Source organism: Natrix helvetica, assembly GCF_964273705.1.
Source record: "Natrix helvetica genome assembly, chromosome: 4".
NCBI classification, from domain to species: Eukaryota; Metazoa; Chordata; class Lepidosauria; order Squamata; family Natricidae; genus Natrix; species Natrix helvetica.
Genome location: NC_138550.1, coordinates 113,144,937 through 113,217,025, shown reverse-complemented (window position 1 = coordinate 113,217,025; position 72,089 = coordinate 113,144,937).

The window sequence follows — 72,089 nt, the reverse complement described above, 5'->3', positions numbered from 1 at the left end:
ATTACTGGGACAAATTGAGCAATTCAAATCATTAGCAGGGATGAAGGGTGAAGGAAAAGAATTTCTCCCCTTCTCTAAACACAACCAGTTACAAATGCCTTTATGTATGCATGTATGCATGTATGCATGTATGCATGTATGCATGTATGCATGTATGCATGTATGCATGTATGCATGTATGCATGTATGCATGTATGCATGTATGCACGTATGCACACATGCAAACATGCACACATGCACACATGCACACATGCACACATGCACACATGCACACATGCATACATGCATACAGGGAAGATTGCCACTTCATCATTCACCCCTTCCATAAAAAAGAAAAAAAGCCATAACAAACTTGATGCCCTGAATTTTCAGCCTGTTACAGCACAAGCTCAACCTAAGAAACATATACATATTGTCTTTGTCAATCAGCAGTCCAACTGTTTGATGTATATTGCTCATGAAAATGCATTTTGCACTGTGATCCAAGACATCACATAGGTTCACTGTCGTTACAAGGAAAAAAAAATGTAGTCTCACCCTGGAAAAATATACCAACGTGCAGCCATTCAACAGCTTTGTAGAGTTTCATCTTGTGTTGATGTTCGGCATTCTTTTTCTTCGCTGGCATCAATTCACTAAGCTGAGAAGCCTTTCATTTGAAGGATCACATGTGCACAGTTAACAAACCTACCTAGGCCAGCCTGCTACAGGCAACAATGAGTATATAATCTATACGTCAAAGTCAGATTTTCTTTAGAGAAATGGGGATATTATGTTCAGAAAGATTGCCTTCTAGAAGGGAAGCAATAATTTTTATATTTAGAATTTTTCCACTGAAAAATGTACGCCATAACTTGGATGGAGTTTCACTTTTCAACCCAGGCAGCTTATTCATGTGAATAACCTCTACTAGCAACTCTTTGCTTGCCTGCAAGTCCCTTAGACTGCAAGGCGATCAAACCAGTCAGACCTAGTGGAGATCAATCCTGACTGCTCTTTAGAAGGCCAGATCCTGAAGATGAAACTCAGGTACTTTGGCCATCTATTGAGGAAAAAAGGACTCACTGGAGAAGAGCCTAATGCTGGGAAAGATTGAGGGCAAAAGAAGAAGGGGATGACGGAGAATGAGGTGGCTGGATGGAGTCACCAAAGCAGTAGGCGTGAGCTTAAATGGACTCTGGGGGATGGTAGAGGACAGGAAGGCCTGGAGGAACGTTATCTGTGGGGTGGTGATAAGTCGGACATGACTTCGCAACTAACAAAAAAGTAACTCTTTATTCTAGTAAGAAAGTTTAGTTTGAAAAAGGGAATGGAAGGAAGAGGAGTAGAAAGAGAACCAGACACCTTTTTAAAGAATCCTTTGTTATAAATTGAATCAGGTTTGTTTTATCCAAGGGAATGAAGCAAGCTGAGCCAATCTATTGCCACTGACTATTACATGACTGATATGCTGCCTACATAGACATCAAACTATCATCATTTTTTTAAAAAAAAATTAGAACACAATTAGCTCCCTTGCATTTTTGGCTGGCAGATATGTTTTTGTTCTGGGGCCTTCAGCACTACTTGCTGATATTTATAGTTTATAATACTTTGAACATTCTGTTATAAACACCAATTATTTGAACATGCAAGGAATATGTTTGCATATATTCCCCTTACCTTCAGAAGTTCTAGCATTCCAGCTCCCCCTTCACGCACCTTTTCATTTCAAAGCAACTGCAGCCAGTTGCTAATTTAATTGAAAATACAGTGGTAGTAGAGGAAGTTTTTAACTCTTCAGCACAGCTCTTTGATCTAATCTTCCTTCTTTGAAAGTTGCTATTAATTTAATGAAGACAAAAATATCCCTGTATGAAAGCACTTTGATTTTTTTTAAAAAAATATTTCTGATTATGGATTGCCTGTGTGACATCTGATTTATCCTAAAGTGTTAGTTTAATAAAGAAGTCAAAATTGCTGTGTTGTTTGGGGGAACCTTTATCTTGAAACAAGGGAGAAAATTATTTTTGCTTTTAATGAAGCCAGATATATGGGAATCAATTTATATCTTCATTTATATACAGTATTTTTCGCACTATAAGATGCACCTAACCATAAGACGCACCTAGGTTTAGAGGAGGAAAACAAGAAAAAAAAATCAGGTGGAGCCTGAGAGGACTGCAAATAGGTGTCCTCTCATGTGCCAGCTCTGCCTATTGACTCCTGCACTGCAGAAATGAGACAGAAGAGGTGGACAATGACAAAGACAGAAGAGGCAGGGTTCAGCACTGTAAAAGGACCCCACTGCCACAGCCCAGCTGTTATTCAATACAATACAATAGCAGAGTTGGAAGGGACTTTGGAGGTCTTCTAGTCGAACCCCCTGCCTAGGCAGGAAACCCTACACCATTTCAGACAAATGGCTATCCAACATCTTCTTAAAGACTTCCAGTGTTGGGGCATTTACAACTTCTATAGGCAAGCTGTTCCAATGATTAATTGTTCTGTCAGGAAATGTCTCCTCAGTTCTAAGTTGCTTCTCTCCTTGATTAGTTTCCACCCATTGCTTCTTGTTGTGTCTTCAGGTGCTTTGGAGAATAGATTGACTCCCTCTTCTTTGTGGCAACTCCTGAGATATTGGTACATTGCTATCATCTCTCCCCTAGTCCTTCTTTTCAGAAGGACTAGACATACACAGTTCCTGCAACCGTTCTTCATATGTTTTAGTCTCCAGTCCCCTAATCATCTTTGTTGCTCTTCTCTGCACTCTTTCTAGAGTCTCCACATCTTTTCTACATCGTGGCAACCAAAACTAAATGCAGTATTCCAAGTGTGGCAAGGCATTATAAAGTGGTATTAACATTTCACGTGATCTTGATTCTATCCCTCTGTTTATGCAGCCTAGAACTGTGTTGCCTTTTTTGGCAGCTGCTGCACACTGCTGGCTCATATTTGAATGGTTGTCCACTAGGACTCCAAGATCCCTTTCATAGTTACTAATGTTGAGCAAGGTACCACCTATACTGTACCTGTGCACTTTGTTTTCTTGCCTAAATGTAGAACCTTACTTTTTTCACCATTGAATTTCATTTTGTTAGATAGTTCAAGTTTATCAAGATCCTTCTGTATCTTAAGCCTGTCTTCTGTAGTGTTGGTGTCATCTGCAAAATTGATGTCATCTGCAAATTTGATGAGTTCCCCATTTGTCTCTTCATCCAAATCATTGATGAAGATGTTGAACAGTATTGGGTCTAAAACAGAGCCTTGGTGTATTCTACTGCATACTTCCCTCCATGTAGATGCAGTTCTATTGAGGACTACACGTTGAGTGTGGTTGGTCAGCTAGTTACGAATCCATCTGGTGGTGATGCTGTCTAACCCACATTTTTCTACCTTATCTAGTAGTAGGTTATGGTCTACTTTATCAAATGTCTTGCTGAAGTCCAAGTAAATAATATTGATGGCATTCCTCTGGTCCACTAATTTTGTCACTTTGTCAAAGAATGCAATAAATTAGTCTGGCATGAACTGTTTTTGACAAACCCATGTTGGCTTTTGGTTATTACTTTGTTTACTTCTAGGTGTTTACTAATTCGTTGCTTGATTATTTTTTCCAGAATCTTTCCTGGTATTGAGGTCAGGCTGATAGGTCTATAGTTTCCTGGATCTATTTTTTCCCTTTTTTGAAGATGGGAACCACATCAACTCTTTTCTAGTCCTCTGACAGTTCCAGGATCTCTGAAAGATATACTTCAGTGGTTCTGAGATCTCGCCTGTCAGTTCCTTCACAACCCTGGGGTGTAATCCATCTGGTCCTAGTGATTTGAATTTGTCTAGGGTAGACAGGTGCTCACTTACCATTTTCTTCCATATTTCAACTTGTGTTCCTAATCTGATTTTTGTGGTGCTGTTTTTGGTAGGTTGGACTGTGTTTTTTTTTCCATTTGTGTAAAGACAGATACAAAAAAATGAGTTAAATAGTTCTGCTTTCTCCCTGTTGCTTGTCACCTTCCTGGCACTTTCTTCCAGCAATGGACCAATTGTTTCCTTAACTTTTTTCTTGTTTTTAACATGTTGGAAGAAGTTTTTTTGTTTCTTTTTTTTTTACTTTTGTGGCAAGCATTTCTTCATTGTGAGCCTTAGCTTTCCTCACTTCATCTTTACATGGCCAGGCTATTTGCTGATATTCTGTCTTAGTTATACCCCCACTCTTTCCACTTTTTAGATTTATCCTTTTTGTCTTTCAATTTGTCAGAGAGTTCTTTAGCAGCCATGCTGGTTGCTTTTTGGAGCTGTTATTTTTCTTCCTCATTGGTATTGTGCTAGACTGGGCTTTTATAATCTCATTTTTCAAAATTTCCTAAGCTTCTTGAGTTGTTTTCCCTTTGAGGATTATCATCCATGGAATCCTTCCCAAGCTCTCTCTAAGTTTTTGTTTGAAATTAGCTCTCTTAAAGTCCAATACTCTAGTTTGACTTTGTTCTATTAGTTGTGTTTGCATAATGTTGAGTTCCAGTATTGCATGATCGCTTGCCCCCAAGATTCCTGTAGCTTAAACACCTTCTATCCTTTCCTCTCTGTTAGTGAGAATTAAGTCCAATATGGATCATCCCCTTGTTCCCTTCTTTATCTTTTGGGAAACAAAGTTGTCTGCTAGGTTTGTTAGGAACTTGTTGGATCTTCCACTTGGTGCAGAATTTGTTTCCCAGTTTATGTTAGGGTAGTTAAAATCCCCTATTACTATTGTGGTGTGCTTCCTACATACCTTAGTTAGCTGACTAGCAAAAAATTTATCTACTTCCTCTGCTTGGTTGGGTGGCCCGTAATATAGAACTATGGCAATGTCATTACCCCCCCCCCTCTTTAATATTGACCCAAATGGATTCAAGATAGTCCTCATCATTGTTATGCTCTATTTCTATAGAAATGTAGTTATTTCTTATATATAGTGCAACTCCACCTCCTCTTTTATTTGGTCGATTTCTTCTAAATAATTTAAATCCTTCTAACTGTATGTTCCAATTGTGGGCTTCATCCCACCAAGTTTTTGTAATGGCAACAATATCATATCTGCCCTCATTTACTTGAACTTCTAATTCACCCTGTTTATTCCTCATACTCTGTGCATTGGTGTATAGACATTTGAGTCCATTTTGATTGACTTTGTGTTTACTGTCTACACAACCTGTGTTATGCCTGACTGCCCCTATTTTCTTTCCACTTGTATGATTCATGCACATGGTATGGCACTCATTATTAAATGCTTGGTTTTGCTTGACAGCAGGACTGATAACCTTACCCGCACAAACATCTGTTACATGCACTGATAACCCTATGAATTTTAGTTTGCTGGGGACAGAAATGTTCTGTATCAATTGATTCTGTCCCCGCTGTTCATTTTAAATGTTTATCCAGAAAATCTGTGAATTTAATGCCAAGTAACTCAGTCCCTTTCTTGGATGGGTGCAACCCATCTCTTTTGTACAGTTTTTCATTGGACCAGCTGCAGCCATCATGACTAATAAAACCAAAGCCTTCCCTTCCCACCACTTCTTTAGCCACACATTAAACTCTGCTACATGCTGGCCCTTTCCTTTTTGTTCCTTATATACTGGTATAACCTCTTAGAAGATACACCTACAACTTATATTACTAAGTTCATACCCCAAGCTCTGGAAATCATTCTGCACAGAAAGTACACCTTTTTGCAACAGATTATTTGTGCCAAGATGTATAATGGCATCAACACCAGAGTCCCTACTTGCATTCTTGACTATTTTAAGAATACGCCTCTTGTCTCTGCTGGCAGTAGCACCTTGCAGACACCTGATCTCTTTCAAAACCTCTATATCCTTTCCTAAATTTACATCCCTTACGATTGAATCACCAACCAGAAAATGATTTCTCTTTTTGGATGCCTTACTCTTCTTGTGCAACTGATGTGCAATACCTTATTCACACTTTCACCTTTCCAAAGTAAGTTCTTCATTTTGGACCACGATCCCCTGCCTATTTGAGTCATCATTATCTCAACTACCTTGACCTGTCACTTTAATATCCCCATTAAGGTCAGCAAGGGCACTATATCTGTTATGCTGGGTGTTTATGGTTCACAGCTCTCACCCTGCCAGATCCCACAGTTGTCCAGACTGCTGTTCTCCTGCAGGATATTTGCGGTAGAGAGGGCTGGTAGTATGGCATCTCCATAGAGTTGAATGGCTGAATTGGGCACCTAATTTCTGCTTGGAGAACACAGATTAGAGATTCTAGATGTGTCTATGTAGTCTAGTAATTTGTTTACAAAGGGGACAGTATCCAAATTTGAAAAGAGTACTGCGAAAGATAGGTGCAAAACAACTATTACATTGAACTAAGCCGGTCATTTTGAAATAAAATAAAATCACAGTCTCAAGCGCACTAACCCAGAATGTATTATTGCTATTTTTGGTTTATAGATATATGATTCGCACACCATTAGGCATGTGGGCAACTACCTTAGTCCTCTGTATTTCTTTGTCTCACAGCCAGTGGCTCCACCCACCAGCCTCAGGAAAGTTCAAATTAAATGGAGGCAGTTTAACTCTACCTTAGTCCTCTGTATTTATTTGTCTGCCCTCACCAAAGGACCAACACCATTTGGTGGGGGGTAGGGCATCTTATAGAGCAAAAAATGTATGTAAATTTAACAAAGATATTTTTTCTTTCTTCCCTTTCTCTTCCCCCAGCTCATTCATTCACTATTTTTCTTATATATCCTCCCTCCCTCACATCCTACCCCTGTGCCTCCTTTAGAGCATTTTCCTATGGACATTGCTGGAAAAGTCAAATGAAAGAGGCAAAGAACTTCCAATATTGGTATAAATGACAGCAATGTTTTGTAACTATAAAAACACACAGGGCAAAGTTCTACCCATCTCATTCCAATTATATTAATCTCCCTATAACATTAAAGCATTTTTCAAAACTCTAGCTGCTACCCAATTTAAGACCTGTTTTGTTTTCATTATCACCCTCTGCAAAATCCCAACATCCTTCTAGAAAGTGATATGCCTTGTAATCTTTGCCTCGGAGCTGTGAGGTTTCATTTCAAAATCACTTATCATATCTTTAGAAAAGCAAATGACATAATCAAGCTGGACTCAAAACGGAGCCCCCTACCTTTATTGACTGCCTTCACTGCTTTAGCTTTTCAGAGATTTCTTTGTTAAAGGAAGTAGAAAACAGCACTCAACCTAATGCACAGTGTCGAAGAAAGTATCTGTGTCATAAGGGTTTATTGGTGATTCCCCATCTTCTGGTTGATCAATGTTTTCCCAGAGAAGCCTTATAATGATACAAATAGTCCTGACCTATGACCAGATTTGGAACTAGAATCTCTTTTGTTAAGCAAGGGGTTTGTTAAGTGAGTCATGCCCACTTTTATGACCTTATTTTCCTATGTTGTTAAGTGAATCATAGCAGCTATTAAGTAAATCATATGATCATTAAGTGAATCCGACTTCCCTTGTTGAGTTTGCTTGTTGGAAGTCAGTTGCGGAGCTGGCGAATGGTGATCATGTGAGTTTGCTTGTTGGAAGTCGGTTGCAGAGCTGGCGAATGGTGATCATGTGATCTCAGAATGCTGCATGCATTGCTGCATACAATGCTACATGCATTGCTGCATACAATGCTGCATGCATCACTGCATGCATCGCTGCATGCAATGCTGCATGCATTGCTGCATACAATGCTGTATGCATCGCTGCATACAATGGTGCATGCATTGTAACTACGTATATGTGGGTTGCCAAGGGCCCAAATTCTGATCATGTGACCATGGGGAAGCTGCAATGATCATAAGTGTGTGTCCAGTTACAAATTGCTTTTCTCAGTGCTGTTGTAACTTCAAATGGTCATGGGATGAATTCTTGAAAATCGAGGACTAAACCTGTATGGCAAACTCTCAATGGAAGAAGTACCTGCAGAGGAGAGAGTCTTGAAAGTTAACCATGATGGAAGACTACTGTACAATAGCACAAAGGCTTCCAACGTTCCTAATTCAAAGAACTACATGAATTCTGACACTCCTTGTCATTTTCTAATAGCAACCAATCATTAACAATGTAGAAAGGGATGGGATATACACAGAGGGGAAAACTTCTCTCATTAAAGTTTTCCTTTATTACTAGGAAAAAAGAATCTGGCTGCTGAAATACATTGCCTAATTAAAAAAAAAGAAACATGTTTTTTTTCTTACATATCTCTTCTTAGTTCCACATCCTTACTTGCAAGTTGATTAGATAGAGAAATTAATATTAATGTGTTTTATTAATATCCTTATTGCATTCCTATAATATAATAATATTTAATATTCCATTTCCCTAAAATAAATCAGAATATAAAATCCCTTGTTTGGTTGGTGCCATCTGCTCAAAAAACCCAAAACAAAAGAGAACCCAACATTGAATGTTAATGAAGTATATTAACTAAGCTAACAGCAATGAATAATTTCCTGAGCTGAACCTCCCCTTGAATTCTTCCAGAACCTTTGACTCATTTACCCCATCATTTCCCATTACCAGTTTTTTTCCTTTCCCCACCTCCTCCTCTGAGTTCACACAGAGCAACCATTCTTTACTGAATTCTATTTTTGTTGAATCCAATTATATTCCACATAATATAGTCCCACACATTTTCCAAGCAACAACTCAAGTGCCAAATGCTAGACTCCATTAACCCTCTAGATTTTTTCCAGCAGCTTCAAAACTACTGTTATGATTAAAAAAATAAAGTGACTAAAAATACTTGTATCCACGCAGTCTTGTACAGATATTAAATCCTACCTATCAGTCTTCTTCTCTGCTTGATGCAATAATCAAAGCATATTTTTTTATCAGAGTAATAGCTAAATGTGACAACTTGCACCAGGGACAGAAGGCCTTAGATAGCCAAGAAAAGAAATAAATAGGGGCAGAATAAATCAATTCAGAGTTGTGACTGGAGATACAGATGACTAGTCTCAAATTATCATATTGTGAAGACTCAGCTGCCTTAATAAATCTGTAATGCTGAGAAAGGTGAAAGAAGATGAGACTGACCGGTAACAATCTAGATTGACTCAATTACAACAATGATGTGGTTCAAAACTGGAAACCACAGACTAGCTTAACATCAATACTTGAGAAAATTCTTGAAAATCAAGCAGAGGATATTTGAGTGTCTACAAATGAACAAGGTGATTACTAGAAGTCAGCATATGTTTGTTAAAAACAGACCAAGCCAAACAAACCTGATCACCTTCTTTGATTAAGTAACTAAATTTGCAAATCAAGGAAATGATGTTGATTTAGTATACTTAAAATTGAGTAAGGCATTTGATGAAATAGACCACAATCTACTTCTTAGTAAGTACCTGACTAAATAGAAGTGCCTGTGAGAGGGATCTAGGTGTCTTGGTGAATCACTACTTAAGTATGAGTTAGCACTACACTGGAGCTGCCAAAAAGCCAACACAGCTTTAGGTAGCATCAATAGAAGGATATTATCAAGGTCACAGGAATGACAGTACTGCTTTATGCTTCACTAGTAAGATCACACTTGGAATACTGCATCCAGTTCTGGTTACCACAAAACTCAAAAGATGCTGAGACCTTAGAAAGAGTGCAGAGAAGAGCAACAGAAATGATAAAGGGTCTGAATGAAGGTTAAATTGCACAATGAATTGCAAAGGGAACTAGGTAAGTTTAGCCTAATAAAGATAAGACTTATGGGAGACATATTAAGCAATCTTCCAATATTTGAAGGCCTGTCAGGGGGAAGGGGCAGTTCCATTTATTCTCCATAGCAACTGAGGGCAGACTAGCTTGTGAGAGGGAGAGCCAACCTGGAAATAAAGAGGCATTTCAGGATACTGAAAAGAATGAATCAGTGGAACAGCATTTTCCACCTCACTATGCATTTATCTAAGAGTGCTATTGTATCACCATCCTGAATCTTGTTAGATGACAATATAAAAACTTATTAAATAAACCGTGTCTTAATTTTTTTCCTATAATCTGTTCAAATGGGGTTTTTTGTGACCAGTAGTGAGAAAACTGCTCATTTAGATTAAAAACGAGAGCTTATGATGGTGATTTAAACTGATTTCCATCAAGACATGTGTTAAATTCTAGTTTGTTGGAGACAGAGATAGAGAGAGATGTCAAAATAGGGAATAAGGAAATGACTTCAGGATATAGAAGGAGAGGAAGAAAATGATATGAGATGACCTGATGTGACATCTAACAAGTATTTCCCAACTTGCAGCCATGGAAACTTGAATCCTACAATTCCCAGAATTCTTTTCTGTATGGCCATAGACATGGTAGCTGGAAATTCTTTAAAAATGTAGATTGAAAACATTTAGAGGCAATCAAGGAAAAATGTGATTTGAGAAACTATTCATATACATTTCCAAGATGATCATTTATTTCTCCATACTCAGAAGAAAGTTTTATATATCTTTATGTCCCACTGCAACTATTTCAAGTTAATTTTTTGAAAATTCAACAGGTTTGCTGCAAAAATCTATCGTAGATAGATTTTGTTCAGTCAGAAATATCAACATATTCTAAAGAATCAATTCATCCACTTCATGGAACATGTATTGGAATCCTAGAGGAATATATTAAGGAAGATACTGGTAATATTTAGATATTAGCTTAAATGGGAACTATTTTAATATTCCTTAGAAATGAAACAGTGTGTCATAGTTATGCAGAGTTACAATCCAGCAAATTGTTGTTTTATGAGATACTGGAATTAAGGAGTGACTTCTCATTTCACGTAGCACCCATCAAAGGTTTGGTGTTGGATCTGTATCAACTGAACCGGAAATTGAAAACGAGAAGAAAACATTCTGCTGAATATGTACTTCTCCAAGTAATCCATAATAATGATTTCAACAAGTAAAAAGTGATCAAGATAGAAAAGCAGCTAGTAGTTATAAATAATATGTCAAAATTCTATCTCAAAACTAGTCTAAGAATTGAAATATTTAATTTTGTGATACTAACCAGCAGATAAAACAGTACAGTAGACAGAATGGATTGTGTTATGTAGAAAGCTTGAAATAGGTTTCTCTGCTATGCCAATTAAAACCCACACAGTAACTAATTGCTCAAGGCAAACAGCATGTGATTTTACAGGAGCACTATGTAGCTAGAGTACTTTTCTATTGCTAAATTGAATGTTATGGTTGCTGTGTTGGGCAGTCAACTTTATGACTGTCAATAGCAACAGTTAGTATTTTGGGAAGAGCACAAATGGTGAGATTAGTATTAGGGTCCTATACCATATATATTAGGTTTTCTGGAGGGGAGAATTCCTTTGGATTTCAAGAAAAAGGGAGGATATATTTATAAAGTGAGAAGGGAGGGAGAGGTGTAAGATAAGGGGAAGGACAAGAATATATAGCATGGGTGTATTTCAGAGGTGGGTTGCTGCTGGTTCGGCCTGGTTCGGCTGAACCGGTAGTGGCCTGGAGCAGCTGAGAGTGAACCGGTACGGTGGCTCTTTTGGCTCACCTATACCTGTTTTTATGGCAAAAGGCAAATTGCGCACACATGCACAACATGCAGCCCCTTCATGAGCCCTGACAATCAGCTGGAGTTAGGCACACGCATGAATGGAACGTGTGCAAGTGCATGCAATCAGCGAACTGGTAGTGAAGGTAAGTGCAACCCACCACTGGTGTATTTCCCACATCAGAGTAGTAGGAAAACATGTTCTTTATACTTGGGTAGTAACTTTTCTAGAGAAGAAACAAATGGAAACCCCTTCCTTCACTAGCTGATTGGAAGGTATAAGCTAAAGGTTAATTACTGGTTTGTCTTTTCAATCTTTATCATACAAAAGAAGTTCAAAAATAGAAGTTGAGAAGATAAGGGAAGGGAAGAATGAACAAGTCCTTTCTTAAGAAATTGAATTCAGATATCATTAACTCTTGCTAGAAATGCTCTCATATATCTCACAAATGGATACCGTAAAACAAATTTGCAGAACTCAGAACTTCATCAATTAAATAAAACAGATTCTGAAACTGACTTTATGGATTCAAGTTTGCTGACCAAATGCACTAGATCCAGCCTGCTGCTTCTGCTTCAAGAGGATGAGTCGGGGGCCTGGCCTTCTCTAAATTTCACATGAATCCCCCCCCCTCGCCCAGAAGCAAAATGAAGGTGAGGAAAAAGTGAAGTGGCTTGGAATCAAATTTAGTGGTACATATCTCAGAATTTGGGGTATTTGACTGCAAGTGGAATATGAATAATATGTAGGCAACAAGTAATACATTTGCGAAAGAGGACATTTGGAAATACCATTTTTTTAAGGTAATTTTTTTTTATTCCTGTATCTCAAATGGTCCCATTTACAATCATTCCCTTCTGAATTTATTCCTGTCTTTCTCCATTGTAGAGATGAAAATGAAACCAAAAGAATGTGTAATGTGGACTTCCGGTTCCGGCGGCTGACGGCGACGGGCAGGGACTACTCGCCCCGCGCATCCCCGGTGGGCTCCCCACTCCTTGGGGGGCACAGGACGCCCCGCAGAGGTGTTCTGCCAGAGGAGCAGCGCAGTGGGGGGACCCCTGGATCAGTGGCAGCTGGTGGGGGGCCCCCGCTTTGCTCCAGGCACCGAGGAGCACGAAGGAGAGACGCTCCGGCGTCTTCGCTGTGAGGCCGATCGGAGATAAGAAAGCTGAAGAATGCAGCGGCGGTGCGGTGAGGCGTAAACTTCCCCCATTCCCATTACAAACTTCAAAACTTGTCAGCTGTGTAAACCTTGCTTTTCGGCTTGACTTGGAGAGGCGCGGCTGGAGGGAGGGGGATTTCCCCCCCCTCGGACAGGCGGCTGGAAACAATTGTGCTCTTAGCCCCAAGGGAAGGAGGAGGGGGAGAGCCAACCAATGATGTCACGCCCTTACTAAGTGGACTTTTGGACTCAAACTTATAACATAATGATGATCTAGAAGCTTTGGGAATTTTGAACTTTGAAAACTTTATTTGTTGCCTCGAAACCCGAAGCTGGCAGGGCAAGATGGCACACTTCCATTGTCTTCATGAAATGTGAAATCTGACTCCACCTTCAAAACTTCAGGCTTCCGGTCTTTGTCTCCATGCTACTCAGACAAATCTCTTGTTGATTGATTGCTTTTGAACTCCCTGGAGTGAAAAACTTTTGCTCTTCTGCCAGGGTGATTAGAAAAAACTCTCCTCTGCCTGGACCCTCTGTCTCCTGGACTCTCCTGGCTGTTCTACCCTTCTGACTGATCCCTCTCTTTATTGACTGGACTCTTTACTTTATAAACAATGGCATCTAAAAGACCACCTCCTGGAAATTCAGGCTTTGCTGCCTCTGCCCCGACATCTGCAACCTCCAGTCCTAGTACACAATCAACGTTAACAGCCTTAAAGCAACTTAAATCTACGGACTTGGAGTTTCATCAAATGTTTCAGCAAATTCTACAGGGACAAGAGGAAATAAAGAGACAACTGAAGGAGATGAAAGAAGAAATTAAAGAGAACCAGGATAAAATTAATAAGAACTCACAGAGACTGGATCTTTTGGAGGATGGGGCGGCTGAGATGAGGGGGGGGGGAATAGAGGGTGTGCAGAGGGGAAACAAAGAACTTGACACCCAACAAATGAAAATAGAGTTTGAGAGAATGTCTTTTTTTATCTTAGATCCCAAAATGTGATGGAGACAGATGATGAAAGTATAAGGGACATCATGACAAACATTTTAGCTGAGTATATTCAGAAGGAAAAACAACAGATGGGGTGGGAAATAGACCTGGCTTATAGAGTGAACTCAGCTTATGCTAGAACACACAATGTTCCCAGGGAGGTACACATTAAATTTCTTAGGAAAAGCACAAAAGATGAAATTCTGAATGCACAAAGGGGGCAAGCCTTGACATACAAAGATAAGGAGATAACCATCCTGAAACAGATCCCCAAGAAAGTGAGGGGAAAAAGAAAACAATATTCGCAATTGGCGAATAAATTATACCAGAAGGGGGTGTGGTTTAGATGGTTGATGCCTGAAGGTATGTTAATATTCTGGGAGGAGACAAGAGTTAGAATTAATACACCCATAGAGGCGCAGGTCTTTATGGAGAAAAACAAACTACTCCTAGAAAAACCAGAAGACTCCTCAACAGACATACAAGACACGGGAGGGGCCGGAGCTCTACCAGCGGGGGGAGATGGGGCGACATCAAGAAAGCTCAGATCACACAAATGAGTAAAAAAAAGTCACTTGATATAAACTGATCAAAATTACCAATTGAATTTACCGCACTGACTATATGTTATTACTTAATATTGAATCTTATGCAAATGTATACTATGAGTTTGGAGTGGGGGTGCATCTACTGTATTTCGCAGCTGCCAAAATTTGTAATTTTTCCCTTACCTTTTTCCTTTTGTAAAATATAAAAAAAAAACCAATAAAACTTTGTTTTTTTTTTAAAAAAAGAATGTGTAATATGAAACTTGCCTGCCATGTTTTTACTGCTTCTAGAGCAAACAATCTGCCATTTTAAAGCTGAGTAAGGTTGATTCAGATTCAATTGAGTGACATTGTCCCTCTCAGGATCATCCTTCTTCCTCTTATCCTATAGCTTTCAACTTTTCTCTGAAATTATGTTTTCAATAGATAAGGGAATGACAACATATTGTCCAGGGTTTTCCATTTCATTTTCCTTGACAGCATTGATTTCTTTAAAAAATAGAAGAACATCTATTCCCTTTAAAAAACAAACAAACCAAGATTAACCCCCAAAGTATCCACAGGGTTGCTTTAAACGTGCAGATTAACATGGCTAGATCAGACAACTAATACAATGGTGTTATTAAGAGATCAGAAATTCAGCTTCAAAAGCTAATGTTTTATAGTATTTTGCAAGAACAGATTGATTGTGGATTTAACACAAATAAGCTTAGATATGATAGGCTGTTTATAGGGAACTTATTTTAAATAGTTCAAATGCATTTCCACTAGTTAGGGTCTATAGATAATTCTATTGTATGTACATTTATCATTATTATGACCTCTAAATATTAAAGGATTAATGCTATTGAAGGGAATTCTATTTTTAGACACACCCACTCACATATCTAATGACTTTTTTATTATTCATTGATCATGTTTTGGACTGGAAAACTGATTAAAAATACAGTGAAGAATTGAAATACCAGATTTTTAAAAAACTTGTGCTCAGCCCTGTGATATAAGAAAGTAAGTAAAAATTAGATAACTTGAGAATCTATAGCTCAAGGATAATTGAATCCCTTGGTACAATAGCAAGGCTCAAGCTTTATGAAAAAAGATAAGTTTATGTATTTTAATAAATGCACAATATTGTATTTGTACTGTAATCTACCTAAACTTTTCCCTGAATTTGTTTTTGTTTGGTATACACAGACTCAGGGACATGCAAAGACACACAAACATACATGAAAAGAGGATTGTATAATGAAAGATAGGACAAACATCCACATATTTGAGTACTTTACAACAGTTACGACAAAGTGATGGTTTAGTGGTTAAAGATGCTGAGCATGTCATCTGAAAGCTGACAGCACAGGTTCAAGACCCAAGTATCATGTGATGGGGTGAGTCCCCATTACTGGCCTCAGCTCCTGCCAACCTAACAGTTTGAAAGCATATAGAATGCGGGTAGATAAATAGGTACCACTTCAGTGGGAAGGTAACATCATTTCGTGCATCTCAGCATATACTGTAGTTGCTGGCCATCCAACTATAGAAGTGTCTATAGAGACTAAGAAATGAAGATGAGCACTAGAAGCAGATATGACTAGAAAGGGCAAATCTTTATCTTTACCTTTTCAACAAAGTTATGTAGGATTATAAAGCTTCCCACCTCTGGAAATTAGATTGGAGTACCATTTTTCTTTGGAAATATAATAATTTCTAAGCAATTTGTTTTCTACCAAATTTGAATGAGAACGTTGAGGAAATAATAATACGGGGAAAAATCAGAACAGGGTTATTCTAGTATTCACACCACAAGGAGAACCCAGCAAACTTAATTATTACTCCTTGAATAAGGCACCTATAGAATTTGCAACAAATAGCATATTAGGAAATCTGTGGGCATAAGTAGGAATAAAATGTCCATTCTGTAATGTAACCAAAATAGGGCTACCATTTTGAGCTGTAAACATTGAATTAGCCATTATATGCCAGCAAACAGAACATTTTGGATCTCTTTGCTGTCATCTAGTTCTAGTTAATGTGTAGCTCTAAACTATGTAGAATGGAAAAAAATGACTACAAAAGGTTTGATTGGAGCTATAAACTAAATAGCAGCAAAGAGGTGCAAACTATTCTGTTTTCTAGCATATAATGGCCAATTTGGCAGTTCGAACCTTTGAAATCTCTTTATCTTTTGTAGTTGGCCTAGTTTATTTATTATTGTATTCCTATCCAATTCCTGTGGATGGGTTTGGGTTCAACCTAATTCTTATTACAACTTGACATGACCACTTGTTTCAGTGCTTTAGAAACTCCTGAAATCTGCCATTACATCAAGAAGGACAAATGTCAGGCCTACCTCAGCTTGAACTTCTAATTAAGAATGACCCTTAGCTCCATTTGTTGATAAAGGTGTAGTAGAAGTTCAAGTGAATTACACTAGTGCATAATCAGAACTGAAAACTATGTACCAAAATTCCCAAGTCTAACTTGTCCCTCCCTTAGTTACCTTCCATCACTGATCCCCTCCCCAGAGGTGGTATTCAGCAGGTTCTGACCAGTTCTGGAGAACCGGTAGTGGAAATTTTGAGTAGTTCGGAGAACCGGTAAATACCACCTCGACTGCCCCTGCCCCCATCTATTATCTCCCTCCCGAGTCCCAGATGATCAGGAAGAAATGAGGATTTTGCAGTAACCTTCCCCTACCACACCCATTAAACCATGCCCACCAAATCACACCACACCCACAAATCATGACCACAGAACCGGTAGTAAAATATTTGAATCCCACCACTGACCCTCCCCCATGTCCAATCAAATTCAAACAAGATGTTTTCAGAATGGTCACTTCAGGTGTTTGGTATCCAGCTGTGTTCCAGTTCCAGCCAGTTGATCTTGAAGCCCATTTCAAAGAGATAAAGTAAACTTCTATTTTCCTCGAAGCATTGCCTCCTCTTCCCACTTAGCCCCTAGAGTTCATGGCAGCTGATACTGAATGATTGCGAAGTGCAAATGTGAGGCGGCAACTGACACATTTAAAAAGTGGCCTGTTTTTGAACCAATATCTTTTAGTAAACATTTCTGTTTTGTAAAAGTTTGTGATTACCTTCCACAAATCTGTTCTTTCTCTGTCCTGTGTAAATTGTACTTTAAAGGGTCACACTTCACATTTTTCTATCTTATCATTTCTTCCGTGTGCTGCAAAGGCTATTATTCAAAGACCAGAGAGATGCCACCTGCCACGATTACTGTATTTGCAACATGAAAAACAGACTGCCTATGGCCCAAATCTTTTTTTGGTGGTGGTGGGGGAATCTGATAATAGCAGTAGAATATTTTTACCCCCTTTCAACCTTGCTTTCAGCAAGCATATAACTGATGTTTTGGAATGATAGCTGCATTCGATTTTGTCTGCTTACCCGTAATCACCAATGCAGCACCAGGTCCTATGTCCAATTTAGTGAAGAGTATTTTTTTGGGTGGGGGCATGCTGTTTTGGTCTGCAGCATTAGGTATATACTGCCAAATCTCTGTCAACTTGAAGGTAACCCCAGAGTCAAAAGTAACGGTTTGGATCCAAATTCATTTAGTTGAACTTTGCTCCTGCTGACATTGATAGTTTCCCAATTGACTTCAAGAGCCATTAAACCTAATATATTTTGGAGTCCAAATGCCCTCCCTTTTTCTGCATCATTGGATGAAGTAATTTTCAATAAGACTTGGTCAAGTTAGGGCGGTTCCACACCCTTATGTTTTGTGTTGAGTTCATCAACATTTTGGTGAGAATGTGAGCATATGGAAAATCAGTGGGATTAGTTCTTCCTTGTTCTTTGGATGCCCGCCTTAATGCCCTACTCGCTGTACATGCCATCTGTTATGGAGCTTCAGTCCTGTGCTGAGTAAAGAGTTGTACCACCAGAGATTAAACAAGTAAAGATGGAAGAAAGCAGCAGTAAGGCAGCTGGGGATGAATGATGTGCTATTTTAAAACTGCTAATTTATTTTAGTATTCAGACTTTATGGAGGAACCTTTTATCACATCATCCATCACAGAATGGCACTAGAGAGATGGGGTTTAGAAAAATTAAAAACCTGTTTGTTACTGTAAACCAAAGAGCATGAACAACATCTGTCAAACATCAACAGAGGTGGAAGATAGACAAGAGTTGGTTAGAACCAATTGATGTGCTCTGATTTTTTTTCTAAATTCCAAATTATTAAAATGTTTCAGATAGAGATTAACTATCTGTACTACAGTATTTATCTCTCCCTCCCGTCCTCATGGCTTTATATAAAAATGCAAATGCTGGGGGGGAAATGGCTGTTTCTTACATAATTTTGCAGTTTGAGTTACCACCCAATTTTACTTCACTAATATGTGATATTATAATATCTAATATAACCAAGGAAGACATGATAGCAGTGTTCCAGTATTTGAGGGGCTGTCACAAGCTATTTTCCAAGACACCCAAAGTCCATGCAAGGAATAATGGATGGAATTTGATCAAGGAGAGATTCAACGTAGCAATAAGAAGAAATTTTCTGACAATGAGAACAATCAACCAATGGAACAACTTACCTTCAGAAGTTGTGGAAGCTTTCAAGAAGAGATTGGACTGCCATTTGTGAGAAATGGTATAGGGCCTCCTGCTTGGGTGGGTGGTTGGACTAGATGACCTACAAGGTCCCTTCCAACTCTGTTAATCTGTAAATTAAATATTGGGCTCTCCTCTTCTTTTTCTTTGTAGTCTTTCTTTTTCTTACAGCACCTGGAACTTTCCATGGTAACATTAGAGAGTATTTGTCTTGCAACATCAAATGGGGAGGGAAAAGGATAGTATTTTTTAAATAAGACAATTGATACCATGTCTCAGTAACGAGTGTGTTTCAAAATTGCATTTCAAAAGGTGGGAAAATATTAGGCACACCTTTATTGTTTACAGCTGACATGTACTTTTTGCCCCAGAAGCTCTGCATCCCAATTCTCTGCACAGCTTGCTTTTTTGACATCTGTTTAGATGAGTTGAGGAACCAACATAAATGACAGACTAGAGGTAGTTTCCCTGGACTGGCAGATCACAGTCATTTCTACCTTGTTAGAGAATGAAAGAGGCCAAAATGAGTTCCTAATCAGGATAGGCCTTGAGATCAATCCCCATGTTGTTCCTTATGGAGATTCTTAGAGCCATGGAGTGTCACTTACTAACTTGACACAGTTATGGATCCAGACAATGTTGCCCTTAAAATTGTGAATTCTACAAAAAGACAAATGAGAAGAAGTTTTTCAAGGTGGCTATCACAGGTGCAATTTTGCTGAAAGGAGGGATTCAAAAGTCCTCTGTTGCATTTGTTAGAAGAGTAAAACAGGGGTGAATCTAGCAAGTCTCGGATCTATATTTTCAAGGTCCTGGACTCCCAGTAAGCTAATTGGTTCACTGGATCTCTCAATTTTGAGACATTGACAAGCATTTCCTCTAGGCTGCATGTCAGCAATAATGAAGAGTGCAACTCATATCAGTCTTTGAATTGGGCAAATGAAGACTTTGCATTGGGAAGATTTGCTTTATTTCATCTGTTCATAGAATATCATGTGTTAGTTGCTACTCCTTGAATAAAGATGATGATGATGATGATGATGATGATGATGATGATGATGACGACGACGACAATGATGATTTTAGTTGCCTGGCTGTCCACTTGCCGAGCAATTATAGCCTAGTACCTGCCTTGTTATAAGGCAGGTTCATTTTCAAAGAAATAATAGCGCTTATTCAAAATCAAAGTTTTTCTCTAATCATGAGGGTGAAATTTTATGTACAGGTTTAAATATAAAAGACATACTCCCTGGGGTGTGCATAGCTGCATGAAATTGAAAACATTCTTCACTAAGGGTCCTATCTCTAGGGGTAGTAAAAGGTACTTGATATGCAACTAGTGATGAACCAATATTTTCAAATCCTTTTTGATGTCTATTAAAGCCCTTCAGTTGATTGGCTATGAAAGACCTTACATTTCTTTCTGAATTGTACATAAGACAAATTGTATATAGCAATGAGAATGATGGTAGAGATGCTATGAGAATATAGGTTCTGTATTTTTAAAGGAACAATCTTAACTTATATTTCATGTTTCAACACCCAGGACAAAATGTGGCTGTCCTTCATATTATCCCCTTTTATGTTTTGGGTTTGGATTTAGCTGTTTGGCTAAAAAAACAATATGTATAAACAGGCCACATTAGAATATGTTTATTTGTTCATCCATCCATCCATCATTCCATCATCTATCCATCTTCTATTGGTGTGCATCAGTGGTGGGTTGCAATGGTATGGTGCAACGGAGCCAGGCATCCACCACATGAATGTGTGCAGCACACGTATGCGTACTTACTGCCCGTGATGCTCCGTGATGCCTCTGCTGTTCGGTGGAGCATCGCACAGGCACCATACGCTCTGTGCATGGAAGCCCCGAAAACCTCAAATACCGGTAAGGAGGGTGGGCAGGCGGGTGGGCCCTCCGGAGCACTGTGCCGGAATGGTTCCTGGTGCTCCCAGCAGGCACCGGTATGCGCACCACTGATGTGCATGTATATGTGTATGTGTACGTATACATGTATACACATACAAACATGGAGATTAAATAATTCTGTACAAATGATATGCAAATTTTCACACAATTATAAACTGTGGGGTGGCATTCTATATTTGGCTAATGCAATAATCTCCCTCTTCTGTTTTCCATTATCTCCACATCATTCAATAAGTATCCCAGAATTATTAAGAAGAGTGTATGTTTAACGTATATTACACTGATAACAAACACCACTGGAAACATGCAAAAAAGAGATCAGGGTTGATTCAAAACTAAAGATACATGCAAAATTAATATCAAATGTTTTTACAACTCTAATAGAGACTCATTCCTTATTGGTCAACTACTTTATTTGAGATGCAGTGAAAATATCTAGACAAATTTAAATCCTGATTCCTCCAAATGTCATTTTCACCCAGACATGCCATGTTCAGGCTCATTCTGAACTCTATACAATGCCAAACAGATACCATTCTCCTTTGATACAATCTTCACTGTAATTTCCCCCCTCTCTGACAGGACTCCTGCCAAATTCATCTCTGGTATCAGTGAATTAGACATTTCCTGCTGCTGGTTTCTTGGAATTACTTTTCCGATTATAAAGCCTAGTTTGATGGGACACAATCATAATTTTGTTCTCAATTACCCAGCCAAAACCGTATTGCTGAGAGGTTCCTTTGAATAAAGAAGATGACCTAATCATTCAATCCTCCAACTTGGAATTCAAATGTCTCTATTGAAATGTCAAAATCAACTCACCCTCTCTCTCTCTCCTCTTTTCTATCGCTAAAAGTGTGAAAACAACAAACAATTTGATTCACAGTTAGGTCAGTTCATACACAGATAAACTAAAAAGTTTACATACATTTTTTAAAAAGGCCATATGCCTATTTATTACTGCAGAGACAATTTCACATGCATTAAATATTCCTGTGAAATCTATCCTTGGAAAAGAAAGAACAGGGCAGGTTGGATTCTGTGAGGCAATTTCATCGCACGCAAATCCATATTGTGTATACAAACCTATTATTAATTGTAAGGCAACTATCTCAGTGTCTGAAAGAATTTACAAATTACATTTGTAATTTGTACATACATTAATACATACATACATGCATGCATACATACATACATACATACACACACACACACACACACACACACACACAACATACTCAATTATTAAGCATACAAAACAATACTGCCAAAAAAAGACTGCAGGTAACTTACACTATTTTGAATCTGAAAGTACTTCAAATATTCATGGTGTAAAGTATTAAACAAAGACCCAATCATTTAATTATCACTGACTACATTCATATTCCTTGGGCATGCTTCTGATGTTTTATCTTGCTATTTATTTCCTCACTGAAATGTGAGTAATTAATTTTAGACTCTCTTGAGCCTATCAAAGCAGCCTTGGGAAACGGATAACAGTCTACAAGAGGAAAACCATGTTGTCAAGATAATTTTACTATAGCCTGATGTTTCTTGTGCTATTCTAGTAAAGATCACACACATAAAAATGTATAGACAATTGATCTAGCACACTGACTATTTTGGTACTTGTTCCCTTCTTATAATACTCCAGGACCGTGATGGCAAACCTATGGCATGTGTGCCAGACGTGGCATGCAAGCCTCTCCTGACATGCGTGCTGTCGCCCCAAATCAGATCTCCATGGCGTTTCTTTCATGAGCTTCTGTTTCCCTGCAAACGATGAAACAGAAGCTCATGAAAGAAAAAGATCTTACCTCTTGCTATGCTGCTGATATTGGGATGCTCCGCCTCCTGCCAGCCAGCTGGTCTTCGGGTCACTGCTGTTCTTGTGCGCATGTTTGTGCATGCATGCATGTAATCACATGGGCTTGTTCACACACACACCCCTTTCAGTTCGACCATGCACACACATGCAGCTTGGGCACTCGGTATCTAAAAGGTTTGTCATTACTGTCCTAGGACACCTCAGCATTAACTTATGGCATGGAATGTCAGCTGTTTGCATACTTAACATTTTAAAAAGTGAAATAAAATTGCAGAACCCAACAACTGCAAGAAGGGCAACAATTTTCCCTTCAAGTTGTATTCATCATTGAAAAACTACTTTGTTGGTTATTAGACTGTTTTTAAATTAACTGCCACTAATCATCTGCTATAATGGTGAAAATGGATGATAAATAGATAGATGATAGATAGATGATAGATAGATAGATAGATAGATAGATAGATAGATAGATAGATAGATAGATAGATAGATAGATGATAGATGATAGATAGATAGATAGATAGATAGATAGATAGATAGATAGATAGATAGATAGATAGATAGATAGATAGATAGATAGATACTGTAGATAGATAGATAGATAGACAGACAGACAGACAGACAGACAGACAGACAGACAGACAAATGGATGGATGGATGGGATGGGATGGGATGGGATATATATATATATATGCAATGAAATGTTCATTGTCTATTTACAGTTCAATTTTAAGCTTTTTGTCCTCACAAATGAAATATAAATGCAAATTGATAAATAACATCTCTAAGCAGCATTATTCATCACATTGGCTGTTTGTCAGCCCTGGAGGTCATCTTTTACTTTGGATCTTCAGGGCTGCCAAACTTGGTGGATGGGCATGCTGTGGGAAACGGGAGGGGGGATGGATGGAAACAGGGTAAGATGTATAGCCATAACAACATTCTTTTCCCTGGGAGTCAAGGATGTTCAGCCTGCACCTGAAGAGGCTTGACTGGGAAGCAACTCCAGTTGGGACAGGGACATGTTTGGACCATGTGATGACATGTGGGTGCAGGAGAAGGAACTTTCATTTTGATTTGGTTGGGGGAAACCCAGAGGGCTTTCAGATTCGAGTTTTCCCAGATATGCCAATATGACGTCGCTAATAAAATGGTACTTTGAGGAAAATGTCTGCCTTGGAGTTTTACTTCTGCTGGGGGTGTTACTTGGAACCCTGACGTGGTTTAGTACCACCAATATTTTTCTTATTGGAAACCCTGGCAGGAACCTACAGATAATCAAGAAAAACCTTATTATTGGGGTGGAAGCCCCAAAGCTGTATATAATAAACTGGTAAGCCATCCACAGTCATATGGTTCAGTTGGGCAGCTGTAGAAAATTAATGAATGAAAAAATACAATACAATAAAACAAATCCATAAAGCTTTATTCCCCCTCTCCTCTATCACCTCAATCTTTCTCTGGCTACAAAAAATGGTATCATTTTTTGACTTTAACTCCTGGTTGTGCTCAAAATACATGCTCCCTGATGAAGACTCTAATTTCTTTCCATTCAGATCCGTTTATTCTGAGGCTTTCTTTAAAATTTTATCTTTTTCAAATAAATAAATAAGTAAGTAAGTAAGTAAGTAAGTAAGTAAGTAAGTAAGTAAGTAAGTAAGTAAATAAATAAATAAATAACAAAGCCTTCAACAATCTGAACTTGGATTTCTTTCTCTCTGTGTTTCTTTCACTTTTTTTCCCTTTATTTTTGGTGAGCGACAGCCCCACCTATAGCCAGTCATACAGGCATATCTCTCTTGATTCCAGGCGGAGCAAACAGCTTAAATCTATGCACTTAATTATATTTCTTCTGTGCCATGAGGAGTATCATACGGGTGCTTTGTATTCACAGATTGACTATTTCTTCACTGCTCTGAAATGCTTTCAAAAGTGAGATAAAAATAACGCAGCCAGCGCAAAGCTTCAGGGGGTGTTTTGATTTAATGATTCTTCAAGTAATGCACTGTTTTGAAATTCCTTCGTGAAGCCGTATGTCCCCATCCACCCCATTTCTAAGGAGTGAAATGAAGTTGGCACACTTCCTTTAGTGCACCTCCAGTATTTTTTAAAAAATGGAGCCAAAGCACTCTGTCTAAAGTGACCCTGCCACATAGACTTATTATACAAATGTGATGGTAATGGTGTGTCTTTCAGGAACAGCATTAGAACCCAGCTTGATGGATAATTATCATGGAATAACTGCATCCCCCCATTGCTCTCCTACATTGAACACTGATCTCTCTAATTAATCAGGAAAAAGGATCTTGAGAGTCATAGTGGATAGCATAACAAAGATGTTGACTCCGTGTATGACAGCTGTGAAAAAAAGGTAAATGTTATGCTAGGGATAATTAGGAAAGGGACTGAAAATATAACTCATTGTGGTGCTCTCATGAAAATCTATGGCATGCAGAAATTCTGTGTACAGCTTTTGTCATAATCATACATGGCACAGAGAAAGTAGATAAGGAAAGTGCATTTTTCATTCTGTCGCAATTGTGTGCTAGCATTCAATGAAGGCAATTAAAGAGAAATTTAAAACAGACCTTCTTCACCCAGAATATAGCTAACCAGTGGAATTCACTGCCACAAGACATGATGTTGGACATTGACTAGAATGGTTTTTAAAAGGGTATTGTTTAAATTCAGGGCAGATAGCTGTGTTATCACAAGTTTTGAAGAAGCACATCTCCCAACAATAGTTGCAGGAGGAAAATGAGGGAAGGATGACTAAGGAGCTTTTCAATCACCCAGGTCATGGTTGTCCCAAAGGTGCTTTTTCCAAAATGGTAACTGGAATTTATTGGGGTTTTTTTCTTGAAAATGTTTTGCTTCTCAATTCTGAAGAGCTGAAGAAGCTTCTTGGATGAAAAGCAAAATGTTTTAACTGAACAAAAACCAAGAAAGTCCAGTTACCTTTTGATAAAGCACCAGTGGGACAACAGGGGAGGGAGTTTGCAAATATCCCAAAGAGATTCTGGTTGGCCACTGTGAGAAACAAACTGCTATATTAAAATAGCTTTGCCTCTTAAGTACTTATTATTCATTTCATGACTTAGCAGTAGAAAAAGAAGCATCTGTAGTACAGCTATCATCTGAATTTCCTTAAAACCGATACTTGGCCAGAGGCATATTGGAAAAAAAAGAAAGCTCTTTGAAGTACCGATTTGGCATCTACCATCACTCTCTGCTGCTCATCATCTTTCTACTCTGTAATAAAGAGAGGGTAAAAGTATCAAGTCAAACTTTGAACTGGTACAATCCTGATCCCTGTGCTCTGGAATACTCAGAAATCATAGACATACATAAATGTTTGAACCATATTTATGGATTATAGTCTTTGTATTCTTTATATTTGAAATGATCGTTTGGTTTCTAAGATGAACTTGGGAAAAATTGAACATGAAAGTCATTCCCCAGAAAATGCAATGGTGTAGAAATCTAATATTAGAAGAATCCTGACACAAACACAGACTGTAGTCTTTATATAGCATAATAATTCCCATCACTGCACTAATTTGAAATGGTACTTTTCTTTTAGTAACTTTTTAAAAGAAAGGCTCTAGTTCAGGGCTACATCATTTCAGTCAGCCAAGGGCTGTTTCAAAATTAGATGAGATCAGGGCCAGTAGGTTTCAGAAAATGTTAAGGAAGAAAATATAAATCTATTTTGCTCATGAAACGTCTCATGTCTCCAAGATGCATACATGCATTAAAAAAAGGGAACAGTTCTTTGTTCATACCCAGTCTGGGGTTCAAGAAGCAACAATATCTCTGCCTGTAGAGTGCACCCATCATACCACACTCCCTTCTTAGAGAACAGAGAAGACCTCATAACCTAGGAAAGGTATCATGCTAGGCAGAAGGACCAATTACCAGAGCCTGATTTTAGCCTACAATTCCCTCCATGACAACTCCCATATCCTCTTTTTGGGAAGACCCAGTTTTATACCTTTCATCCAATATACAGCTGGGGCAATAGCCAACTAAATGAATGATATTTGCATGTATCCATCTACAGTATCCATCCATCTATCCATCCATCCATCCATCCATCCATCCATCCATCTATCCATCCATCCATCCATCATCTATCTAAGAGCCATGGTGCGGCAGTGGTTCAAGTGCAATAGTGCAGATTACTTCTGCAGATCACCAACTGCCAGCAGTTTGGCAGATCAAATCTCACCAGTCTCAAGGTTAACTCAGCCTTCCATCCTTCCGAGGTGGGTAAAATGGGGACCCAGATTGTTGGGGTTAATATGCTGGCTCTGTAAACCGCTTAGAGAGGGCTGTAAATCACTGTGAAGCAGTATATAAGTCTAAGTGCTATTGCTATTATAGCTATTGCTATTGCTACTGCTATCTATCTATCTATTATCTATCTATCTATCTATCTATCTATCTATCTATCTATCTATCTATCTATCTATCTATCTATCATCGTCTGTCTATCTATCTATCTATCTATCTATCTATCTATCTATCTATCTATCTATCTATGTATCATATATTTATCGTCTATCTTTATCTATCACAGTGGTTCCCAATGTGGGGCCCATGCCACACAGGAGGCAATTTGATTTTTAATGGGGGCAATTTGAACCTTGTTTAAACCAAGTTCATGGTGTTTTAGACTTCCTCCGCATGAGTAGAGTTCACTTTTTGAGTAAAGTAAGAATTATATGTCACAGAGGGAGGGGCATCAGGATTTTAGAGATGCTTAGGTGGGGCATGGCCAAAAAAAGGTTAGGAACCACTTATCTATCATCTCTCTCTCTCTCTCTCTCTCTCTCTCTCTCTCTCTCTCTCTCTCCCTCCCTCCCTCCCTCCCTCCCTCCCTCCCTCCCTCCCTCCATCCATCCATCCATCTATCTATCTATCTATCTATCTATCATCTATCTATCTATCTATTTCTATCTCTCTATCTATCTATTTCTCTCTATCTCTCTCTCTATCTAATTTAGACACTGTCCATCTCACTTTCCAAGCGACTCTTAGTAGTTTACAGATAGAAGCCATAAATCCATTTGAATTTTTCATGCTACCTTTGGATATATATTATTCCTTAAATTTATATTCTTTTTAAAGTCTTGTTCATTTTGTTACCATTAGATTTTTTTTTTAAAAAGATGCAGATTGGTCTTAATGAAACCTTTTATTTGGGCATGTACACTCCCATTTTTAAGATGTCTTTATGGGTTTATTTATGCACTGAATAGTAGGTGATCACTTTGTGTACTTCTTGCCTGTTTCCCCAACCACGTTCTCTGCAGCGCCTTCTAATACAGAGTAGGTATCCACTTTTATCCTACTTTTTTTTCCTCTTCTAAACTTGTGTTGAGGTATTGGCCCACAGACCCTCAAATATGGAACTACTGTGAACTTCAGTCAGGTAAATTGTTTAGGATTTTTCTTGAAAAAGCAACTGTAGTTCTGTCTTTTGAACTCCAAGAACCAACTATAGCTAGAAGCTTCAAGTGCAAAAAGTATCTGCGGTCTATTTCTTAATGATATGCTATCAAGAATGAGGAATTTTCAAACTTTTTGTTAATGAAAAAATTCTCAAAATCCCCAATGAAGAGGTAAAGCTCTAGTGTTATAAATTTTGCTGCTTTTAAATGAATTTTCCTCTCTTAATTTGTCATGGAACCCCATCAAGTCCAAATGAAATGCTAGTATTCCATGGAAAAAATGTTGGCATACCTCACACTTATTAAACAAATTGTGCCTAGCTGTATAAGTCCAACGTGTTTTCATTTAAAAAAAATGATTTGCAGAAGATGAAAGAAACAAAAGAAACCGGGATAGCACGCCTGCAGATATATAATAACCATTTCTCAGTTATTATAGCAGCTCAACCAAATTGTAGCTCTAGAATTTAATCAGAGAAATGTTAACTCATAAGAAAATCTTACTGACCTTAAAACTGACTTATAACTGGTATGCATTTTAATGTGTAATCTTAATGAGACAGACATTTCAATTATGAAATTTAGTTTGTTTTGATTTCAGAACGTCAAGACTTACAGTTTTTGTTTTTTTTAGTTTTCACTGCTGTCCATTTTCAGACATTTTTATTCATATGATCTCTCATTTCTTCATTTTTTTTTCTCTCTCTCTTTTTTGTTTTTTTTTTGGTTTGACACTTTCTTTAGCAACTTATGCCTAGGTGGTAAAAAGCAGTTCTGAAGTATTCTATCATCTGGCCACACACATGCACAATCTATTTTATTAGATTCTTGATTTTCAAATTGCTATTTTTGTTAGAAACATTTTCTTTGTACATTGACTAATAGTGCTGTATTCGGTATGAGGCAATGTTTAATATTCAGAATTGGTTTTACTGCAGTGCTTTTTATACAGTAAATCTTTACACCATTACACACTTTTCTCTCTTCCACTCTTTTGACCTGAGAAGTATAGCATTTCAACTGGAAAATTTTAAAAGAGGAAGTGAAAATAATTACCACAGGTTTGTTTTGTTCATATTTTTATTAGTTTAATAAAATATAAATTACAGGAAAAATAAAAACAATGGGAGATTAGGAGAGGTAAAAGGGGAAGAGAAAAAAGTGTAGAGTAAAGGGGAAAAGAAAAAGAAAAGCATTGACCTCTGACTCCTTTTGGCATAGTAGAAATGAGGTAATAACATACAACCTCAGCTTTTTACTTTTACATAATATATACCAGTCATTTCTATAACGACAAACCTATCTAATTGTTGTGGTCGTCTTGCAGCCAGTAGAGATGGCAGCAGAGTTTGATGGTGAGGAGGTTGGGAAGGAACATGCGCCAGTCCTGGGGGCTAAGGAAAGCTCCGATGAAGGCTCTGTATTGGAGATAGACAGCAGTGAGGCAGAGGAACAGCTGGAGCATGTTCCCAGTGTGCACATGCACAGAGCTGCCAGAAGAACTAAGAAAGCAGGGTCGACTTGGGAGTAAAGCCACACCTTGGAGGTGATTGGCCCCTCCCACAGGAAACAAAAGAGGAACCAGGAAGTGGGCTTTTGCAGGAAACAATTCATTATTTCAGTTGTTTCAAGAGTGGAAAGTTCTGTTTTTGACTATAAGAGACTCCGTGCCAAGTGTTGCCTTGCCCTGCATTTGGACATTAGTTATCTGGCAGTTCGCAAAGTGAGATAAGGTTTGTGTCGATAGATATTCCTCTGAAATACTGTTTGCCAAACCTTGCTAACTGTGAATGGAAGGAATTCACAGTCATGTAAATAAAAGAGTTTTTGCCGGGACCAAGACTCTACTTCATGCTTGTTAAGGAAGCTTAGGTCAGAACACTAATCAGCAAAACCCAAAGTCAATGTTTTATACTTATAGCCAATACTCTGTTTAAACAATAGCAGATGGGCACATCCATTTGCCATTCTTTAAATAAAATATCAGTAAGTTTATATAGGCAAGGGGCAAAAAAACCAAGAATTAGATATAAATTATTACAAGATGCTAAGGAAAGAGGAAGTTTGGGTTTACCAGATTTGAAATATGTATTTCAATACCTGTTGCTTGGTTTGCCTAAAAGAGGGGTTGACTCAGGGTGAAATGCTCCCAGTTTGGGCCAGTTCGCCTGAAATGGTAGTAAAAAAAATGCTACCAGTTTGGGCAAACTGGTATTCCTGATGATCAGCTGTGACACACAATTTCTATTAGCTGCAAAGCAGGATTTTCTGATTTTTACCTAATATAAATCATGTGGCAGAGCAGATTTCCCCCTCACTGTTCTACGTACCTTTCAGACGCTCTTGGTAGCAGGCTCCGCCCACCTACCCGGATGTGATCATGTCCATTTCTTACACTCTGCGCATGTGCGGAAGGTCTTGCATGTGTGCTAACATTTGCGAAACCAGTAGTGAAGGTAAGTAGGTTTCACCTCTGGGTTGACTCTCCAAAATAAGTGGTTACTTGAGCGGGAAGGCCTTGACTTAAGATTTGGATAGCATGCCTATTTATGGTATGATAAGGTTAATGTAAATATTGATTTCAACACATACCATCCTAAGAGTTTAGTATAAATATAAACTATGGTTCTCTGAAAAGATATCCCTCTGTGTGTCACCCCCATAAGCTCTTTTTAGAAAAGGAATGGTGGCAACACTAGACTGATGGACTTAATGCCAATTTTTTTTTTTACATTATGGTGACCCATCCTCAAAATTTAAAGAGCAATTGGATTCAGAAGGATGTGTTTGCCATTAGTTTACATATTTACAATTAAAATAAAGGCTTAAATTGGACCCAAAAGATATTTGATTTTGTAAAAAAATGAGTTGGAAATTCTTTTGTATGATACTGATAAACATTACTTCTAAAGTTTAAAAATTGCTATTGAAACTGAACTTGAAAAAGAGGCATGTGAAGCATTATATGATTCGGTGGGCAAAGAATTTTGGATGTAATATAATGCTTGAACAATAAGAAAACATATGAATGAAAAGTTTAAATTTAACATTAAATTATAATTGAAAATAAAAATATATATATGGCTGATGTACCATTGGTAACCAATACTGGAGAAATTGTCAAGAATGTATAAAGGTACTTCAAAGAAATGTTGTAAATTTAAATAGAAAGAATGAACTTTTTACTATTTATGGTGGACATATGATAAAGGAAATAAATATTGGAGTAGGATTTACATTTTAATGCTGAAGATTCTTAAAGTGAATATGAAGATAAAAATAGACATTTGGGGGGGGGGATCAACAAATAAAGAACTTGAAAAAAATAGAAAATTGATGTTATATATACTGACAGCAGCAAGAATATTTTACGAACTAAAGTGACTTGATTCCCATAATGGACAAATGTCTATAAAAGTTAATGGAGTTAACAGAGATTCCTAAATTGACTGTTTTGATTTTAAAAAAACTCAATTAATTTTGTTTCTACTTGGAAATCACTTTTGGAGTCTGTGCTTGAGATGGAATCACCACAAGTTTAAAGGCATTCCATTTAAACCAGAATTTAGCAGGGACCAAACATTAAAATCTACAGAAGTCCTCTAATATTTGCTTAATTTGATCAGACTCATTTGAAAAGAAACTTGTTATTGAAAGGTGCCTGAAAACAATGGTAATTATAATTACATTTGCCTTTTAAAGCTTCTATTATGAACATCCACATGTTAAAAAGCAAGCAAGATGATTACTCTAAAAATGTTCTTGGCAAGTGAATATTTATGGTAAATCAGAACATATTTAGAAAGCAAACATATGTTAAGAAATGTTGAGAACATAAAAGTTTATGAAATTATATGTATATATATAATCTTTAAGATTTGTAGAAAATCATTATGTGTTACGGTATTAAGCAGACAATAAAGTAGGTATTTAATAATTGAATAACCCTAACTTTAAGGTGGAAACAAAAAAAAATGTAAGTTTTATTTCTAATTAGTGGTAAAAATTCTTGTCATTTGCAGTAGTAGTTGCTGGTATGTATTCCATTCAGAATTGGTCAGTTCAAACACAAATTAAAGATAACCACAGGTGGGATTCAGCTGATTCCCACCTGTTCAGACAAACAGTTTTTGCCCAGTTCGGAGAACAGACTAATTCCACCTCTGGCTGGCTACGCCCACCCCTCCCGTCCCAGCAGTTCTGTTTTGGCTTCCAGGTTGATGCAGAAGGCCTTCCAGATCCAAAGTCCTGTTCTAGGGTGAGTTGTGAATCGGGATTTTGCATTATTATTACTGTGGGGTGAGTTGGGAATAGGAATTTTGCATTATGATTGCTCAAAAGTAAGTAAGAACTAATAAAAGAGGAATTGAAAAATCCCTATCTGTAAATCAACGTTTTTCAGTCTTGGCAAACTTCCTGCTGCCTGGGGAATTCTGGGAATTGAAGTCCATGCACCTTAAAGTTGCCAAAGTTGAGGAGCACGGGTCTACAATAAAGTTTAGGATTTTCCATTCCTGTTTAAGTGGTGCAATTAAATAAATCAGTTGTGGTTTCGTTAACAAATAGTGATTAAATCAATATGAGCCAATACTGGACTTCTTGTGAGAACCTGAAATTAAAAGTTGATCTGGGCTTTGATGATAAAATAAGGGATTATGGAAATAATGTAGACAAATGTTAATTTTAGAGTAAGAGTTTGACATATTTTATTATATCTGTACCAAAGAAAGTTGGAACTTATTCTTTTTCAGTTTTCCTTCTTTTCCTTTCTTACACTTTCATTCTTTTTCTTTCCTGAGTCTTTACTTTTTTCAAATTTGTTTTTTTAATTTGTTTATCCCTTAGCTTTGCATTTTTTAATGTATGAAGGATCAAATACTCAGCCATCATAATTCTACATTCCTTATTTACAGAAATCATATCAAAATTTAGAATGAAATCCCCTAGGAGCCATCTCAGATAATGCACGTTCTGAGTCCCTCTGAACAAAAAGTGTTTCTCGATAGAAGAAAATATTTGTAGCTCAGGGTTGAACTGTGCGGTCCTTGGTGCTCTCTGAGCTTGATTGTTTTCTTGCAGATGTTTCATTACCAAACTAGGTAACATCATCAGTACTGGAAGGGAGTTGAGTTTGCTCTTATTTTCCTATACTAGTAGCATACCCTGTCAGTGTACATCAGTCGCTTCACAAAATATGTTTTGATTGGTGCTGGGTCTCTACATCTTTAGGCAGAGGAGGGCTATTCTACATCCCTCCCTCAAATGTTCTTTAAAATACAGAGTTTCCCAGCATTCCTTTAGGAACTTCCAACATACAAACTGTGGTTACTCATCCTAAAATGAATACCCTTTACCTGGAGCTTCAAAAGTTGCTGTTTGCTGGGGGGGTATGTAGCTAAAGGTTAGTCTACATTTAGTGTACAACTGACTGGGGATATTTCTTCACAACCAAAGAAAAGTGTATTTTCGGTGCAATTCACACCCTTGCTTGCAGGATCTGGATGTCACAAAGCAAAACCCACATTTTGTAATTAACCCCTTTGCCACATTTTGGCTGGCAGAGTGCTGCAGGAGGCTGAGTACTGTCACACCCAGCCAGTCATTAGGGCAGAAAACCGGTTGTTAAATTATTTTAATCCCACCACTGAAGATAATGCAGAATTCTATCCCACAAAACATAATCATCTGCGTGTGACTTTATGATTACAGACATCACTGAAGGCAATTAAAAGTAAAAGCAAGTAACAGAGATTAAAACTGAGCAATATTGCTCACAGATTTTGAACCAAATGACTCTCAGACTTTGAAATTATTTGCAAACCATTTCCTCATTCTTCCAATACAATGTGTCCTGATGTCAATTCAGTTTCAATGTTATTTGTTATAACGATGCTTTAATAGTATACAGATAGATAGCCCTACTGGTAAGAGCAGTTTTCCATGATCTCTAAATAGACAAATAATAAGAAAACCAAGAAAATATCATTATGCATGTCAAAGTATTCTATGTTAGGATAAATGACCAATTGTTATTTTAAAAGAACCATATGGAATGAAAAGTAGCATTTAACCACAAAAGAAGAAAGTATGCATTACACAATAAGAAATGGGCATACTTGGTTATACTCATTTACAAATACTACAAGCAACAGAATTCACATCTGCTCAAGTGGAAAATATCCAAGAGTCTTTGCTGAATAAATGTTTCTCTTTATCTGTTGGCCTCCTCCACTTACTGGATATAGGACTTTTAGTTCACAATACAAATTATTTCTTTCATATTAAAAATGATTCCTTTGGGAGACAGATCGATCTCAAAAGATATAAGTGAAATTAACTTTACTTAAAAGTTCAACGGAAGTGTGGAAGGTCACTATTTGATATAAATATTCATGTGAAAAACAATAAGTAGTGAGGGATATTAAAATAGAAAGGTGTGCAAGTCACAAGCAGCATTACCAAAAATCTCCTATGAGAAAAATATAGAACATCTGAAATTCTGAAAACGCCTAAGATGTTACTGATCTTTTGCCTAAAACATCATCACAAAGCTTGCAGGAAGAAGATATACATCACAGACCATAGAAATCAGAAGTTATAAAGATTAAAAGAGTATGTGTTCCATTTTTTAGAAAAAAAACCCCACAAACATTTAAATGATATTTCTAGCCAAACTCATTACTTACTAATTAAAAAATGAATGAATCAATTGTAACAAACATTTCCTGCTTGCTTCCATTAGATTTTGCAGATTTTATTAGACACCAACTTTTAATCACAAGGTCAGAGGAAATGTTCCTTAGCTCCTTTTCCTAGCTATATTATATGTATTATATTATCCCCAAAAGGAGCTAGGATAAATCTTCCTTTGCTTCTTGCTGATTTAAACACAGTTCGTCAAGCAGTCACCGTTTGAGGCAGAGGAATGCTAATTGCACGGTCATGAAATAGCTGTCAGTCTTTTGAATGTTGGCTGGCATTAGACCATGTGCCGGAATAGGTTTCATGAGGCAGATGGCAAAATTTGAGGGAGACAAAATTTAAGGAAATTTTGTTAGCTACAGGCTGTATACATAACCCTAAATCAGAGGGGTGGGTGGATGTCCCTTCTCAGAAGCTTGTTTCAGAGTGACCATACATCATGAAATAATTTTCTGTCTGGAAGCTCTGAAGTGAGGGTGGGGGGCAAGATACTGGATTTTACATTCACAATGAGTCTCCATTTTTGTCCTGCAGCATGAGACTATTTTGGTGATTATGTTTACTATTCACTCATCCATTCCTCTATAATAGAAGGATATGTTACCTGTATTTCCACAAGTTATAGAGCCAGCCAATTATTTGGATGGCTATTAAAAGAAGATTAGACTGATTAACTCTTTTTAAAATATATCCTTGCCAGACTCTGTTATTTCAGCAGCAGTTATTGCAAGTTCTATATTGGAAGCTAATAGTAAAGAATGCTAAATGATTAGAGCGCATTAAGCATGCTTCAAAATCACTGAAACATTCTGAAATTAATTATAGATCTCCAGTTACTAAAATTATGATTTATAGCAATTGCTTGGAAAGTACACCAAATTAAACAGAAGATTTGTGAAGATATACCACTGTGGGCAGTGCTGAATTCAGGATTTAGTGATTTATACATCTAAATCAGCATGAATGATTTCCTCATGTTTTGCTAGCTACTGTGGTTTCTTTAAATAATAAATCAATAAATAATTATGCTAATGTTGGCTTAATATAAGTATCAAGTGAAGATCTGACACTGGTTTAATTCACTTCTCCACATTATTTCTCTTTCTTTCTTATTTTCTTTATCTTTGGAAATGATAAGAAAAACATATAATGACTATAAACAAAAAAAGAATATCTATCTGTCTTTCATCTATCTCTTTTTATCTGTCTGTCTGTCTGTCTGTCTGTCTATCCCAGTGGTGGGTTCGGGATCCCATTCCAACCGGTATGGTTGGAACGGGCCCCGCTTGCCACATGGACGTGTGTGCCATGCACGCACATGTGTGGTGTGCGCGCATGCATTGTAGCTGCAAACGATGCTTCTGCAAGCTTCCGTGATGCTCCAGCTGCTCAGCGGAGCATCACGCAGGTGCTGTAGGCGCCAGGTGTATGCACGGAAGTGCCAAAAGTTTTAAAACACGGTAAGGAGCTCGGGCGGGCAGGTGGGCCCTCCGGAGCACCGTACCGGAACGGTATCCGGTGTTCTGGGCAGGCTCTGGTATGCCTGTACCGTGGCGTACTGCCTGCAACCCACCACTGGTCTATCTATCCATCTGTCCGTCCATCCATCCATCCATCCATCCATCCATCCATCTATCTATCTATCTATCTATCTATCTATCTCCACTAAGAAGTAATGCAGGGCTTTTTTTTCTTCATGGGTTTGATATGGTTCATTTTTTTCTTTTCTGTATTCATTTTTTTCTACAGCTTTTTTCCCCCAGGAAAAATTAAAAAAAAGTATTTAATGAAATCTTACAAACAGCATTGATTTTGTAGTGTTAGGTTTAATACTTTTTTCACGTAAGTTATTCACATTGTAGACAAGTCAAGAGATTTGACATGCTTAATCCTGGGATTGCGCTAAGATTCAGAATGGTTTCACCCAATTAACTGAATTATGATATTTTCTCTGAGTTTTGTAGTTTTGTAACTATCACAGATCACAGTAATGAAGTTATGGGCTTTGTTGAAAAGTTCCCAAAATTAACAGCTTCTGACTTCCTTCATTAGATCTTGGCTATATCAAGCATAGCATCTGCCAAGGAGGAAAATAACATCCCATGAGTCATGACACTGCTGTGCAAACAAGGACATACATTATGTCATTCACTTCATGATGTGACTGATACATTTTATATAATGCACATCATTTGCACATGAGTACCATGATACATATTAAACTATTGTGGCTTCTACTTGATGAATGTGCTGCCTAGGTCATTCTGTAGTTCAAGCACTAGCCCAAAAGGAAATTATATGGTAACAGAGAAGTTAATTACTTTTTCCTCTGAACTAATGTAACTAAACTGCATTAGGTAGGGTCAAAGTCAAAAGTACATTGAAGCTAATGGTAGACAGGGGAACATTAGCAAAAAGTTGATGTAAACCATTCCTGCCCTTCTGCTGCCATTTTCCCCCTTTCTCTTTCTGACCTCCATATATTGCAGCTTTGCCCATCACTTCTCCTTGGAGGAAGGTTTTTGAAATTAGACTGACAAACACAGATAGCAAGAAAGAAACATATTATTCTTTAATTTTAAAATGTGGCTGTAAAAAAAAAAGGAATCTACTCTTAATGTAGTGCAGGAAACTCTAGAGTTTCAGAAACGGTCCAACAAATTTCAAGTGGGTTGTAAGCATAGTTTAATCCATCTCAGTCTCTGGAGTAAGATTTGGGTGGTGGGGAGTTCTGTTTTTAAATAGTCTCCCATGGGAAAAACAGAATGACCATAGCATAGAGGAAAATAGAATTTGTAGCTGGATTTTTTTGAGGAATAAAGTATACAATGACCATGGAAAACATTTGTGGCGTATTCATGCTATGCTCCTTTAAAATCTGTTTTTCTACTTTTTAAATAGATCATCTGTAGCTGATGTTTCAGGACAGAATGTGATTAAATTTTCATTAATAATGGCCCCTTCTGTTGGGAGCTATTTTGCCAGAACTCAGAAACATACATAGAGGAAAATTTTTGTAAAAAGAAAAGAAGTGCATGAAGCTGATGAGTAGATTCTACAGCACAAATATAAAGATTCATTTGGATTTTCTATTTCCATGAAGCTTTTGTTGGGGATAGAGAAAACATGGGTACTAATTTTAGCCAATGTCAAACTGGCTGTCTACATCTCATTTTAAGAGCAATTGCTTCAATCTGACAAATATTAGAAACACAACTATTTAAAATAATAATTCAAAATATTAGAGATAGGAAAATATGAGAACTGTCTGATTGACATTTAGAAATCTGGTAATGGTACTTAGCATCTGTCTGAAAGAAAACTAGTTTAAACTGAACCGTTTATGAATAAAGCTACCATTTGGGCATATGCTGCTTCTATTTAAAACTGCTCTTTCCTTGTTTATACAGTCTGGAGAGGAAAGGAAGAGAAGTGGAAAGTTTCTGCATCTTTTAAAGCAAGTTAAACTTCATTTCATTGGCACAACATTTCAAATTCTTGTCTTTTTATACTTCTGCCATTTGTGATTCTGTAATGGACATAGAGAAACAAACAGCCATTATTTTTATTCACTGAAAAGCCCATTAATTAGAAATATCAAGCTAACCTTTTGAACTTAAAACTTTGAACAATGTAGTGTGTCAAATCTAAGGATAAAATTGCAGCCTGATGACAGTTGGGCTTGCCAATTTTTACCACTGTCAGCATGTATAAATATACACAGCTATACAAGTAAAATAATATTGATGCTCTTTAAAGAGTATGTCAGGCAGAACTATACAATAAAGCAATGCTTCATGCTGTAATGGGTTCTGTCCTAGAAGGTGATGGTAATATCTTATTTTATTGAGCCTGGGTTGAATACGAATATAACCCAAATTAAAAGCAAGACACTGACATCAGTTAGAAAATCAGATTATTGTAGAAGTAACATCAGATATATTGATTTCAACAAATTGATTTTGACAAAGCACAATTAAGTCTGGATCCAACCCATTGCTATTATTCAGGTCAGTTCCTGTCCCCTTCTATTCTGCTTTCTCCTCTCTCCTTCTATTCTATTTTCTCTTCTCCATGAGTCTCTTTCCCTCTTATTTATTTTTATTATTTATTATTTTATTTATTAATTCAATTTATAGGCCGCACCCTCTCCACAAAGGGACTCGGGGTGGCGTACAACTCAATATACAAATAAATGACAAGGAGGAGGTAATCAAAACATTGTACAATTCATAAATAAATAATCATAAGTTAAAAACAACACAATAAAATTTAAAACAATTAAAATACCCAAAAAATCAGTTAGTTTAGATTTAAAACTGTCCAGGGGGGATTAGAAAATGTAGTTGTAATTTAAGCCAGGCCAGCTAGTTGGAACAGGTGGGTCTTGAGTTTCGTGTGGAAGGAGCGGAGATCGGTTGTTGTCCTAATGTCGGGGGGGAGGTCATTCCAGAGGGCTGGGCCCATCACAGAGAAGGCCCTTCCCCTCGGCGCCGCCCTCTGGCATTGCTTAGTGGACGGCACCTGGAGGAGTCCCTCTCTGTGAGAGCGAATTGGTCGCAGGGATGTATGGGGCAGGATACGATCCCGCAAATAACTAGGTCCCGTGCCATGGAGCGCTTTAAAGATGGTGATCAACACCTTGAAATTCCCAGCAGCCCTTCTGCTTTTGTCCAGTCGTAGGTCTTTTTCTACCTCATCTCTTTTTGGTCTTCCTTTTACTAAACTTCTCTTGGTTTAGCCCCATATTCCTGGGACATACAGAAACAGAATTGAGGTAGAGTGCAAGACTGAGCCTGTGTGATGTTGGTCTGGAACAGGTTTCCATTATAGACACACAATTTATTGAAATAACAATGCATAGAATTGTGTATATCCTTTAGTACATGTCAGATGAAATTCTAAAACTACATTAGGGCAGTCATGTAACTTTAGGCACAGCATTTCAGATATGAATTTAAGCAGAGTTAGTCTGACCTAGATTTAGATACTTGAAAGAAAGATTCCTTCAGCATTTCATGTGCAGAAATTGACGGTTCCAGATTCAATATTTAACAATCATTTTAAGATGAATTCCTTTATTGCACCTGGAGGCAATAGGCTGTTTTATGAGCACAGAATCTATTACAAAATGTACAAGTTTTATTGGCACTTTATTGGTATCCCAGGCAGAACAGTTGCTTAAGCAAATTCCTTATTTTGTCTTGGTAGAATGGCTGAATTAAGAAACAAAGGGGAAAAAAACAAACCATGGGCTTCTTCATTTTTATGTGAATATTAAGATGAAGTGTTATTTTTGCCTTTTTCATTAATAGGATGATATGCAAGTAGATTTATTAATGTTGTTTCATAAGCAAAGATCCAATTAAAGTTCATGTTATATGTTGGATACTTGTTCTAACTATAGTGGTTTCCACCAAGGTCCTCTGTTCCGGTGGGAACAGAGATTCAATCCTATTGGTCAAAGGGTCTGACAGCTCCCTATAAAAGGGCTGCTGTCAGACTCAACCTTCGCTGGATTGTTCTCACTTGTTGTACTTAATAAAGAGCTGTTGTTACCATTAAGCCTGTGTGTGCCTATCCATTACCCAATCTAACACTGGTGACGAGGATGGGATTAGAAGGCATCTAGGCAAACCGAAAAGAGCGTAGCAATCCAGCAAGTACATCCAGCCCAGAGCTCAGCATGGCTTCGAGCAGCCATTTTTGAGCAGCAGATTCCAAAACGCCCTCAGAACACAAAATGGCCATGCACTTTCTACTGACTCCGTATGATTCAGTCACTGAGCACTGGGACTCGTACATGCTATGATTTGACTGCTTCCTCGAGGCAAATGACATCGTAGGCCTTTCTGAAGTCTCAAGAAGAACATGCTCCTTGGGTACTGTGGCCGGGAAGTGTTAGAGATGGCGAAAGAACTCTCTGAGCTTACACTGCTACAATCAGTTGCCTGGTCCATGCTTCAGCAGATGCTAAGGACCCACTATGCACCCAAGCCATCTAAGCACGTTCGCCGGCATGAGTTTAACATCAGAAACCAGAAGGTGGGCGAGTCAATTAACGAGTACATTGCAGCGCTCTGCAAGGCCACAGCGTATTGCAAATTCTGAGACCTGCACGAGCTGATTCTGGACCTCATAATTTGTGGCGTACGGGACATTAACCTACAGAGGAGGTTACTCACTAAATCTAACCTCACTCTGCAGATCGCCTTGGATGAAGCCAGGGCATCCGAAACAGCTGTCAAATCTACTGAGACTCTACAGTGCCAAAGTGCTCCAAAAGACACATGGAAGAGTACATGCATACATCGCATACATCGCAGAGCCCAAGAGCTCAGAAGGCGAGGAAGATGACAGCTGCCGCATGCGCAGTAGCCACGCCCAGCCAGCGCATAAATTCAAACTGCATCTCCCACCTTGCGCTAGCTGCAGAGAAAACCATGCCAGATCGGCTTGCCGTTTCCGCTACGCAACTTGCCAGCGAAAATTAGCAGTTTGAATTTCAATGAAGAATTGGGAGCCAGTGTAGCTTACAAAACAATCTTGTTATACATGGTAATCAGAAGCATTAAATCTTCACATTCTGGACTAGCAACAGATTGCAAGTGCTCTTCAAGGGCAGTCCCATTTATAGTGCATTACAGTAACCCAAATGGGAACGGGCTCAAGCATGAGTCTCCATGAATAAAGCCTTCCAGTCCAGGGATGAATACAATTGGTGTATAAAATGAATCTGTACAAAAGTTTCCCTGACCACAGTTGTCACTTTCTCACAGAGCAGGAGCCAAGAGTCCAGGACAACTTCTAAATCATACACCAATTTTGACTGGGGAAAATGCTGAGTTTTCTAACTGTGTTTCCCATGCTGAGTTAAAAATGGAAAATTCCAGAGCTAGCAGGAGGCAGCTTAAAACCAATTCAATCAGTCAGTCTTGCCAGGGCTCAGCTGAAACCTATTCTCCCCCATCCAGATGCTCAAAGCCTCCACACAGCCTTGACAGCATCTCATGGTCAGCCCTGAGTGAAATTCTATCTCCCAATTGGGGAATCTGCATTCTTATTAATTAATATGTGAAAAATTTATAAGTGACTATATATATTTTTTGTTTTACATATAAAGGAAAAGCTTATACATTTTACCAGGTAATCATCATCCAAATTTCACAAAAAAAATTGTTTAAGGTCTGTTGATCCACATGTCCTTAAAATCCCCACCCTTCTTCCTTCCTTCCTTCCTTCCTTCCTTCCTTCCTTCCTTCCTTCCTTCCTTCCTTCCCAAAAGAAAAATGAATTTAATAGACAACAATTTAAAAAAATGAAATATGCCAAATTTGATAGCAGTCAGCAGAGGTTTTCAGACTGTGTTCCCTTAAATTCTAAAATTACCCATAAAGGTTTTGCCTGAGGTACATTGAAATGAATTTGGACATGAAAATTGTTCCTAGAGTTACAAATATATGTGAACAAAATTACAGGCAGACTAGAAGGGGAGGGGTTGTGCATGTGTAGCTGATAAAGAATATTGCTGCTCTTCCCTGAACATGATAAAACTGACTTTCAAGGGAGAAAGTGAAGAGAATAAGTAACGATGCATCATTCCTTTCATAGAAAATAATCTTTTCTTGCTTTATTTTGAGAACTGAAACACAGAGAGATCCATATCAGATTCAAAGCATGTTGGCCTGTGTTGCTTTGGAATTCTTTTGTATTATGTGTCAAATTTCCTTCACACAACTGAGGCAGGAAGATACCTCATCCAATAAACAAGTTTGAAAATAGCTTTGATCATGAATGCTTATTAGAGAGAAAATATAAGGTGACACTCTTAGAATTGACATCGTGATTTCCTTTCAGATGAGATATCTATTTATAAACTATTAGGGAACATCATCATCAACCCTCAATCTTTCCTCATATTCTTAGATTCTTTCTAAGTCTGAGAACATAACTCCCACACCATGTTATTCAAAATCATAACTAAATCTTGGCCTTCTAGCATGATTTGTAGTCCAAGTAGGAAGTCTAATCAACAGTAGGAAGATTGCTGTGTCCATAATCTCCACGCTGGTCCACAAGCTACAAGGCGCCACCCCCTATTCTGACTGGTTGGGCTGTTTGAAAGCCCGAAATAAAAAGAGGGAGCTTGCTTGAGGACACTCTGTTAGCTGCCTTGTCAGCAACCATTTGTTAGCGAATAAACATGTTATCCTTTATCTCCACTTTGCCTCCATTCTTTTTTTTTGGGGGGGGGGATTTTTTATTGTTTTAATTAAACAAAAACACACAAAAACTATTCTTCATTACATCTTGTAGAAAGCATGTTGATTGGTTACAAATAAATTTCGTGTGTTACTATACATCCTTCATATTTTTAATTTACATTTTAAAATCAAAAATCTTTATGTATTTTGCCATCAATGTACCATCATTCTCATTTAGTTATAATTATTTAAACATGCTTTTATCTACAATCATTTGTATTTAAAGACACAACCACCTACTGGCATTTATTAGCTATTCCTATAAACCTCCAATAATTACCCTTTTATAGCATATTCCCTTTTTTCTCCCAATTCACTATTTAAGGCTTATATCTGATTGCTTTTACCAATGCCAAGACATGTAAAAATCATTAAACATTATCCATTAACATTTCATTATTATTATTATTATTATTATTATTATTATTATTATTATTATAGTTATCTAAAGAAAAAAAAGATTTGTTTTTGCTATTTATATCACATCTCCTCCCCTCTGACCCAAGAAAAATTACATCTTTATAATGAAATCTAAACAAAAGTTTGTTAGTAAAGTTTATAAGTGCCCAAGATAAATTACATCTTTATATCAAAATCTAAACAAAAATGTATTAGTGAAATTGATAAATCTTTTCCCCAGGTCCCACTTTATAATTTATCTCCAAATTATTTTTACTAATTGAGATTATTATTCCATTATTATTATTATTATTATTATTATTATTATTATTATTATTATTGTTGTCATCATCATCATCATCATCATCATCATGAGTTATTAATTAATGAATAAACATTTTAAAGAAAACATTCTAAAAGTGTCTAGAAAATCCTACTTATTAATCAACAAAGATTAACTAAACTTTGAGTTATCAACCTTCATTATCAGCCTGTGTCTTTCCAGTAACAAAACAACCTTACCTCTTTAGCCAGTTGTTGCGTCAATTCTCTTATTAACTTCTTTATAAAGTTTTTAAAAACTTCTCTCCGCCCTTTTTTGCTTGAAGGATCTCTCTTATAGTCTTGTTGCCCTTGAACTGGTATTAAAATTAACATGTCTTTGATTATCAGATGTCTTTCTAAGGCTGTTTCTCTTCTTAATTCCATCATCAAATCCATATCTTGACAGGAGGGGTAGAGTTCCAGATCATCAAGTATATAATAATAATCAGATTCACTTTTCCATGTTCCCTCCTTTCCACTTTCACTCATAGGTGCTCCATAGGTTCATTTGTTATCTTGTCTTTATCTTCTATATCTTCACTCTCTTCTTTAATTTTTGAGGCTCCAGTCCCTTCATCTTTTATTGAGCCAGACAATAATCTATCCAACTTCTTATCAAATCTTTCAAATCCTTCCAATATCTTTAGAATTCCATCCAAAAAATCCTGGTAACTTAGGGTTTCTTCATCTGTATATAAATACATATTTCCCCAAAGAGAAGAAAAAGTTTAAAATCCACTGCCACTCTCGCCTTCAATGTCTCTTTTATGTATAAAAATATTTTTGTTTTGAATTTGTTAAACATAAGATCCTTTTAATTTTTCAAAAAAGTGAGGGTTCTATCTTTTCTTTTCTTTCCCTTCCCTTGTCCAAAATATTCCACAAAGACACCTGCAAGAGAACAGTCCATGTCCTTGAATCGTTATCAGTCTCTACAGAGAAGCTGCAAACCCTTTAGTTACAAAGTCAACAGAATAAGAGAAAATAGAGCAAAGGATACTTTGTTTCAAAAAAAGAAAAAAAACCAAGTTCTGGCTTCTGAATGGCAGATTCAACTTTCTCTTATTCGTATCAAACTTAAAGAAAGCAAAAATATCTAAGTGTCTTTAATACAATTTAATAAACAGTAAGAGGAAGGATTATTGAAGTAAAAAAAAAGTGTTCCAATCACCACAATCCACAAAACGCTGTTACATAGAAAAGGAAAAAAAATGTTCTATATAAAGATAGAACGTCCAATAAAGATAAATTTTGCTGCTTTATTCTTTTGCTTAAAGGACTAATTTATCTTTAAAAAAATATTTCTTTGGGCAATCATTCTCAAAGAAAAAAATCTCACCAGCAGAACTCACTTTCACTGCCTTCTTTCTGGAGCCGTCTCCGACTTTGTCAGCCTGGGGGCTGTCTGTTTACCGCCGGCATGGAGAACTTCCCTTGGGTCGATCAGGGACTTTGCGGTATCCCTGAGACCAGCAAGGATTTGTCTCCCTGTCACCGTCTGTCCAGGACGGTTTAGCTCTATATGGACTGTGCAGCTGGTAAAAGAATCAACGGCAGTCTCGGACTATCGAGACCGCACATTGTGTCGGTGCGACGTCTGGCTCATTCTCTCCACTTTGCCTCCATTCTGTAACCCTCGTTCTCAGGACAGAACAAAGACTGTGGCACAACAATGTAGTTACCCCATGCTTGCATGAATTTTGGAGGCTGTGCTGGCCATGTGAGAATGGGAATTTACATGCAGCTAAGGGGTCTCTAAAAATCATTTGAAAATGGAAGATGCTTCTGCGTAGGTTTTGGAGATTGAAGGGGCTATGGAAGAGCATTCATCAAAATTGTTTCAAGTATGAAGTTTGTGCAAACCAGTGCAACCTCAGGTAAGTTGCAGGAACATATCAAAAGAAAGAGAATATTTTTTTTGGAAGTAAGCAATGTGCAGTGTGTAGCATTGAGCTGAGGGGGCAATTGTGTTATTCCACAAGGTTAACATACTTCTGAGTAGTAACAGTAGTGTTAGGGCTGAAGGCCCAGGCCTTGACTTAAGTCCCATCCTCCCAGCTGCTGTTCAGGGTGGCCTAGATGGTGGGGTAAACAGGGAATCAAATTATACATTTTCTGAATTTTTGACACACCAATCCTATCACTGGTGTAGGTCCTCTAAAACATGCTTTTTCTTCACTCATTAAAACAGTCTTCTTGTCCTCTTGAACTTATAATTTACCCTTCAGGGGAAAAAATATATAGGCTCATACATTTTTGCCAAGATAATTTAATTTCAGAAAAATGTAGTTAGTTCTCTAAAATTTATTTTTCTCTTTAATTCCTACTAATAAATATTAAACAAATTCTGTAATTACATTTTAGAAGAATATATACAGGGCAATTATTGTGTGCCCACAAGGGCTTATGTTATTTTATGAGGCTTGTAATGTGCTGGGTATTCTTTATTCTACTGGTATAATATGACTTTCATAACAGCCAGCTGCACTGAAATAACTAGTTTCTATGAGAATTTGCCTTAAATAATCTTACTCCTTCACATGTTGTTTACTGTATTGAGGTGCCAGTGTTTTAAAGAGACAACTTCTAAAGAAATAAGCAGTGATGAGATTTTTCAAAGCCACTGAATAAAAGAGCCTGTATTTTAAGATGGAAAGCCCTAATTGCTCCACATAACCAGAATGAATATAAGTAACTCAATAATAATGCAATTTTCTGCTTGTCTGTTGACCAGGAAGTCTAATTAAATCTTTCTTTCTCCTACAGAACCAGTAATATGGACAATATTCCTTCCACTTTAATGAAGTGATTTTTAAACTCAGTACCTGTTCTGTCCCGTGATTCCAATGAATATGCAGACCCAGGCTTGGCTGTCTGCCATGACTAATTACATAGATAAAGCCACCCCTTGGTTGGGAGCCTAGAAAGTTCTCTTCACATATGGACTGTTGTCTCCTGCAAAGATTCCCCTCCCTTCGCTTCACTTACAAACTCTTTGGGAGGGGCCACACCCTTCACCAGCTGTCCCTACTTCCTTTTATGATGTCTTCTCCACAGCTGTTCCTGTCTCCTATCAATTCGATGTCTACGCACATCAGGGACAACCTTCCTCTGTTCCTCTTCACTGCTCCCTGACTCAGATGCCACCTGGTGGCCAACAGGCTTCTCTAGTTCCTGCTCTGACTCCAAACACCCTCCAGAATCTTCCTCATCCTCCAGAGCAGTCCCATAATGATCTGAGCTGTCAGAGCCCACCAACAACTCAGGTGGCCGCTGCTGGACCACAACAGTACCTTAACTTCTATGACTGGAGATAAATACATTGTTAATAAATAGAACTTACCATAGATACAAGTGCATACGGATCAGTGGTGGGATGCTTCTGGTTTAACAACCGGTTTGGTGAGCATGTGCTTTGCTTGCACACATGCTTCATGCACACACGCACCTATAGCACTTGTGCGCAACCTTGGTCTTTTTGTCATCCTTTCCTTGGCCAAAGGGGGGAAAAAAACCACTTCTGCTTCCCAATAAGAGTCACAGCCATTTGGAGCAAGGCAGATTCTGCCCTTAGCCTTAACTGGATATGATGGGCATGGTTCTATAAGAAGACACAGGAAACTGTTTTCTGAAGTTCAGCAAGGCCATCGGTAGGATGTTATAGATTCTTCAAGGAGCAAAAAATAACTAAAATTGTGGTCATTTTTTTTAATGATTAGCTCTCAATCTCTCTTCTCTCTTCATTCAGCTGCTCAAGCAAATGATCCTGCTACTGCTGCTGCTTTAAATACAAGCAAAATACAGCCACAAAAATGAAGCAGTAACCCAGAACTTAAACACAATCTATATTCTATATTACAAGAATCTCTCCAATGGATGGCTATGCATTACCCTCACCAAGAGTAAGTTAGTCTGCCTGCCTTTAAATATCTGGATTTGTTTGTTTGTTTGTTTGTTTTTTCCCAGATAACACAAATGTGGGAGTGTTTGACCTGCTGGGTGAGTTTTCTTTTTCTTTTTTCCTTCTCACCCTTATGGGTAGTTATGTTGTTATTTTGCATTGTGGTTTTGTTTCCATTTTGTTTTATTATTATGTCAACCTTATGAATTATTTTACTACTACTGATCATGCACACTGCCCTGAATTATGCAAAGTTAATATATTAAAAAATGTGGTGTGTGTTTTTAAATTTATCTCCCATAGGATTACTGACCTTGTGGAAAGAATTGCATCCAGACAATTTTTATATACCAAAACCAATCAAACACAAAAAGCAGCTCAACTATCCCTTGTAATAGCGATGTGAGAAATGTATGTATGCAAAGCAGATGTTTTGCTGGTAAGCTAGGGTCCTTCCTAAATAATATGCATGCTAAGAAGATGCAATGCTGCACACCTAGTTCAACAAAAATGTATTTTAGAACATGTGGGGGCATAAACGTAACACCTGTCTGGAATTCTTTAAAGTCTGCACATTGTTTTCCCAGAAGCACAAAGCAGAGTCAAAGGGTAGCAATACAATTCGAGGGAAAAAGATAGAGATTTTGTGTGTCCTGGAACTCCTGTGCTGAACTATTTTCCAAACACTCCATGGTCCTAACACATAACAACAAAATAAAATCTACTGGGCTCTAAGAGGTGGACTTAAATCCTCTTAGTTCTACACATGAATTTATTTTGTTTTTCTTAAACTGAAAACAGCAAGACTTATTCTGGACCAAAATGTTTCCTGGCAATAAACAAGAAAGCCAATTATGCTACTTTTACAGTCACCTCAATAACAAGCCAATGTGTTGCACAGAGACTAATGTTCTCAACTGACTTCAGAAGAATGCATTCATAAATAAAAGAACAGGTGATCTGAATAAAAATGACAAAAGTAACTTCTCACCCACCTTTTCACCAGCTTTTTTTTCCCATAGCAATGAGAATACAGAGGTAAGCGTTAATGAGAATGAAAGTATTCCTCAGTCTGCTGAAGAATTTAAGTGCTAACAATAGTCTGTGGGTTTTTGTGAGTACAGAAACATGGCGAATGTACTTGAAAATGTCTCTAGGAGGTCAGGCAACTTTATTTTACAATTAAAAAAAAGTATGTTTTAAAAATTGAAATTGAACATTATTTAATTTTTATTTTTTCCTTTTAATAAGGGATAGGCTGTCTCACTCTTGGATTGGGACAAGATAGTGTCATGAGGGCAAAGTACAAAAGTACATTGTGAGGGTATAATTAGATTAGAATAGAGTAGCAGAGTTGGAAGGGACCTTGGAGATCTTCTAGTCCAAACCCCTGCCTAAGCAGGAAAACCTATACCGTTTCAGAAAAATGGCTATCCAACATCTTCTTAAAGACTTCCAGTATTGGGCATTCACAACTTCTGGAGGCAAGCTGTTCCACTGATTAATTGTTCTGTCAGGAAATGTTTCCTTAGTTCTAAATTGCTTCTCTCCTTGATTAGTTTCCATCCATTGCTTCTTGTCCTACCCTCAGGTGCTTTGGAAAATAGCTTCTTTGTGGCAACCCCTGAGATACTGGAACACTGCTATCATGTCTTCCCTAGTCCTTCTTTTCATTAAACTAGACATACCCAGTTCCTGCAGCCGTTCTTCATATATTTTAGTCTCCAGTCCCCTAATCATCTTTGTTGCTCTTCTCTGCACTCTTTCTAGAGTCTCCACATGTTTTTTTAAATTGTGGCGACCAAAACTGGCTGCCGTATTCCAAATGTGGCCTTACCAAGGCATTATAAAGTGGCATTAACACTTCACATGATATTGATTTGATCCCTCAGTTTTATTGTGGCATGAGTTGTTACAAGTCAGGGACACAGTCCTAATCTCTCCTTTCCTGGTCATGCTGTAGTTATTAAAAGGTCTCATCTAATAGTGAAATATTCATTTTAATTTTAGATAAATTTGGCAGTCATGCCGACAACTCATTTTTTTAAAGCATGCTAAATTGCTAAACCTTTTTTTAAATAACGGAAGGGAGGGAAAGCACCCAGTATAGAAATATATTTCAATTGACCAATGAACCAAGCTAAATGGAAACTGTTTTGAAACTTGAAGTCAAAGTCTTGCAGCATGCCTGAAGCATTTTCTTTCTGTCTGCTGCCCCTACTGTGCTATCCCTCCTCAGCCCCACCAAGACACCAGACTCATTTATCCAGTCATATCAATTTATTGTGCAGAGGCGTCACTTCAAAATTGAACCACAGATGGTAATATAATGCCACATTATTATGTGACAGACTCCTTTTTCTTTCAGATGAATGGGAACAGTCTTTATCTAGGAAATCAAAACATTCAATACCTACATTCTTTCTTTAGGCTGAATAAAGATAAACAGTCTTTCATACCCTCTGGGAAGCTATTTGTCGTTGTCTTTCTTAAAGTCTTGTCCTGCCTGCTTTATCTAGCTGTCTGAACCTTGTTTTTTGCCCCTTTAAAAGTCCCTCAGTACAAGAAATGAAGTGTTACGAATAACAGCTTTGTAATTTCAATATGAGATACATTTTTCATTTTAAGAGGTTTATTATAAAGGTCACTGCTGACTGAATAACATGTGGAAATAAGATATTTAATAGAGGTGCAAAGAACTGCAACAGCTGTCTAAAACAGAAGACCAACAGAGGCCACTAAGATCTTTTGAAGGACAGGCATGAAAGTTGCAGTTTTTTAATGTAACACTTCTTGTAATAGCAGTAGCTTGATATTTTCCCTTGTTATCAGACTTCAGAGACTCACTGGTGGTAGCTTTACTGGCTGTTTGCATTTAAAGGAAATTTTTAAAAGCTGATAAATCTCAAAGAAAATGCAGGCATAGATGTTTTGTGAGAATGAAAGATTAAAAAAAAAAAGAATTCCTGCTGTACGAGGGCTGCCACTGATAGAACTGTGAGAGACGAGTTGTATTGCAAAATAAGATAATGAATGTTTCCATTTTTGTCTTGACAGTTAACCAAGGGTAAGCAGAAAATGCTCTCAATAGAATTAGCCAAACACTGTCTTTGACAAGAGACTTACACAAAGGCACTTGTTATTTTGTGTCCTCCAAGAGTATTAGGAGAACAGCTGCTATGATTTCTGGGAATTCTCAAAGTTGTAATCCAATCTAGAGGGCATAAAAGTTACTTTAGGACAATGATTTGAAAGGCAGGGGTGGATATAAATATAATAGATGCAGATGGAGATATTCTTCACAGACACAGTATATATGTTTATTGTGCGTGTTCAATTTGGTTTTTGACTCCTGGCAACTGTTTGGACTACTCTCTGAAGTTTTCCGTCGCAATGTTTTGGAAAGTGGTTTGCTATTGCCTACTTTCCTAGGGCTGAGAGGGAGTGACTGACCCAGGTCACCTAGAAGTTTTGGTGCCTAAGGCAGGACTAAAACTCAAGTCTTTCAGTTTCTAGCTTAATTCCTTAACTACTGCACTAAAGGGACATGGTGGTTCAGTGGCTAAGACACTGAGCTTGTCAATCAGAAAGGCCGGCAGTTCGGCGGTTAGAATCCCAAGTGCCACGTAACAGAGTGAGCTCCCATTACTTGTCTCAACTTCTGCCAACCTAGCAATTTGAAAGCATGTAGAAAAATAGGAATCACCTTTGGCGGGAAGATAACAGCTCTCCGTGTGCCTTCGGCATTTAGTCATGCCGGCCACGCCACATGACCATGGAGACATCTTCAGACAGCACTGGCTCTTTGGCTTTGAAATGGAGATAAGCACCGTCCCCTAGGGTCGAGAATGACTAGCACAAAGGGGAACCTTTACCTTACTGCACTAAACTGACCATCCTAAAATTGTAGTACTGTTCATGGATCAGTTAGCATGGACAAAATCATTTTAAAACAATGCACACCACCTGCAAATAAAAGTACTTTTTTATAGAACCAAAGTGAGTACTAACCTTTCATATTGCATTTGCTGAAGTTGTGGATGTAATGATTAGGAAGATGGTACATGTGATTTGAGAGCCATCTCTTGAAGATATGCTATCACATTGGTAAGTTTTGTATGGCCTGTATGCAGGCAAGTCCTTCTGAAAAGTCATTTTAAGGCTTAGAATTAAATTTTCTTGGAAATATGCGTTCATTTATCTCATCCTTCAACACACTAAAAATGTGAGTTCGAGAGATCACCTGTGAGCCTTCTAATTCAAGAACTGCCTCAAAATGGATAAATACCATCTGTTCTATTTTTACAATTTGCTGAAATTAGTGGATGCCTTAAAGTAAGGGAGAAAAGCCTATGGGTATTTTGAGGTTGTTGAATTACAATTGCATCTCCAAGGAGTGGCCAGAATAATTGACACTACTGGGAGTTAGATTTGAAGCAATTATCTGGAGACCACTCTTGTGGTCCGCTCTTGTTTTATCACACGTTGAAAAAGAACACCTCTATCTCTGCAGTGCTGTTCAGATTCTTCTCAAAGAATGTAAGAAACAAAGGCTATTTAAGTCTCTATATAACAACCAAAACATACAATTATAGTGCATTATAAAAACAATGATATTTGGTAAACTATCCACTATCTTGCCATTCTGAATGCACTTGCAGCCACTGTGTGAAATCTAACTGATGATTAATCTTAGGTATTTACTGTACACTTGAACTGACAACAGTGGATGACAACTTTCAATAAAACACTCATTGTGATGTTCTGAGACCTTCAGTGGTGCATAAAATAGATCCCAAACTGCACATTTCATGTAGTTTCTATTACACATTACACAGAAATGTCCTTGACATTCAAGACTTTGCCATACATATTTTAACATGTGTCACTCCAGGGTGTATTTGAAAATACCCTCCACTTGCCTTTAATAATAATGACTTGTCATACAGTATCCAGATCTCAGTTAATCTAACATAATACAGAATTGATGGTTTTTATTAAGTGTCAAATGAAGCCCAATTGCTGCCAGAAACATTTTCTTCTTCTGTCATGCATTTGTTCCTAGCGTGCTTCATTCCTGACCACTAACGGAAAAGGTTAACAAACTACAGTATTAGATACCATTAATATTCAATATGCATGGCATGAGGATAATTTTGCACACTTTTTGATTCTGAAGATGTGGGGCCATTAATGTAGCCATTCTCCATCCCTGTAAAAGGGCAGCATCCTGGACATATCCTCCTAATTTGAAAGATAAAAGGTCTGGGCAGATCTCTTGCTATATTAGTCCATTCTCACCTTCATTGAAATTCAGAGTGCTGCTCCTGAATTTTGCAGAGCTTATTTTTCTTCTCTTTTTCTCTCCTCTCCCATTTTTGTTATTTAGGAGTTATGATTAATCCAATTTTCTTTTATATACATCTTTATTGAGTGCCAAATGAATGTAAAATGGATATAAGGTAATAAAGTCTCCAGCTGGTATTTGAGGCCATTTGATCATTAGTTTCAAAAAAGCTGATGATCATCTGTTCCTTTTTATTTCAAGGGTATTATGAACCTCAGAGCATGTACCCTCAACCCTCAAATGGCTCCAACTCAAGAAATAAATATATTCAACAGGAATGATTTGATTACTTTTTGTAAAAGAAGACATTTTTTTTTTATTTCTCTGATATTTCATGGTTTTATGAAAGAACCTGGTTTTTTTCAGCCCTTTCTCAGCATTCTTCCATGGTTCCTGACCAATTCTTTTTTCTGTCTTTTATTGTTGCAAGGTTGCAAGTGCTAATGCTGGAGTACTTTCCTGGTAGCTCCTGCTTACAGGACTCCTCAATGGAGGAGTGTTTTCTTTCTGTTTTCTTTCTGGGCATTTAATTGAGGTGGGAAAAATGTAGACATATTTTAGACATACGATTGCCCAGTGAAAGGAAAGTTCCAAAACTGATACTTATGAAGATTTTAACATTCTTTTTTGCTTGGGTGATGCTATGAAGGGAGGGAAACAGAGAGAGAGAAAGCGATCAAAGCCATTTCTTTTCAGCACAAGATTAAATACTTGATCACCCCTCAGAAACATTTTTCACACACAGAACATGTTTTTTTTTTTTTTTTAGGGGAGGAAAGGAGGCAATCAGTTTAAGTGTCAAATCAATTTGATATATGAAATGTGTATTGTATTGTATATCTCCTTCTCTTCTAGTATTTTTAGATTGAACTCAACTTCAAAAACACAAATACAAAGTAAAGAAACAGAATGTATACAACACAGAAAAAATATGTTATCAATCATGGTAACGTGAAAAGCTGCCTTACACTAAAGTACAAATGACTCCACAAATGAATACGTTCAGTATTGTTACAATTATAATATTGACCTCTCTAGGCTACAAATGAAGGGGTTTCCACAGCGATCCTTTCCTCATTCCAAGACCTTTCAAAAGCAGTCGGAAGATGCACTACCATCATCTTCACCATATCATCTTTGCAATACTGGGAAGACGAAAGAATCACTGTCATGACTGAATTATGAGAGAATCTGGAAACACCAACATTTCCTCCTCTGTGCTTCTGTCTCATTAAAAAAAAGGAAATAGTATAAATTGCTTACACTGTCAGCCATATTCTTAATTCATACGATTGGCAGTGCCGAATGCAAATAATTAAATAAACCCAATGGTTCTTATGAAATGATCTGCAGCTTGTCAAATACTCCCTTTCTTTGAAATATCTCCTAATATAGCAAACATCCAGAAGTAAAGAAACTGGTTTAAATTAAAATTTGTTGCATATGGGAAAATAGTGTATTAGGACTTTTCAGTTTCTTGGTCTTACTTATATAGGAGGGCTGAAGTAAATATTGAAGGCCTAATACCATTTTTCTTCCTACTCTCTTATACCAAACAGAATCAAAGTAAGACAATTTTATATTTCTTTCTCATTTTCCTGACCTGAGTTTTTTCTTTAAGATAAACCTTGTGCTCCTCTACATATACATGGACAATAGGAAAGATAGGAATGAAGCTAGCATGCATTTTTCTCTACATCAAGTGGTCACTATGATTTTGTGTGCTCAGCAAAGAACATTGCCAATCCATTATCAGACTTTTTTTTTTCTTTTGTAAAACCATTTTTTTTTTCTTTTGTGGGAAAAAAAAGGAAATTTTTCCACATAACAAGGGAACACTGGTTTTTTCCCCCAAATATTTCCCTTTGTGTAATGCTTTGGAGTTCTTCAAAAGAGCATCTTGATCTCACAAGCAGGAACTTCTATGTAACATGTTGATAAAACATGGTTTGGGTGATTGCAGAACAAAATGTACAGAAAGGTCCTGGTACAAACATTTTTAATCTACTGAAGATGCAGACAATTCTTGTGAGACCTAAGTAATAAAAATTAAATAATAATAAAGAAAGATCATGATGTACCAGAAGTAAAATCCAAAGAAGTAAGTGCTAAATGGATTTATATTGTTATATACTTACATGTATACACACATATATATAATCACATACATATATGTGTGTATAGACATATATACTTATACATTAAAACGTGGCCTTAAAGGTAGACTTTAAGGAACCATAATTACATCCCCTTTGAATTTCTTTTGAACTATGCAGGCAATTTTGATGATTTTTTTTTAATTTTGAAGTTCATTTAGAAGTCAAAATCTTCAAAGCCTCTTCTTTTCTGGCACCCCATAAAGAGGAATAAATAATTTAGAAGTCCAGTGTACTTGTAGCCTACTTCAAAATTCACAGTCTGTTCAAATCTGGATCGGGAGATTAGACAGTGGTTTAGATGAATTTGTGATACCCTTGCTGTCATCAGAGAGAAGATAAGTGCTATTACACTGATGAAGATCCTTTATCTAGTTCCTGAATAGATTACTTTATCCTATAGCAGTGGTATTCAAAGGACGTTTGTTCATAAGCATATTATAATTCTTTTTCTATTAATTTGTCTTTATTACTGTTGCAATAAAATACTATGTCTGGTTAAAGTAACTGAAACAGTATCACTACCACAAAACTTTCAGCTAGGAAGATATTGAATATGTGAATTAATCATGAATATTAAGAGGTACCTACCTCGCATGGCCATTCAATCAACTAATTATCCATAAAAATGTATTGCTGCTTGAATTACTGCTTGCCAAAAAGTACTTCTGCCAGATTTTATGATACACCCTGGCCAAAAAACGTGTTTCACATACTGCACAGAGAGGAAACCATCTTGTAATAATATTCAGAAGTGGTATGATAATTTATTTGATAGAGAGTGAGGGTGGATGCTAATGTTTCACATCCCACTGTGTAGTTAATTGGTTTTTACTAATACAAGGGATGCAAATGTATTCTTTGTTTTAATATATGTTCCTGTATTTTGTGTTTAATGAAAGAGGCATGAATTTTGGTATGAAAACACATAAACACATGAAGTCAACTTATGGGGTATCTACAGGAGGTGATCAAGATAGAAGCTTTGACAATACAGTCAAAGCCACACAGTTTTTTATTATTTATGACATATGGATGACATAGGCAGAAAAGGAATGAGACTTCAGTTATATGCTTGTGCCCATATCCTGACATGTTCCATAAGAGCCTTGTTGTTGCACTTAGGATTTTGTTGTTGTTGTTGTTAGTTGTGAAGTCATGTCTGACCCATTGCAACCCCTGGACAACGTACCTTCCTGTCCTCTACAATCCTCTGGAGTCCATTTAAGCTCAAACCGATTGCTTCAATAACTCCATCTAGCCACCTTATTCTTTGTTGTTCCCTTCTTCTTTTACCCTCAATCTTTCCCAGCATTAGGATCTTCTCCAGTGAGTCCTTCCTTCTCATTAGGTGGCCAAAGTATTTGAGTTTCATCTTCAGCATCTGGCCTTCTAAAGAGTAGTCAGGGTTGATCTCCTCTAGGACTGACCGGTTTGATCATCTTGCAGTCCAAGGAACTCACAGGAGTCTTCTCCAGCACCATAGTTCAAAGGCCTCAATTCTTTGGTGCCCAGCCTTTCTTATGGTCTTATATGCTTAGGACCTATGTGATATAACTCCATATAATATACAGTGTGTACTAATCTGAGCAAGTTGTGTGATCTTCATGTCCCCGAATTCTCATCAATGGCCCAGTGGAATTCTGGGCTATGGCCTTCTGGGATTTGGCCCACACATATGTGACTTGCCAAGACTGAAAAACAATGATTTAATAGATATTGAGCACTGACAAAAATAGAGCTAAAAACACTAGGAAACAATATACTTTATCTTGCAGAACTACAATATATGATGGTTGTTATTGTTTAGACGACTTAGTCAGTAAACTTTATTTCTCTCCAGTTCCCACTGAAGACTGAGCTATAGGATGTCAGGTATCAGCTGAAAATTCTTTTCAATTCAGAGTGCTGTTCTTTATGATGACATAAGAAATGTGTAGGTATTTCTGTACGTGTAGGTATTTCTGTAGCTATTTTTTGTTTGTAAATGAAAAGAATATGCAAGAATGAGTGGTATTTCTGCACACCTTTAATTAAGAATCTCTGTAAGTGTATGTTGTTTACAGCAGTGATAACACTCTCCAGTGTGATTCTTGAAGTTCTCCTAATGCTTTCCTGTTTATATATGGGGTGGCTTATTCTCCATCTCAGTCAGTTGCCAAATAGTAGTAATGAAGGAAGACAAAATGCTTTATGGCTTGTTATGTCCTGTGGCTTAATTAAAAATGAGCTGGTTTAATTAAACTGGAGAGTTTCCATTTCCTTCCCCTCCCCCTCCCATTAAAAAGTGTGAATGAAATTCTGGGTTATGTAAATTCTGTACTTTTTTCCCCTGTCTTAAAAACATATTTGGAGTAAACATATATTACTTCAGCACTTATCTATTGTCTTTAGTGTGCCATAGTGGAGAACCATTGGGTGATGGTTCATGATGTCTAAATTCAACTGGGAAAGATATAAGACACTTTGGCCAATGTGGTTTCCCTTTCTGATCAAATTTACAGGAAAATAAGATGATAAAAGCATTCTCAGATATGCAATCATGACCTTCTTAGGGAAACTGCTATCAATAAAACATGAACTTTTAAAATAAGATTTTTATGCTGTTGGTCAGTTTCAACAGAAGTTTGGGCATGTAAGAATGAAACCACCTTTGCAGTTTCCGAAATATTTTCTTTCTCTTCTAAAGAGGACTCTCTTTCTATCATATTTTTGAGTTTTCATGGAATTGGAAGAACAAGGCAGGCTGATAAGTTATTGAGAAATATGCATATATATATATATATCATATTATTCCTTAAAGAAATTAAAACAGGAGATAAGCAGAATTAATGAAAGGTAGATACATTTATACTGCATCTCAGTTGGAGATTTTTCAGCAGAGAAATAAGCAATAAGTAAAGGAGATAATATCTTAATGTAAACAAGGAAGAAGCTGCCAGGCAAAATACAGAGTTTGGATGAGGGTTTATAACTGGAGGAAGCTAGAAAAAGAAATTATAGCCTCAGAGATTCTAAGGTAAACATAGATTAAGAGGAGCATTAAGACATTTCTTCTTACAGAGTTTAGAATCAGTGAAGGAAATCAGAATTATGACTTTCCAGCAAAGCCCAAACTCTGTCTAAGGAATAGAGAAACAAACTAAAATCCAGAAGAATTAGAAAAGATTTTGAAAGCTATGGGTGCATAAATGTACTCTTTTGCACACACACATACAGAAAGTAGTGGAAGAAATTTTAGAAGTTTTGTCTGGAGATATGGTTAAGAAAATAAGAAATAGTAAAGGAAAAGTTCAGTCTAGAAAGGGGCAATATAAAGAGAGAAAAGAAATAAAATATAAACGTTTAAGATAAAAAAGAAAGATTACTCCTGGGTTAGCAAAAGACTGCACTTTGCCCATCTAGAACTCCACCAGTGGTGGGATTCAATTTTTTTTTTTACTACTGGTTCTGAGGGCATGGCTTGGTGGGGGATGGTGTGGTATGGTGGCCTTGGCATGGCTTGATGGATGTGGCTTGGTGGGCATGGCAGGAGAAGGATACTGTAAAATCTCCATTCCCAACCCCCTCCAGGGGAAGGTTACTGCAAAATCCCCATTTCCTCCCAATCAGCTGGGACTCGGGAGGCAGAGAATAGATGGGGGCGGGGCCAGTCAGAGTTGGTATTTACTGGTTCTCTGAATTACTCAAAGTTCTGCTACTGATTCTCCAGAACTGGTCAGAACCTTCTGATTACCACCTCTGGACTCCACACCCTGAATGCAGCAGGGGCAGAAAGGTAGCGTGGAAGAGGTGAAAGTTAAAGCAATGCAAGTAGTACTAATTTAATGATGATAATTGCACCTGGAATTCCTGTCACTTAAATGATGTCATAAAGTGTAATGCCATGTGACCACATTGCTTAATAACAGCAATCCAAGCAATCCCTGCTACATGATTAAATAAGAATCATACATAGTTAAACAAGGATCTCAATTTGCAACTTCCTGCTGGTTTCCCATAAGCAAAGTCAGTGGCAAAATGTTCAAATGACTTTTGAAAGCAGGTGGATATGTACTATGGAGTGACAAGAGATGGGAGGGGGTTGCTGCAGTGAGTGTGTGTGTGTGGGCGTTGGGAGGGGAGGTACTGACACATTTGGGAATTGTTCAACAAAAGAAAGGAAAGTCACACAATTACATTCCTTCTCAACTTCTCATAACTAAATACATAACAGTTCACTACTCTCCATTCATTCTACAAATGTTCTCTTTCTCCTTCAACCCCCCCCCCCCAAAAAAAAACCCTTTTGAGATATTTTTCCTCTGTGAGTCATAGATTTTAATATCAATACAAAAAATTAATTTTGTGTTATGGGGCAGAGAAAAATACTCTCAAGATAGCCTCTAGAGTAAACCTGTTTTATGCTCATAAAAGAAGAATCAACAGGCTTGAAGACCTGTGAGAATGGAAATTTTCTTAATGCATATGTATATTCGCCTCCCCACTCCTACAAACAATTTATGTAAATTGTGAGGTCAATACATCCTTACATTTCTGCAAACTCTTTCTCTTAATCTTTTAAATGGTAAACCTCTCCTTTCATTAGAAAAAAAAATCACAGTGTAGAAGTAGACAAGAAGGCAAAACCTGTTATTAAATCAATTAATAGATTACAACAATAATATGCATAGCATCTCTCTATGTCCTTAATATGATTCAATATAGCACTAATTTCCAATTATCTTCAACAATTTTATTAAAAAGTCCACTGCCAATTTCTAAACTTAAAGAACAACTACAAGTCATAACATGTTTAGAAGTTCTTCCTGCAGGATTACACCCAGCCTACTGCAGGTATAAGCTTTCCATTCCATTTTTACTATCTTGGTTTTCCTTGAGTGTCAAATTATTCAGCTAGCACCCCGTGGCTGCTCATATAATCCGACTTAATTGGGATCTTGGAGGTGAGTGAATGAAGGGGGTCTTCATATTTTTCTTTCTTTGAAATAGAGTGGAATTTGGGGATGGAGTTGTGAAAAAGTTTGGGAAATAAAACTTGACTACTTTCCTATCATTTTTCATCCAATCTATTTTCAAAAGTACAATCTTCCCATTCTGGCTTAACCATATTACTGGTTCATCATATTGAAGCCATCGCCAACATTTAGCTCTGTTTCAGTATCCAAGCTACACCAAATCCATCTTTATATGTATTTAACATGGCCATGAACAAAGGAAATGAGTACAAATAAATGAACAGTAGGATAAGGAGGTAGGCACACTGGTGTGCTTATGCATGCCCCCTTTATGGACCTCTTAGGAAAGGGGTGAGATCCATGGTAGACAGTTTACGGTTAAAGCTATGGGGGTTTGAAGATGTAACAACGGAGTTAGATAGAGCATTCCGGGCATTGACCACTTTGTTGCTGAAGTCATATTTTCTGCAATTAAGTTTGGAGTGGTTCACCTTGAGTTTGCATCTATTGTTTACCCATGTATTATTGAGGTTGAAACTGAAGTAGTCGTTGACAGGTAGGTTGTTGTAGCAGACAATTTTGTGTACTATGCTTAGGTCAGACCATAGGTGACATAGTTCCAGGTTGTCCAAACCCAAAATTTTGAGTCCGGTGGCATAAGATATTATATTGTGAGCAGAGGAGTGGAGTACTCTCCTTGTGAAATACCTCTGGACCCGCTCAATTGTATTAATGTCCGATATACAGTGTGGATTCCAGGCTGACAAGCTTTATTTGAGAATTGGTCTGCTAATTTCCTGGCATGCTTTATTTTTCTTTTTAGGTTAAAATGATCTATAATTGATTCTGAATGCGGTGGTAGTGTTGGAGGAAAAGTCTCTGATTTACCTGTATCCATATGTGAAATATGGGAGGAACAGGAAACTTTCCTTGAGAAAGTGCTTGAATGATCTCATATTCAGCATAGCTTACTGGATATATTCCTAAATTGGATGGGGACAGCAAGAGAGCAAGCTGACATGGTATTCATTGAATAACCTTGGATAAGTCACTTTGCTTTTTTAGCCTTAACCTCACAGAGATTTGTATGAAGATAAACAAGATAATTAATCCTTTGGTGCACATTACCAGGAGCTCCTCTGAAGAGAAACACTATATAAATGGTAGTGAGAAATTACTTTGCTTACAGACCTTCAGAGGAGGTGATTTGGGTGGAAACCATGAAGGACAAAAATGTAAGAATAAATGGACTGGAAAACAAGAACAACCACAACTCTCTTTTTAGTGTTTAAAATTCAGAGCAAATTTCAGGATCAATTTAAGTTCTCATCCACATCAACATCCAAATAAAACTTTGATCCATGCTGTTGAAATTGTAACATGCCAGATTTACTTTGATTGTTTCTCCTCAAGAATGAACCTATCCCTATTTTTATCCAATTATGAGCTCTGTTTGTTCCACTATTTGTATTCCTCTAATTGTCCCTTGCTAAAAGTCTGTCACTGGATGATGCCTAAGTACATTATAAACATTTTGGTAATGACTCATGCAGAGAAAAGATATCTTTCTTTATTTGCCTAATAAGTATCACACTTTTCAATTTTCCTAGATCATTACCTCTGGCATGTGTCACAATACTTCTGGGGCCTTGGAAATTAGCTCACAATTCTGAAATAAAAACCTGTGGTTGCTGCCAAATTACTCCTTTCAGCCCCGGTCTTGTGGTATCATATTGAGGCATGAGAACATTTAGTACCAAAATATCTATATTACATTCTGATTGAATTTGATTTCAATTTTTGAGTGGACTGGATTAAGAACTAACATTGTTGTGGTTTTTTTCCTTTCCCCCTTTAAGAAGAAATTGTTGCAAAGAATGAAAAGCATTGTTGCATAAGTTATTGTTCTTGCAGAGTACAAAGTGATCTGCAGCATAGAGTACAAATGGAATTATACACAAAGGACATTTGCAAGTACTTGTTTCAAAGAGTGAAAAAATATCAGCTTCCACGTTTATGGAGTTAGACAAGCTTGGGTCTTGATCACAATTGTGGATCTGCTTGCCGGTTACTTAGCCTCTTCCCATGGCATGAGATAGGCATTCAAATTTCACATAAGAATGTTAGTGTTTTACATATCCTGAGAATTCAACAAAGTACCTCATGATATACTTACAGTGTGGGGTGGATTGTGTGACAATTACAAAGCTACATACAGTGTCTGGTTCAAACTTTATATTCAAGGAGTACTCCAGGATAGTTCTTCATTTAATAGGAAAGTGACTTTGATTAAGGTTCCACGGGGATCAGTTCCTGGTCTTCTATTCTTTGGAATTTTTATTAATTACTGATATGAGGGAGTTCGCTTATTTTGGACAGTTATTTTTGGGTATTGACTGGAGAAAGCAATTAAGTATGGAAGAGTTAGAGATAAAAGGAAACCAGGCTGCCAAATATTATGGTAGCTGGATACTATCAAAGCATAGAACAATTCAAAGAAGTAGTGCAAGATTGGAAGATGTGGAAAGACCTGGCTCACAGAATTGGACATGACTCAATGGATAACATCATCATCATCATGAGGGAGTTACTGAACGAGCTGGCAGATGTGATCTTAGAACCACTGAACAAAATCTTTCAGAGTTCCTGCAGCACATGAGAACTGCCAGGGGATTGGAAAAGAGCTGATGTGATTCCAATCCTCAAGAAGAGGGAAAGGTCTATATAGGAAACTAGAGAACAATCAGCTTGACCTCAACATCTGCACAAATCCTTGAAAATATAACCAAACAGAAGATTTGTGAACTGCTAGAAATGAACAATCACTGGAAGCAGCAAAATGATTGCCTGGTATGATCATTAAAAATCATACCAGACTAACCTTATTGCCTTCTTGGTAAATTGACTAAATTAGTGAACCAAGGAAATGTGGATATAGTTTACTTGGATTTCAGTAACACAAAGTAGACAAAGTAGACCACAGCCTATTTCTTGGTAACATTAAGAAATGTAACTTAGAACAACATGACTTAGAAGTACCCCCACTAGATGGATTCACGGTTGGCTGACCAACTGCATTCAGCATATAGTCCTTAATGGAGGGGGAAGCATGAAGTGGGATACCTGAAGATTCTTTTTTGGACTGCATCAACAGAGATATAGGATCAAGATCATGAGAAGTAAGAGTACCACTCTATAACTACCACATTTTTCGGAGTATAAGATGCATCTTTTACCCCCCCAAAAGAGGGTGAAAATCTGGCTGTGTCCTATACACTGAATACAGCATTTTTGTCCTACCAAAACCCTGTCCCCCTTTGCAAAAATGGATGTGCAGAAGGTTTGGGAGGCTTGCAAAGTGCTCTGGGAGACTTGCAAAGTGCTCTGGGAAGGCAAAAATGAGCAATAAATGGGCAATTTTTGCTCATTCCCCAGCCCAGCCCCCAGGAGCACTATACAAGCCTCCCAAAGCCTAGCATGTCCCCCTCTCTCTCTTTTTTTGCAAAAAAAACAGCCTGCTTTGCAAAAAGAAATGGGTATTTTTTGCTCATTTTTGCCCCCTCCCCAGCCCCCTGGAGCACTCTACAAGCCTCCCAAAGCTCTGCATGACCTTTTTTTCCCCTTGCAGAGGGTTTGGAAGGCCTGCAGACTGCAAAAAAACTTTTTTTTTTAAATTTACCTCTTCAAAATCATGGTGCATCTTATACTAATGGTGCATTTTATAGTCTGAAAAATATGGTAACTAGTGAGGCCAAACTTGGAATACTGCATCCAGTTCTCATTGCCACAGTACAAAGAAGATGCTGGGACCCTAGAAAGAGTGCAGAGAACCACAACAAAGATGGTAAGGAGACTAGAGCGTAAACCGTATATTGAACAATTAAGGGATCCAGGCTTGTCTAGCCTAACAAACAGAAATATTATGATGACCTGAGGATAGAACAAGAAGCAATGGGTGAGAGATCCAATCTGGAACTAAGGAAAAAATTCCTGACAGTAAGAACAATTAATCAATGGAAAAGCTTGCCCCCCAGAGTTGTGAGTGCTCCATTGTGAAAGGTCTTCAAGAAAAGATTGGACAGACAATTGTCCAGGATGCAATAAGGTCTCCTGCCTTAGGTAGGCGGTTGACTAGAAGACTTCCAAGGTCCCTTCCAGTCCTATCATTCTGTTATGGAAATAACTGCCAATAATACAGGCTATCACTTTTTGTCTTCTATCACTGCAAAACAATATCATCTTCTTTGTAAACATCTACATTCATGATTGCTAATTAGAAAATGCCATCTCTATTCCCATTTTTTGATCTAAATTTTTATTGTTGAAATGTTCTATTTCTTTGTGCTTTGTTTTCTCCTAGTGTCATTCACAATTTGTAGAATGCTGACATGCCTTAGAAAAAAGAAGATATTGGCACTAAGAGAAAACCACATTATCTCAGTTGAAAATCAAGTTTTCCTTTTCCTAAAATAAAAAAAAAGTACTTTGGACTGGCACTAGCTTTCTTGTACCTAAAGACTGCAATATATATATATATATATATATATATATATAGATAGATAGATAGATAGATAGATAGATAGATAGATAGATAGATAGATAGATAGATAGATTATATATATATATATATATATATATATATATATATATATATATATATATATATATATATATATATATATATATAATAAGAATGTCAACCTTCAGCATGTACATATCTATCAGAAAAAATGAGAAATATAAAACTTGCTTTCATTTTATCTGCTATTTATGAATCAGAGATCCATTAGTAATTCTTCGTTCAAAATTTATGCATGAAAAATTGTCTCTTGACAGCAGTTAAGAGGTCTCTTGCAATGGGAACACAATTTCACTTTTACTACTGATAATGTTCCTCAGAGATATTTCTAGTTGGACATCATTGTCCAGGCACTCAGCCAATCATAAGGTAGCCTGAGGTAAAAATAGACGAAATGCAACAGGGATTTTGAGAATTACTTCGACTTCAATACAGTAGGTGACAATGGAGAACAAAGTTATGGGAAGACCTGCTGATAGGTGATAATATGCCTCCAGGAAGTGATATTGGAGATCATAGATTCCTGTGAATTCCATTTTTCAGTAATTGCTGCACAGCTGTACTGAAGAAAAGATATTTGATAATGTCTCCAAAGATTGGAGTTAGGTTAAAAAAAAGATAGATGTTAATGTTATATTAATTAACTTGAATGTATATAGACCATATCTAGCTTTGGCTTCTTAGAGGCTAATAGTTTGAAGTTGGAGTCAAATCTTAAACTATTTTGGGGAACATAATGGTTTATACCTTCTATTGATCATGTACATAGTTGCATTAAGACTGTTTGATTCCCAGGAATGTGCAATCTAGGGTAAAATTGTTACATTATTTCCCAATAACCTTTCCTGTCATGCTGACAAATATTAGACTTGGTGGAGAAATGCAATCATATTGTAATTCTTAATATCAGGGGAAAAAACTACTATTGTATTTAAGAATAGTCAGATTAACTCTTCTTAGTATATTGTATATTTAATGAAGTTCCATTCCAGTGCTAATTATTTCTTTGTGGAAGAATTTCTATTGTGATATCTCTGGTGCCCTGTTCAAAAGATAGAGATTGCAGAGTTTGAAAAAAAGTTGCCCCCTCCCATTCTATAGTATAATGTGTTTTTATTACAACCACAATTATTGATTATCTGTTATCAAAAATATTATGTTCATGTAAGAGGGGTATAAAATGGAGGAGAAAAACAATTGTCCTTGTCGTTAACTGGACAATCCATCCCTAGGTGGAACTGGAGAGAAAATGGAGAATGTAAGGTAAATAGAATAGATTGTGCTAGAAATGAAATAAAACTGGAAAAGGTTTATAAATGGGGATGGGGATAGCAGAAGCAACTATCAGGAACCATGATCCTAATGGCAGAAGACATGAAAGCTGGGTAGTTAATTCACATATCTGCAGGTGCACTGTAAAGTAAATCTAAACCGCATACCTGTCCATATTAGATTCAAGTTCAAGATCTAGTTCTCTTGAAATCCTGCAACTTCATGAATTAAAGTGTAATCCACATGAGGGATCTGAATGTTATTAGGTAGCAAACTCAAAATAACTTTTTTTAAAAAAATTAATAATAAGGTGACTGATAACTTGGTTGAATCTTGAATAGTTATTGATCTTTAAGGAGCTGCTACAAAGAAGAGGGGGGTCGCCCTACTCTCAAAAACACCTAAAGGCAGAACAAAAAGCAATGGATGGAAACTAATGAAGGAGAGAAGCAATCTAGAACTGAGGAGAAATTTCCTGACAGTTAAAACAATTAACCAGTGGAAGTCTTGCCTCCAGAGGCCGTGGGTGCTCCAACATTGGAGTTTTTAAGAAGAGATTGGATAACTTGTGTGAAAAGGTGTAGGGTTTCCTGATTGACCGAGGTATCTTTCAATTCTGTTATTCTGTTATTCCACAATTAGAAAGAACCTGATGGGAAGAGGTATCATCTGATAGCAGGAAGAAAAAAAGAAGAAAATATACCTTTATTGTTTAAAAAAAGATTCATTAGACATTCCTGTCATAATTAGGGTCCTAAAATAAGAGAAAAGAAGCATAAGTGTTGTATATGACTGAAATGATATACAAGTTCTTCATATATTACTCAAAAAGATATGTACAGTATGTAAAAAGAGAATCCTTATTTGTTTCCAATGCATATGGAGTAGCTAGTTCTGATACCTAAATCCATATCTTAGGGGTGTGTGTGTGTGTGTGTGTATGTGTGTGTGTGTATATATATATATATATATATATATATATATATATATATATATATATATATATATATATATATATGTTGTATTTGTGCTGATAAATAAATAAATAAATTGTATTTATTTATTTAAATTATTGTATTTGTGCTGATAAATAAATAAATAAATATAGTGTTTCTTGTAATGTGAATGTGTATATACACCCTCTGGACATCAGTTAATAATGACAGAAAATTGCATAACATTGTATATAGGGCCAGTGGTTCTGTTGTGGTGCTTTCCTTTCACATCAAAGATCACCACAGAATAAGCAGCAATAAACTGGCTGAGATTCTAGCTGCTAACTTCTAAAATAGGTTGCTGTGCCTTTCTCAACAACTCCTCAGTTTACAAATATTTTTATTGTGCTTTGTTACCTAGCATTGTTGTACGATTTTACACTTTAGACTGTATAAGGAACACATTTAAATTACATTATTTTTTTCTAAATCAATCCAAAGGTACCATCTCCACAGAAACAACTGAATACTTTTTTTTTCTAACTTATTAGGGCTCGCGTAGACTCTATTCAAAATTATTTAGCAAATTATTCCTTCTATTTTGAATTCTGTTGTTCATGATGGTGGGAGGCAAATTTAAAGCAAATCAAATGTGAAAGAGAGGGGTATCAATTCTTCATAGAATTTGGAAGGGTAAGGAAGCATCACATATACCTGCAATTCTTGCTCTTGTTTCCTCTTTCTTCATGAACATGTTATCTTCATATTCTTGTTTTCTCTCTCTTAGATAAAGAAATGATGTGTGGTCTAATGATCATTGCAAGAAAAAAGGTCCTTATACTATATATGGTGGCTTTGTTTAGTGAAACCAACCACCACCACCCTATTGACCAGAGACCCAAAGTAAGATACATGCCCCCTACTTCAAATTCTTGATGTGTTTGGAGAAAAAACTCTAGTTTTTTTAATATACTGTTGATCAAAATGAAGCCCCATAAAACATGAAAGCAGAGTTTGCTTTCAATTGCAACTTTTATTCATAACAGTATGGGAGATGGAATTACTGCTGTGAAGCAAAGAGATAGTCCTGAGTCCCCAAGACTGAATCCACAATTCTCTTTATGAAAAGTGTGTCTGTACATGTGTACATGTGAATGGTGTGTTTAGGGTTTCAGTTTCTATATTTTATGTAAAGGAAGAACAGGGATTAAGGTCATCATGGTGCTTTGGGAAAATAGTGTGATTATTTCCCATGTTTTGTGTGTCTTTAAACAGCCAGAGGAAAATCAAATAGATACCTGACCTTTGGAGTAACGTTATCATTATTCTGGAAGAAGATAAGTTTTAAAAACAGAATTAAAATATGTGTCATTTCTTGTTGGTATCTTTGTATATTGGGTGTTGCTGTGGCCATTGTTTTGTCTCCTTAAAGATATAATGAAAACAATATTTGAAAACTGCTGGAAAAAATTCTGGCCTTGTAAATTAACAAAGAGCAGAATTGCAACAAATATCTCTTATTCATTTATTTAATTTACATTTTCCTTTCCTCCAGAAGTTCAAGGTGGCTACGAGAGGACAACTGTGTCTGTCTCTTCTCAAAGCCATTAGCCATCTATTAGAATCTCCCACAAAACTGCACTTGTAAAAATCTATGAAGAGCAGGAACAAAAAAGACAGCAACAAAAGAAAACTCTGGCATTCTTCCGGAAAAGTTCCTGGGTATACTATTGAAAGAAGGGGTGAAGGCTGAGAGAGATAGGGGAACAAAAGGATTGATATTGACAAAAGCAGAGTAATTGCTGTTTTATTATGAGGGCCAACCAAAGCTGAAGGAAGGAGTAGGAAGAAGCAGAATAAATTAGTCTTGAGAAAAGGGAAGCAGGGTTTCCGTGGGGGGGGGGGGACATGACATAATAGATGATAAAAGGAACAAAAGTGTAAGAGCTAAATTGCAAAACAATAAAATAGCCTGGAAATTGTTGACAAAAATAATCAAGAAGTAGTAAAAATGGTTACAATCTTATTTGAATTGTGATATTATTTTTAACAATTGTTAGCACCTCACAGTCATATCCAAAGGTGCAATCATAAAATTTATAAATAAAATAATAAGCAAACACACAAAACAAATAAACAAACAAACAAACAGGAAGGGGGACGTGAAGAATATATTCAGGGAGAAAGATGTTAATAGAAATAAAGTTTCCAGGTTAAAAACTGAATTCTAAGTAGAAGATGCTAAAATAAGGTAGAAAAAAACAATACCTTAAATGGATAAAATTTAAAGTGTCATAAAGATGAATTCCCAGTCTTTAGCAAGTAAATATCCAGTGTACGTATTTGTACAATGAATCACTTTTATAATAATAAAAAAAAAAACTGTTCTCTGTCTTGTTTCCATCAGTTCTTTTTTTTAAAGCATTGTTGTTGTTGTTGTTGTTAGTTGTGAAGTTGTGTCCTACCCATCACGACCCCATGGACAACATTCCTCCAGACCTTCTTGTCCTCTACCATACCCCAGAGTCCATTTAAGCTCACATTGACTGCATCCAGCCACCTCATTCTCTGTCATCCCCTTCTTCTTTTGCCCTTAATGTTTTCCAGCATTAGGCTCTTCTCCAGTGAGTTCTTCCTAAAAGAGCATACTAGAGTGAAATATATAGCAATCCTTCCTTTTTTTCTCAAACAAGTTTCCTGAGGTAAAGTGACTGGCCCTTGTCCTCCAGTGAACATTCATATCTAACAGTAGAATTGAATGTGGATCTCTTCTGTTCTAGTCTATCAACATCATAGCCACTGTGCCACATGGGTTCTGAAATATGTTCTGTTTTTATTTCCAAAGTTTCACACAGAGCTTTGGGAAATATATGATATAGCTCAACCAATATGTTTGAAGAGCACTGAGACTAGGGGTAGTTTTTCAAGTCTTGCCAGTTCACTGAATCTTATACATTATTAACAGATACTCTCAGAGGAACAATATTTATTTGGATGATGAACCAGTGGTTGACTTGATCTTTTTTAAAAAAATCTTCCTTGGCTTGTTTGCAGTGCACCTAACTTATCTTCTAACTTGCAGTTCAGAAATAGACTATAAAGGTACTGAAGTTATCTGTCATCAATTTTTAAGAGGTTTTTCTTTCTTTCTTTCCATATTCTAGACCTTTTCTTATCAAGGTCTAAATGTAAATTGCTCTAATAATGTAGAACATTTCAAGACAACAAAATGTACTTAATTTACATTGTCAAAAGCAATGAATATGTTTCCCATTTAACTTCTACGTTCTTTTCAAATACTTGCTTATGAGGAAAAATAGTATGTGTGTTCACACACACACACACATTTACATATATAATACGTACAATTTCTTTTTTAACACAAGCAGGCATTTGAAAACAACACAGAAGTTGACTAAGGAACATATTCATTGTTTATTAGTAATATGTAAATGTAAAATGTAAATGTATATATTTTAAAAGTGTTTCATTTTTTCCAGGTTATCCCCTTTCAGATATTTTACTTTACAATATCCATAATCCCAAATAAACATGTTGGCCAAGGCTTCTTAAGGTGGTTGCCCATCATTTATAGAGAAAATCAAATTAAGAAAGGTGATCATAATAGCCTTTTTAACTTATCAATGGAAAATGTCAGTGGACTTTCAGATTATTTTCAGAGATATTCAAAGGGGAGCCAGATTTTCCTAATGAGAGTCATTTGTAATATATTTAATAGATTACCAAATTCACTCATAAGGGAATTTGTCTAACAAAATGACATTTAACCTTATATGTCTCAAGTATTCAGGATAGTTACAGATTAATTGCCATTTTTGTCTCTTTTCTTTAAAACAGTCCGATTACTCTAACTTATAGGAGGGAGGATCCCATATTCTGACATTCCTAAACTGAATATGCAGATATTTTCCATAATTCTAAAGATTTTAGATTTTACTATGACTGGCAATCAGGAAGAGTTGCTGATTGTAATCTAGGCTACCTCTGCAATATAGGATGAGGAAATATAACAGGTAATTTTGGTCTGCTAAAATGTTGAGTAGGTCAGAGTCATTTTTTGTATGTCAGCCTTTTATGTATGTTGCTGGTGTGGTATTGAGCATAAGCTATGCATAAGTTTAACTTTTAAAAAGTAACTGTTAAGTCCTCGAGGCTACGACGCCATTGACTATCATTGCCGGCCCCTGATTGATTGAGACGCGAGCATCCAGCTGGTGGGAGAATGCAACCATTCTATTGGTTCAGTGTCTGACAGCTCTGGTATAAAAAGGGCTGTCAGCTGTCAAATGCTGCTGTTTGCCAGGTCGCGGTTTGCCTTACATTTTGTCGTGTTAAAAAGTTAAAAAAGGTTGTGTTAGTTTCAAACTGCCTTGCCTCAGTTCCTGTCTGCCTTGTTCTCCCTACAGAACACTGGCGACGAGGGTGGGATCAGGACTGAGGTAAAGGAAAAGCGAAGTCACTAATAAGAGCTGCCTCAAGTCACAGTCGCTCCAAGACTAATTCCTCAAGTTCTGTCCTTGAAAGGATGGCTAATCTACCGGCATTCACAGCATTCAGCCCAGCCACCGAAACATGGGATGCCTACCTCGAGCAGTTCGAGTGCTTCCTGGAGGCAAACGACTTCACCGGTTTGTCCAGTGGCCGTAAAAGAGAATATTTTCTAAGCGCATGTGGCCACGAGATGTTTGGAAAACCAGGGCTTTAGCAGCCCCTCAATCCATCCATTCGATGCCTTGGGAGACTCTGTTGGAGAAACTTAAAAATCATTACTCTCCAACTCCCTCATGCATAGCCAGTCGTTATGCGTTTAGGCAGAAGAATCAGAGAGAAGGGGAATCTGGGGGCAATTACATGGCTTCCCTCAGAACAGCAGCCCTGCACTGTGACTTTCCTCTGCTGGATGATGCCATGTTAGAACAGCTGGTCTGTGGTATCAAACATCTCAGACTTCAGCAACGTTTGCTGGCACAAAAAGAGCTGAGCCCTCAGGCAGCTGTAGATGAAGCCAAAGCATATGAAATGTCGGACAAATCCACCGCAGAAATTCAGAGATTTCTACCACCGGCCACCCATGCCAGCAGGGACCATGCTGTCCACCACGAAGAAGATGACAAAGAAGACTTCTCAGATGAGGAAGAAGAGATTAGCCGCCTCAAACTGGCCACCCGGAAAAAAATGGACTCAGGCAGATTTTTAC